Source organism: Miscanthus floridulus, chromosome 5 (genome assembly GCF_019320115.1).
Source record: "Miscanthus floridulus cultivar M001 chromosome 5, ASM1932011v1, whole genome shotgun sequence".
In the NCBI taxonomy this organism is placed as follows: Eukaryota; Viridiplantae; Streptophyta; class Magnoliopsida; order Poales; family Poaceae; genus Miscanthus; species Miscanthus floridulus.
Window position 1 is genome coordinate 27,638,751 of NC_089584.1, and position 72,089 is coordinate 27,710,839.

General features: G+C 41.2%; 2 protein-coding genes across 2 annotated transcripts; both read left to right on the forward strand.

Moving 5' to 3' along the window:
* Nucleotides 1-20,060: 20,060 nt before the first annotated feature.
* LOC136454446 (uncharacterized) lies at nucleotides 20,061-21,215 on the forward strand. The gene has a single exon (XM_066454868.1). The coding sequence runs from the start codon at nucleotides 20,061-20,063 to the stop codon at nucleotides 21,213-21,215; it is 1,155 nt and encodes a 384-aa protein (XP_066310965.1).
* Nucleotides 21,216-22,859: 1,644 nt separating this feature from the next.
* LOC136454448 (heavy metal-associated isoprenylated plant protein 43-like) lies at nucleotides 22,860-23,606 on the forward strand. The gene is made up of 2 exons (XM_066454869.1): nucleotides 22,860-22,974; nucleotides 23,098-23,606. Exons 1-2 carry the CDS (start codon nucleotides 22,860-22,862, stop codon nucleotides 23,547-23,549), a joined length of 567 nt encoding a protein of 188 aa, XP_066310966.1. The 3' UTR covers nucleotides 23,550-23,606.
* The last annotated feature ends 48,483 nt before the right edge of the window (nucleotides 23,607-72,089 follow it).

Sequence of the window (72,089 nt, forward strand, 5' to 3'; positions counted from 1 at the left end):
TAAGGGCATGGCAAGTGTTCTGATTTCTGATGGGAAATCATGTCTGGTGTGGGAGGATCTTTGGAATGGACAAGTGCGAAAACTTCAGTTCCCAGAACTATACTCTTTTGCAAAACACAAGAGGATAAGCTTAAGTAGAGCCCATGCCTCTGTATCAGTAGAAGCTTATGCCCAGATGCAAGAACTTTAGTTAGAACTATCAAATTTAATACTGGACACATCAAATGACAATTGGATATTTGGGGCTTGGCCTAATTCTTTTCTTCAAAAGCCTACATATTGTTACCTGGTCATACACAGGCTGATCCCATCTTCAAGTGGTTGTGGAAAACTTCATGTCAAAGCAAGCACAAGGTGTTCTTTTGGCTGGTCCTGAAAGATAGATTGGGCACAAGAAACATGCTAAGAAGAAGAAGAATGCATTTAGAGGATTACAATTGTGTTCTCTGTCAGCAAACCTCTGAAGAAACAGTAATGCACCTGCTCTTCTATTGTCCTTTTGCAAAAGACTGCTGGGGGATCATGAACTTTCACTTTGCAGACAACCTCTCAATACCACAAATCTTTCAAGCTTGGAGAACTCTCAATGTTTCTTTCCATTAGATATATTCATACTCCTTTGCTGGGGTATTTGGATGATGAGAAATGATGTCATTTTCAGAAACAAAAATCCCTCTGTCGAAGATTGCAGAAGAACTGTAACAGTGGAGTCTCTCATGTTGCTGCACAGAACCAAAGCTACAATTACCCCCATTTTAGAATCATGGATTCAGTCTCACCTGTAATCTTTCTAATTTTCTTTGTTTCGTTTTATGTATCCTGAATCCTTCTCCTCTTCCCCCCCTCCCCCCCCCCCCCCCCCCCCCCCCCCATGTTTCTCCTTTCTCTGTAATGCCTATACCTGGTTGTTTTTTATTTTAATAAATTTGCATTAGGAGCCGCTGGCTCCTCCTGATTCCAAAAAAAAAAAGAGGCGTTGAAGAAGAGAAGTGTTTTTGTAGTTGAAGTTGAGTATTCAAAGGATAAGCATGTACAGCGCAGCGCAGTACTGCAGTGAGCAAGGAGGAGCATGTGAAGTGCAGAGTGCCATACAGCTTTTCAGTTTCTACATACTACAGTGGAGAGAGCAAACAACGAAGTACGTACTACTATACTAGGATCTGCTAAAAAAAAGTACTATAGTAGGAGTAGCAGGCTAGTGTGTGTTTGCAATTTTTTCCTAAAAAGTTGAGAGTTTGTAGCATTTCCTTGTTTATTTGATTTATGAAAAAATTGTTATATTATATTATATTATATTATATTTATATTATATATCATTTATATATGTATGGTTCCAAAAAATATTGTAACCATGATCATCTTATTTATGCTAGGATCCTTTTATGAACAACAAGCAATGCATAGGAAATTTACGCTATCAAAGCTCGGCCAATACATAGGAAACTCAAAAAGGATCTAATCGAGTACATATGGCAACGCTATGAAAACAAAGAAAATTAGACAAAAAGGCAGTTGCAACTATATATAATATAATTATTATATTGATGGTTTCTAAAAATTATTGTAATTATGTTGCTCTTAGTTTATCCTTGATACATTTTCTATCAAATAGTCACACAATGATATACAAATATTTATTTATAGTTGATCCTAGCTATATGCAGAGCATTAAACAGGTTAGAGACAGAATCTCGTCTATCTGTATGATAAATTCGAGACACTTAGAGACGGACCCTGTGGGTTGTAGATGCCCTTATATATGCATACACTGGGCCTTGCACTTATGGCTTAATTAAATTATGTTGTCTTTTCTTCTTACACTTGCCTTCATCATTTTTTAATAATGGAGAAGCGCCATCTCTGGACCTTGAGAACGAACAGAGGCCTAGGCCCCTAGTCCATTGATCTCTGAAAAAGAACATAAATGATAGGAAAATAAAATCAAATGGTAATAGCATACATTTTGAAAATTCCTTATTATTACGCAAGCACGTAGTATGTTTCTTTGCTTGAAATGATGAACAACGTCGTCAGTAGCTGTGCTTCCCGAGTACACTTGTGCACATTCAAATGTAGAGACGTGCGCTATGTCCGCCCAGCATGTCATGGTCATGTAAAGCAGTAAACTATTGGCGGGTGGTGTTACATGTATTTTGTCATGAAAATAATACATTAAATGCGTTAGCATGGAATGGCCGGCCATGAGCACGAATCATGAATCGATCGCAACTGCTGACGGTTTCCGCGATGCAATCATTGGAAGATTCATTAGAGAGCCTTGCTTCTTGTGGTGTCTTGCTGTCTCGGTTGCAGAATTTTTCTTGGTCAATTGTTTTTTTTTTCCTCAACTGGAAACTAGTTTTTCTCCATAAAATGCCATAAGCTAGTACTTTGCAAAACCAAGTGAATGTATACCACGGCAAGCTCTAGTGGTTCGATTCCCTTGACCTCAAAAATAGTGGATGCACATGCCTCGTTGAGGACCTCGATTGTTTTGCGAGATGCTCTCTCAGTTCTAAATTATAAGTTGTTTTTAATTTCCTATGTACATAAAATTTTACTTAGCACTCAGATATACACTACGTTTAATTAGATGCATAACAAAAATTATAGACATGAAAAAGTTAAAACCACTTATAATTTGGAATAGATCGAGTAATTTATATCATGTACTAGAAACTAACAAACAATGAAAGAATTCTCTAAGAGCTTGGCTGGATATGATTGATTAGAAAAATGAATTGGTTTACCAGTTCTGTCGATGCATTCCCTCTGCATCTCATGCAATGCAAACATGCCTGCTACTTGCTGAACTGGTAGCCAATCCTAGCTTAGCAAAACTACGACTAGCAACGGCAAAAGAGGATGTACGGCCACGTCCTTTTGAACCATTCCACATTCTAGCACTACAGAAAAAAAATTATGAATTGATAGTACAATCATATTCATATCATTCTGTCGTACGCAATGATTATTGTTGATGATGTGACCATTCCTTACTACTAATATTGACAGTTGCCCTCTTGGTTCTCCGCTAGCTATCTGTGTATAAAATGGCCCAGAATTGAACAAGCATTTTTCAGAGCTTTCAACACTGTCTCTTTCTAGGCCTTGTTTAGATGCCATCCAAATTCCAAGTTTTTTCACTCTCTCTCCATTACATCAATTTTTAACCGTTTGCATGGAGTATTAAATGTAGGTAAAAAAAATAACTAATTACACAGTTTAGTTGAAAATCACGAGATGAATCTTTTGAGCCTAGTTGGTCCACGATTGGACAATATTTGCCAAATAAGACGAAAATGGTACTATTCATCGGTTCACTTTTTTTCGCAATCTAAACGAGGCCCTAGTCTCCTGTCACCCAAGGGTTCACACAAGGGTTATAAGACTTGCTCGATACCAAGGGCGACGAGTATGTCTAAGGTTAGGCATGTTATTTTGCTCGATTATTTACCAACTGTTTTCAGTTATCAAGTAGCTGATCCTTCTTATCATTTTGTAATCGGCACTTCGGCGTACATCTTCAGAAGACAGTGGTCAGAGCTGATCTCATCGGATCGGCAGCAAATGCAAGACGGCCATATTGTCGGCCGTTGCCAAGCTAGAAGGTACTACCTCGAAAAGAATACACTATAGGTTACATGCCATGGATCAACTTTTAGTGAATAATATTCACGGTTATGTCTTTAAATTAATTTATTATAAATATATTTTGTAATTAATCTGATGTTATTTATTTGGTATCATAAACATAGATACTTTTTTATTTATAATTAATTAAACTTAGTACTAAAACTTAACACTGTGCTAGAATTACGTTCTTTTAGGGACGGAGACGGTACATGAAATCGCTATGAACTATCAACTGTAACAGGCTCCACCTGTCAGTCATAATTATGCGTGCGTGCATGCCATCCTCTTGCATTGTCCTCCTTGCTTCATGGATCAAGTCCATGGACATTAACGACGAGAACTGACGGTGGTCGGGACAGTGGACCCGGTGGCCATCGTGCAGGAGCTCAAGAAGGCGTGCCTGGCGGCGGCGATCGTCAGCGTCAAGCACGACAAGCCGAGCCGGAGCCCGAGCCGCCCAAGGAGGACGAGGATCCTGCCAGTGCCGAGAGGCATGTGTGCAGGCCTGCGTTGAAGCCTGCGAAAAGGGGTGCGTGCCTGGATGCTACTGCTCACCATGCGTGCAGCCGAACTGCTGCTACTACACAGCATTCAGGCCTGCGCCGTATGGCTATGGCCGGTACTACTGGTAGCTTTGGTGGGATAAGAGACCGCCAGAGGAGAGTGCAGCATCCAGCAGTAGCCAGTTTTCTGCAGCTGTTCTTGTCTGATCCACCGATCGCACTTTACCGTCTGATTCTACGTGTGATTTATTTGACCCAACATCAGTTCCATTTCTTCTACTGGAAACGTCAAATTTGCCGGGTGTTTTTATGTTTGTCGAGTATATTCTCTCGGCACTCAACAAATAAGATCTTTGTCGAGTGCTACGCTAAAAACACTCGGCAAAAAAAAAAAACACTCGGTACAGAGGAGGTTTGCCGAGTGCAAAAAAAAAACACTCTGCAAAGATGAGGTTTGCCGAGTGTTTTTTTTTGACACTCGGCAAAAAAGTAAAATCTTTTTTCAGGGAAAGAAGGAGAAGAAAAAAATAAAAATAAAAAACTTTGCCGAGTGTCCAGATCCAGGACACTCGGCAAAAAAAGAAAATCTTTTTTCTAGGAAAGAAGGAGAAGAAAAAAATGAAAAAAAAAACTTTGTTGAGTGTCCAGATCTATGACACTCGACAAAGGAAAAAAAATAGTTTTTCTGGGAAAGAAAGAGAAGAAAAAAATAAAAAAAAACTTTGCCGAGTGCCCAGATCTAGGACAGTCGGCAAAGTAAAAAAATATTTTATTAACCGCACGGCCCTCTCCCTTCTCCCTGCGCCGCGTCCACACGCCCCCTCCCCTTCTCCGCGCCTCGTCCGCACGCCCCCTCCCCTTCCCCGCGTCGCGTCCGCACGCCGGCGGCCCCTCCCCTCCCTGCTGGATTCGACGGCCCGGCCACCCCTCCTTCCCTCGGCCGCCGCCCCCTCCACTCCTTCCCCAGATCCAGCGGCGGCCCCTCCCCTCCCGGCCGGATCCGACGGCAGCCCGCCCACCCCTCCTTCCCCCGACCGCCGCCCCCTCCACTCCTTCCCCAGATCCGGCGGCGGCCCCTCCCCTCCTAGATCTACGCGGCGTCCCGACGGCCGCCCCTCCCCTCTCTCGGATCCGGCGGGTGGTGTGCAGCGTGCGGCGTGGCGGGCGGCGTCCAGCGTGGGGCAGCGGGCGTTTCGCGCGTGGTGGTTGTGGTGGGCGGCGGGCGGTGGCGGCATGGTGGCCGTGGTGGGCGGCGGCCGGTGGCAATTTATTTTTTTTATTTCTTGCGAAAAATGTTTGCCGAGTGTTTTTGTTTTGTTTTGCACTCGGCGATGTCTTTGCTGAGTGCCCGACGAAAAACGCTTGGCAAAGTGAGTTTGCCGATGAATTTTTGCTGAGTGCCTTTTATCAAATGTTACACTCGACAAAGTGTTTACTGAGTGTATTCGTGGCTTTACCGTGTGCCTAGCTCGCGTTCCCGGTAGTAGCTTGTGCCGAGTGATCCGTTGCATCACACCCTCAACGTTTGACTTATGTCCTGTTATTATTATACGATGAAAAATGAAAAGCACAGCAAGGGCCTTTTCTGGATGTAGTACTACAGTCAATACAGCACATCCCGAGGTGTAGCCTGACTGATTGGAGAGGTGCAGTTGGGCCAGCCCACGGGTTCAGTAGCAGGGGGGCCATTTTAACACAGCCCATGAGTTAAAATCAAATATTATATTTCTAATACTAGAAAATATACTTGTGCGTTGCTACGAGTAATTGCTAAAGCTATTCTTTTATTTATGTGTTTTCAATATTTTTAGTGTAGCTTGTTGCACTGTGTGCTTTTCTGCATAGTATTTAGTTCTTTTATTATTATGCTATGTTTTCTTTTACGAATCCGAGTATAGAAGCAGACACTCATACATATACGCACATATATATACTTTATCTTTATGAGTATCTTTGAAAAATTGAGCCGGCATATGTGCACGGTCACAGTTCAGTATTTTTGTTTATTTTGGGCCATGGGTTATGTATGGATGCCATTTTAATTATTTCATGTTTTTGAGAATTACACAGCACAACGTAGACGTCCACAACACGCACGCACACTCACTCCAATGAACACATGTATACAAACTCTACTCCTATGAGCACATCCGAAGGATTGAGCCGGCAAATCTCGAGATTCACGAAGTCATCACAGGTGTCTCGCTGTCGACGGGACGTCGCTTACCACTGAAAACATAGCGTCGTTAAATCCTGGAATAAATTTAGAAAAATACGAGCACCCGTGCCAAGTTGAGGATTTGAACCTAGGTGGGCAGGATATCCGAGTATAATTTTATTTTGTCCTTGATTTTTAGTCTAAATTTGATTTGTTGTATTGTAGATTGACAAGATAATTTTTCTTTAATAAGGATAACACTAAGGCGTGACGGCTCCCCTTTCTAATTAACTTTCAACCGGACTCCAAAGGAACAAATCCATTTAGCCTATTTGCTGATTTAGGAACAACTTATCTTGCATCCTAAACGACGTGAACCGTCAGTATATAAAATATTGAAATGTATTGAAAAATGAGGATGAACGCATCACTGCTTTTGACGGTTTCTGACGCAAATTAGCTGCTGAGTTTTGAGAGCTATTCATAGCATGGATACAATTTCGATAAAAATTAGTTTGTAGATATTTGTGTAATCCAGAGTGCCTGTAACGTGTTGATGTACCAAGCTATTATCTAATATAATTCTTTTTTTGTCCCTAAAAAAACCTGCTCCCCCAGCCCCCAGCAGGTATCCACTCTTAGTTCGTTGCTGACATTTTCGTAGTCAACTGGCTACACTTCCACCGTACACATCGTGCATTTTATTTATTTTTTTCATCGTAATGATTTTTTAGAGCAACTGGTATATATCCTTTTTCTGAAGTCCAGTGGTGGATATTCCATCGTTGGTACTATGTGAAGTCGGCACTGCTTTGATCAAACTAAACAAACCAAGATCGAAGCCTCTCCTTAATTATAGAGTTAGGATGGATACATTCGATTAGAAAACAAGAAGTTGGTTTACCAATTCAGTCCATGCACTGGCACTGCCTTGCAATTTGCATACCTACGACCTGATGCTTACTGGCAGACCTAACCAAAATAGCCAATCCCGGCTTGGCGGGGCGGACGGGGGACGATGGTACTTAGGGTTGGCGGTGCTGCGACTCGGCAAGGTAGCGGCTTTGGCGAGACTTGATGGAGAGACGACGCGGTGTGGGGAGTCGGTATTTAAGGCCAGGGAGACGTGGAGCACATGCACACGGGCGGAGTCGGGGGTGGCACGGACTCCAGTGGCGGCGGAGAGAGTCCGGGTCGGACACGATGATGAGGTAGGAGACAACGCCGACATGCGGGCTCGGGTGGTAGTGACACAGGGCGTGGGACCACGGTGTCAGCGAGGAAAGAGAGGGGAGCGGTGCCCGTACTGCTGGCTGGGCCGGCCTGCTTGCGTGGCCCACGGAAGAAAGGGAAAGGGAGCGGGCTGCGGCTGCAAGAGGGAGAAATGGGCCGGCGGGGCACATTGGGCTGCGCAGGAAAAACAAGGCCGAGCGGGACAGAATCCGTGAGAGGGAGAAAGAAAAGAAAGAAAAACAATTCCTTTTCTTTTTCTTGAAAACATTTTCAAATCCAAATTCAAATCTAATTTAATTTCTTTTGAAATTTTGATCAAACCCCATCATCACAAAATGAATATGCAGCATCATGTATGCACAAACATATAGCTAGATATTATAGTTGATTTTAATTTTAACAAAAGTTATTATTTTTCTATGTTTAAATGCTCACAAAATACATAAATAACTCATTTTCACCTATTTTAAAATGATGCAAATTTTAGGGTGTTACACTCCCTCCCTCCCTCCCCAGTAGTCGCGCGCCCCTGTTCCTAGGTGGCCGTGCACTCCGACGTCCGCTCTCCCCGTTTGTGACCTTGACTTCTGACGCGGGTGCCTTCTCCGACCTCGAGCTCCGCCGGTCCCCTTGCGGGCCTGCCCAGGTGGCTATGCGTCCGGCGTCGGCGCACGCTCCCCCGCCCCGTGCCCACCACGCCTTGCTCCCCCGCGTCTTCTGCAAGTATGTCCCAACCTCTGGTCCACCATTCTTGCTCCGCTGAGGAAGAATAGAGCATGCTCCTTAGTAGTGAGAGGACGAATATGAGCTTGTTGCATGCTATTGCCTCAAACATATCATCTGTTTTGGCACTAGTGGATAACCGAATGTTACTGTGGTCAATATCTTGGGTACATTTAAGGTTAATATCTAAAATAGAAATGACTAGTTTAAATTATATTTATCTCAACTAAATGTATGTGCTTGTGCAGTATTGGTAATCTTTCTGAATGGTTGCTAAACTATCAGGTCTAAGCATGTGTATCTTGCAAACATGAAACTAAAATTTTGAGTCAGTCATGTTACTGCTATGCTGATGCCTTGTTCAAATTATTTTGAGTCAGTCATAAAATTAAAATTTTAAGTCAAACATTTAAGTTGGTTCAGCTCATTAACCACCTATCTGTGTATTAAATATTAATTAGCTTGTTTGTGCAGCAATGCTTTCTTGTACTGAATTTTAGCTAAGTGTGAACCTGATCCCTATGTGTTATATTCCTGGTACTATGCACTACTATGTGTTATATCCTTAGTTAACTTACTGTTTTTTTCCTCTCCTTTGCTCTCATATCCTTTGCAACAGCTGTTGTTGTTTCTGTGACTATATATGGCAGTAGCTGATGCTTTTTTGTCCTACTCTCCTCACCTCTCCTCTTCTCACTTCCCTTTACTTCTCTCCTCTCCTCTACTACTAATACTTCTACTACTCCTCTCCTCTCATCTCCTCTACTACTACTACCTTCTACTACTCCTCTTCTCTCATCTCATCTCCTATCCTACTACTTCTACTACTACTTTCCTCTCCTCTACTTGTACTACTCCTACTCTCCTTTCATCTCTTATATGTTTGGCAAGCAGCAAGTGCTATATTTTTTTGGGTAGGCAGCGGCTGCTCTATTTTATTTGGCAAGCACTAGTTGCTTTCCTCTACTCTATATTTGGCGGCAGTTGCTCTATTTTTTGGTAAGCACCAGTTGTTTATTTTTTGGTCAACTCTCCTCTCCTCTGTTTTTGCCTATGATGAAATTGTCCAACTCCATATATTATCTAGAATATGAGCTGATGATCAAGAACTTGTGAGGAACTTGACATCATTACCTGCCCGCCCCTACATTACCTTCTCGCACTTCTCTGTTATAATGTCTTTATGCTCCAAGTTTCATGATCAAATGATGATTGACATGTTTCTGAGGCCTCTACTTTTACTCGTTTTGTGATCTATTGCTGTTATATCGGATTAATTTATGGCTCGATGATAAAAAAAGGGTGTAGTGAGACAGCATGACAGTCAAGTATTTTCTAAAATTTGAATTTAAAATTTGATGCTCACTGTTTTTATAGATGTTCGCATATGTTATAACACCCCAACTTGTTTTATTGTAGTGGCAAGAAGAGAAATGAATGAGAGCTGACCCACACAAAGATGACAACCTCTTGAAGCTCATCGGTGACCTTTGCGCCTTCATATTAGACCAGATTATACATGTAAGAGGCAATTATCATGACCAAAAATCTGAGTTAGGAATGCATCCTTAGTATCAACATCTTCGCGAGACGAAAAGGCTAGCTCTAGGCCGTTGATAACAATGTGTATGGAATGTGACATTGGTCTTACCTTGTGGGACGGTTTGGACTTGTGGAACGGATTGGACTTGTGAATTATGTCTATGTAACGATGAACTATATACGTTCTTGTGAATTGGACTTGTAATGTTAGTTTATATAATATTCTTGTGCTTGTGGATACAATCTTTGAATTATATATGCGTATATATGTTCTGGTCAGATTTGAATTTTGAAATTTGAATTTTTTTTTCTGGAAAATATAATGTAGGGACGGTTCAATTTTAATTTATTTTCAGAAAAATATACACACCAGCCATCTCTACAAATCGATTTGTAGGAGCGGCTTGTTAACCGCCCCTACAAACCCTTGATTTGTAGAGACGGTGTGGTAGGGGCGGTTGACAAAATCGTCTCTACGAACCATCATCAACCGTCCCTGTAAATGTTGACTGTAGTAGCGAGGGTCACCTACCTCAGACCTCAGTGACCTTGAAACAATCATATATGCTAGCTCATGCCGACTTCGTGATTGAATTACTGAAAACGTTTGCGGTTTGCTCGGGTGTTGGACGAATTCAAACTATAAAACAAACTTGTGGGCACTGGGCAGGTATATCCACGAGAAAATTAAAAGAAACCAACAACCGAGTTGATGAGCCAACCATATATAATCCTTATTATCCCCTTGATCACTCCTAAAAAATTCCCCACCCTACCACTACCACCAGCCAAAAACGACCAATCCCGATGAGCTAAGCAGTGCAGGTGATACTTGCAACCTCCGGCTGCATATTCTTTCGGACCAACCAATGGGCTAAGCAGTGCAGGTGAGCTAAGGCGCAGTGTAGTCTCGTCGAGTTGACTTCCAGAGCTGCCAGCCACCTTATATATATATATATATATATATATATATATATATATATATATATATATATATATATATATATATATATGAAGTGGGCTGCGTTTAGTTCTCAAAAAGTTTTTTAAAAAGTGCTACAGTAGCTATTACATCAAATCTTACGATACGTGTATGGAGCATTAAATGTAGACGAAAAAAACTAATTACATAGTTTAGTTGAAAATCGCGAGACGAACGTTTTAAACCTAATTAGTCCATAATTGAACACTAATTACCAAATAAAAATAAAAATGCTATGATAGCTAAATTTTCAAATTTCTCGAACTAAACACAGCCCAACTAGGGCAATGACAGTACGACCACGTCCTTTCAGCCATTTCACGTTCTAGAGCCAGAAGTGGCGCCTCAGCCTTCAACAGTCGACTTGACTTCTAAGTTAGCAGCTGTACACGACATTCTTTTCTGGAGCGCTCAACGAGATCGCTTTCTTCTCTCTTTTTTTCTGCCTAGTATCGTTGTATATTACAGTAATATTAATAATAGAAGAAAAAAAATAGAAGAGTCTTCCAACGAGGTCACTTTCTTCTGCTGTCAGCCTGTCACCACCCAGCTGATTTTTCTTCGATCCCAAGGGTGACTCAGCACCCAGTAATAGAAGTTTATATATCTCAGAATAAGGTCAGTCTTATTCTTTGATTGCACCCCTATGGCCCTATATCACTTTTTTTTTCTCTACAGTACTGAAGAAGAAAAGCAATGTCGTCCCTTAAGGGCAGTTCCAATGAAAAAAACTAGTAGTTTCTATAACCGCACAAAAAAAAAGTACTGCTTTTCAACCCATGGTTTCTATGAGTAATAATTATTTTCTCTTTCTCTCTCCCAACTCTATCTTCTTCCTCCAATAGGAGTGCAACACGAGCTCCCTAGAAATTGATGGTTTCTCCCCAATGGCGATTTGATGGTTTCTTGGTGCATTGAGTCAAGAGTAGACCTGATTTCTTCATGAGGAAACCATTTCTATGATTTTTGCTCTCTTTCTTCATTAATTACGTTGCCATGTCAGCGTTTTACCTACGTGGCAAGTCATTTAACGATGATAGAAACCATCATCAATACACCATTGGGACTGTCCCTAATTTACTCCTGTCAATTGTCATGCACCAAAGCGTCGCATCTTCCTTGATTTTCATCAATAATGGCGTTTCGAGTTCCAGCACGGACCGTCGGCGTTCAAAGACAGCCGTGCATTTTGCTCCTTCCGAATGTCCCAAACTACCAATGCAAAAGTATTGAGCTATTGGCGATTTCACCCCTTTGGTTGGTGCTCCTGCAGCTTTTTCCTACAATCCGCTGCCACACCTTTGACCATTTGAAGGCTTTGGCATCGTCTTGTGTTCAGGAGGGCGCCCAAACTTGTTGATTCGGTGATCCCCTCGCGACACACACCGGCAATCCAGAACCGATTCTAGAATGGTAGTTAATTAACCATGCAAAAAAAAAAAACACTTTATATATGTGTGGTGCCCAATTGTGCCACATCAAGGTATGAAGATAAGTGTTTTTTTTTCTGACAATAAAGGTAAGTGTTGACCCAGCCTACAAAATGTACCAACTATACCAATTGAGCCGAAGACTCTCCATCAGCACTGAGTCTCCAAGTGACTTAGTCTTAACTTGTGTTAGTTGGATGGCATGTACTTACTCCCAAGTCCCAAAGCGTCACAAATTCCACGATTTGCTGCATAGAGGTAATTGCTTGGACGTTAACACCTGTTGTTTGGCAATATGGCATATCATATATGTACCGAGCTAGCTAATCTCGTCGGTAGCACAGGCACGACCTCAGCTCTATCTATCCTGTCAACTCAACTGTGGCCAAAGTCCAAGGTACTATGTGGGAGCTCTGAATTGAGAGAGCGATCTTCGACTGATATCACTGCGTACTAAAGAAAGCCTGCCGAAGCCCCGGAGGAGAATGCACCATCCAGTTCAGTATTTTGGCATTCCGTCATTGATCTAATCATCTTTATGATACGATTTCACTTTTTCCCCTGAATAATACGAGCACTCATGTCAAATTGATACGTGCGCATGCATGGGAGGAGGAATTAATCAATCATATCTTCGGCTGCTGTCATCAGTCCTCAAGGCATGGAGTAGTTCCTTTATGAGATCTCTACCCAAACAGTTGATCGAGTGGTTGCTATCAATTTTATCACGTCCCACCACATCAGTAATAAATCTTACTCCCTTTGTTTCAAATTATAATTTACTTAGCTTTATTCTAAGTCATATTTCTCTAACTTTCATCAAGTTTATATAAAAATATATAAACATGTACAAGCTCAAATAAACATACCTTCTAGACATACTACCTCCGTCCAAGAAAGAATACAACTACGGGTTCCGTGCTAACAAAAGTAGTTCATGTTTAACCAAATTTGTAGTGAATACTATTTATATTTATGACTCCAAATTATTTTTTTATGAAAATACATTTCGTAATCAATCTAATGGTATTTATTTGATATCATAAATATTGATATTTTTTATCTATAATTGATCAAACTTAAGATACTAAACCATATCACTGTGCTAGAATTACATTATTTCCTGGATGGAGGGAGTATTTCGTAATTAACTTAATAAAACTAATTTGATGTTGTAGATGTTGGTGTATTTTTCTATAAACTTAAAGTTAAAAAATTTATTTAAGACAAAAGATAAAGTTAGCTATAGTTTGGACAAGAGGGAGTAAGTAACTTAACAACTATTCCGAGGGAAGTAAGTAGAGGCTCCAAGTGCATGCATGGCAGCTTACCCAAACTGAAACAAAATCACATCTTAGGTCCTGTTTGGATATCTGTGATTATAATAATCAAATTATATAATTAAATTTTGATCCAAACATGATTGATTAAATAACATATTATTATAATCAAATTTTGATCTAAATTGGATTGATTATATGACAGATTATTATAATCTAAACTCTTTATTACCATAACCCCATAATCTAGGTGAGACCAGATTTTACGGGATTATAGGTGTTAAAAGTCTAACTTGCCCCTAATCTATTGTCCAACGTGCCAAACTAAAGGATAAGATAGGAATTTTGCACTTTAACTAACCATAGTCGAATCACCATAATCTAGGGATCCAAATATTCTAATTATTATAACCCATAATCCTGATTATAATAATCCTATACATAATCTGGATTATAATAATCCAATGGTTATCCATAGATTTTGTGGCTATTATTATCAATGGTGATTAGACATTAGAGTGAACTGAATTCATAGCCATATGATTTTTTGAGAATTTTTAGGATTCATGTTTCTTTTCTAACTCGTATTGTGATGATTGATTAGAGGCCCCATGGGTAAAATTTTGTTATAATTTTTGGATTTCTCATTTCTGTTTCTAGCGTGATTTCTATTTAGTTGAAATCTAAGCTTAATTATATAAGCTCTTGTTGCATCTATTTCTATGACATCATGAATCTACATTTTAGCTTTGACCCTTTGATCTTATTAGTTGATGTAATTTTTTATCCATGTGTTAAATTAGAAACTCTAGTACTAATTGTATTTTGTCATTTTTTATTTTATTAAGAAAGATTTTTGGTTTAGGCTACACTTTTATTAGTTACTATAATACCATAAATAGTCTTTTCAGCCTATACCTTGGCACTCAAGATGTTGAATTGGCTGCATTGAAGAATTATATGTATAGTAGTATTGATTATTTTCAAAAACATAAACTGCTTAAAATAAATTACAAATATTAAAATGATATATTATTTTAGTCAAAATGTATAAAATTATTTGGAATAGCAACATATAAAATTTATTGCCATGGAGTATTAATACAATTTAAACTTTTAAAGTGGACTATCAGTGTCATTAATACATGGTTTGATAAGAGAACATTTGTCCACACTTGATAAACCATTAAATAAATATTTATCGAATGTTTACTTGATCTACATGGTGTCACGTAGTACTATGTTTATTTTTAAATTAGTACTCGTAGAAGTGGGTAATTAGAAATACATATAGTGCACTTTTATTGAATTATTTCTATACTAATTTATAATGGTATTTATACATAGATTTGAGAAATATTTTAGTTTATTTTTTTATAATGGTACTCTCCATTTCATAACTCGCGAATATACTTTGGTTTTCAAATTTTACATGCATGTGTTTCACTGCCGTTTCAGAAAATTTCAAACTTTCACGTATGTCCTCTTAGGGGGTTTCAGGATTCTATTGAGTAGGGATTTGCATGGAATCTTCTTCCCTTTCAAGAAACAGTATGGATAGACTCCTTAGAAGTTCTTTTAAAAAACATTAAAATGTATGTGTAGTCGCTTTTGTTTTTGTGCAAAACAATTGAACATATAGAACTCTTCGACATTATGTCATTGCTGCAATGCGTTGACATTTCTTATTATCATTTCTACTTGCAGAAGTTACTGGTGCACCAATCAACTACGCCAAAGAAGTACTTAAGACTGCATCCTTGAATATTTTCCATTCCACATTATTATATATTAATATAAACTACCTCCATGTCCCTAAAAGAAGTTGTTTTGGACATCGACACGGTCTCAAAAACAACTTTGACCGTGACTTTTTGCTATAAAATATTTATAAAATATAGCCAATGTATACTTTTATAAAACTACGTTTCGAGATGCATCTACTTACATCACTTTTATATTTTCAAACTCAGCCCAAAAAATTTTATTTGTAGTCAAAGTTTAAAATGTTTGACTTAAGACAGCCTAAAAATAACCTCCTTTACAAACATGGAGGAGTAACTCCTTGCAAAATACTCCCTCCAGTTCTTTTGTATGGCGTTCTGACCAACCAGGTATCCCTAATTCTACATTCAGGCTAGCTGCTGAGAACGCGGTTCATTGAGAAGGGGGGGGGGGGGGGGGGGGGGGGGGGGGGGGGGGGGGGTAGTAGTAAAGAGAGGGGTTAATAATATGACCTATATCTAAATCATCTCGTTACATCGAATACAAGCATTATTGGTCAATCATATGACCAGTTCCTACCCAATGTTACATGGTACTCAAGTTGACATTTGGTTTGGCAGTTATTTCTCAGAGGTTCCAACAAGGTCCTCCTGCATTCTTCCGCTGTTTCAGACTTTCTCAGCACACAATGTCTAAGGCAGTAACATTGTTTATGCCTCTACAAGAGAAACTTAAAGGCATAATTCTTGGTTAAGTAACTGATCAATCATATCCATGACCAATTACTCAGGGGCGGAGACAAGGGGGGGGCGGGCAGGGTCCCCCCCAAATGTTGCATAGTTTTCACTAGTACTTTTTATTAGTTCTCCCTATTCACTAGAGATTATAAAAAAACAAGCTTAAATGGTGCAAAGCTATAGATTTAACTCAATACAGTTCCCCATTTAAGATGTTTCTTCTCAAATTGGTATCCTTTTTAACAATCTTTATCCAATCTAAGCATTGACACCATGTAGAATGCATTATATTTTAGTAGAAATTTTAAAATTTATAATGCACTACATATTCCAGGAGGGGGGGGAATATCATTTTCTAAGATGAAGAGGTTAAACCAACATCAAATTCCGCAATTTTTAATCCGACATCAACATTTAGCGAGGGCACCATATATTTTTTGTCGACACTTAGTGAGTGTCCGGCCCCCCATATCTGAATCCTGGCTCCGCCCCTGCAATTACTGCTAAACTTATTGCCTTCTCTTGGAGCTATGCAGAATACAGTGAGTAGAGCTGATCTCATAGGCAGGAAATGCTGGACTGCTGCTGCTATATTTGAACCGTCACCAAGCTAGAATGAAAGAGCGAGTTTTCAACTACCAGAGCCACTCCAGCGTTCTAATCTCGCGTCATGAGTATTCTTACTTGCATCGTCATGCACGATGACAACAACAATCACCAATGTTGCCGAATGCTGAATCAAGGGTTCATAGTTAGAGAAGAGGTTTCATTATGTAAAAAAGAAGAAGAGAGAAGAAGAGGTCTCATTATCTAAAAAAAAGAGATGAAGAGGTCTCAGGCAAGAACCCAGTTTATGAAGTTCTTCATATGTATGGTTCTACACTTATGCAACAAATCTAGTTTCACAAAGTTTTGGTGTACATTGTATGGGGATTTGAACATTTTGCCACTGTCCCACTTTCAGTGACACAGATGGATTTGAACTTTTTGCGGAGTAGCTTGTCATGCCTCATACATGATTTTATTTGGCTTCGTTTGAACATTGTTTTCAATTTCATATATGCTTCCGTTTCATTCTGTCACTTGATTAATTGTGTGTTCTAGTCATTACTTTGTTTGAATATTGATTTTGTTCAACCGAATTCCCCACATGTTGTCATAAGCATATTGTATGGACCGTGGTCCTTTTACGAAATCTTAACTAGAGTTGAACAACAAGAATGCTACACGTCACTTTTGCCACATATATTCCACAAACCACGAGCAAACTAATGAGTAATGCGTTAGTTTCCATATGAATACTATATTCAAACTAACGCGGTTGCCAGTGAAGTTTGACCACCATCTACCAATCATTGATGCTGTGCAGAGGTGTGCTTAGTTAAGGCTATGTCTGGTACTGCTTTGCTCCATGTTTTTCACGTCCGTTTCACATTTTTCTACCAAACAAATGTAGCTCCACACAATTCTGCTCCAGGAAAAAAATGTGAAGTCATGAGAGCATCTAAACGGTGCTCTAGAAACTTTAGCTTTTTTAATTTGTGGAGCTTCTCCACAATGAAGTTTGTGGAGCAATCTCAAACAAGTCCTAAATCACATAAAAGATCTGCGTATATGATAGGGACAGGGGTGTGCTTTGTTAGATGTTATTTCTTAGGGGAATTTTGTCGTGGGACATCAGACAAACGTGGTATTTGCTGGTAGACACCGTCAACTCAGAAATATGCCCAGTACCATTATAAAATCGCGTTTCTTTGCCACCAGACACCGCATCAATTAAAATATTAATTTTCACAGTTTGGGAGTGAGAAAGGGCAGTGAAAAGACCATATTGCCCTCGTGGTCATCTTCCTCCTCCAGACTCCACCCGATGAGAGGTCCGTCCATGTCCTTCGATCGCCGGCGCTGCATCTGACGGCTGCGCGTGCCTTCGCCGCCCTAGCAGCGTAGTCCGAGGCGGACCTCGCGCAGCTCGATTCGGCACAGCACGGCAGCGTGCCTGCCCATTTGTGTGCGGGGAGGGCGCACGGGCGCTCGCGCTTGGCTCGGCCATGGCCGGGACCTCGCGATCGCCAGAGCTGGCGGCAGTGGCGAGAACGGCGGCGGAGCTGGCTCCTCCCGCGTGGCATCGGCTGGACTCCTGCGCGAGGCCGGGGCCGGAGGACAGGCACGGCGGGCGCGGGCGGCCCTGCTGCCTCGCCGGAGCCGGGCGGGCGCGCCTCTCTGGAGCTGGGGCGGCGAGCTGGCTGGGCACCGGAGCCTGCAGGTGCGCGGCCATGGCGGCCTCTCCCGCGGCACGCGCGGCCGGGGCTAGAGCTGGCTAGGCGCGGCCGCGTGGCCTGCTCGTGGTGGCCAGCTGAAGCGCCGCCGCGGGCAGGTAGCCGTAGAGTCCAAGGCCACGCCCCCGACGGAGGCCAATGGGAGCACGCAGCAGTACTCCATGTTCTTCCTCCTCCCGGACACGCGTGACGGCCTCTCGACCATGGTGGACATGGTCACCTCGTCGTCAGCGTACCTATACGGCATATTGGCCGAGATGAAGGAGAGGCCTGTCAGCATCAAGCTGCCCAAGTTCGCAATCACCTTCAGCTGGGGTGACCTCAAGGGCGACCTCAGTCGGCTGGGCCTCTCGCTGCCGTTCTCGCCGGAGGCTGCCGACCTGAGTGGCATGTGCAAGCAGGCCCGGCCCTGGATGCGGGCAAGCAGGGCAGCCGCCCTGGGCCCCCAACTAGGTAGGGCCCCACCCCAAACATGCAAACACCAGGTATACAGGCCTACAGGTATACGTCGCTGGCATGCAGTCCTGGGCCTCCTGGCGACCGGCGTCCGTGAGAAGGATCAAGAAAGAAAGAGCTAGCTTCTGTTCTGGATCTTTCCCTGGCGACTGGCCTGCAGCACGAGGGAACAGCAAAGGACTGGGTCCTTCCCTTCTGAGGACCACGCCCACACGCAGACTCCAACAGGCCGGGCGGACGCGACACGTGCGGCGGCGGCGGCTGTTGCGCCTGCACGACGGCGCGAGGCGAGACCGCGACTCCGCGAGACGTTGGACTCGACGCCACGCGACGCTGCCGACGCGCTGCGATCTCCGCGACACCGTCCGACCCAGACGAGCGACGACGAATCGCGGTGAGCCACCAGCAACGCGAGTAGATGTCTAGATCAGGCAATAGAACGAACGTGATTACTGAGATAATAGAACGAACATGATTATCATTTTAAAGAAAGTGACCAAGTTGTCAGGTGTGATTAACTGTTAGAAGCCCATACTGTTACATATGCTGATTTAACTCCTTTTTTACTCAATTCTTGTTTTCTTGCGAAACTGTTTTTTAGCTAATTGTTCTCTAAATCTTAACAGCATCATGTCATCAAGAAAGTATGCTTCCGGCAGTGAGAAAAGGAAAAAAAAGCACGAATAGATGAGTTCATACAATCACAGAGGGGTTCTATGCATAAGTTTTTGAAGAATAATCCAAACACTTCAAGAGATCCAAATGAGTTGGCGATAGTTGTCTGGAAGGAACCAACACAGATTATTCCAGAAGATGAAGGTCCTCCTGATGACAATGTTGGCATTAACATGGAAGAAAACAATGTGAGTAATGATGAGCACATATTTAATTCAAATACTATAGAAAATAGTAGTCTTGATGAGGAACAGGTGTCTCACATGGATATTTATGATCCAAAAAATTGGGATAATCTTGATAACAAAGCAAGGGATATATTAGTTGAAAAGGGGCCTATAAGAGAAGAGAATAGTGTATTCCCTTTCGACGATAATTTAAGGCATTTTGCATATTCTCATTATCATAGAAAATTGAGTAATGGAGAGCTACGTGACAGGAAATGGCTAGTTTATTCCAAACACTTGGATAAAGTATTTTGTTTTTGCTGTAAGCTTTTTAATTCTAAAAAGTGCAAGAGTTCATTGGGGAATGATGGGTATAGAGACTGGAAACATATCAATGAGAGGCTGAAGGAACATGAAATTACTGTTGAGCATATTACCAATATGAACTCATGGAATGAATTGAGAACTAGATTAGGCAAACAAGAGACAATTGATAAAGAGTTATAGCAGCAAATCTCCAAGGAGAAAGAGCGCATGAGGCAAGTACTGATGAGAATAGTTGCCATTGTAAAATTCCTTGCTAGACGTAATTTAGCTTTTAGAGGATCTAACGAGCAGCTTTATAATGACCAAAATGGCAATTTCTTAGCTTGTATTGAGATGGTCGCAGAATTTGATTTGGTAATGCAAGACCATCTTAGACGTATTCAAAATAATGATATTCATTATCATTATCTTAGCCACAAAATTCAGAATGAGTTGATTTCTCTTATGGCTTCTGACATTACAAATTCTGTCATCAAGATTGTTAAAGAGACCAAATATTTCTCAGTTATTCTTGATTGCACCCCAGATGTTAGTCATCAAGAACAAATGACTTTGTTGGTTCGATGTGTTAACATGAGTGAAGGTAAAATTAAAATAGAGGAGTACTTTCTTGGTTTTCTGAAGGTAGATGACACATCTGGTTCTGGGCTCTTCAATGTTTTGGTTGATTCCATTAAATCATTTGGTCTTAACATTGATGATATTAGGGGACAAGGTTATGATAATGGTTCTAATATGAAAGGAAAACACAAGGGAGTTCAAAGTCGATTGCGTGATATAAATCCAAGAGCCTTGTATATGCCATGTGCTTGCCACAGTCTTAATCTTACTCTTTGTGATATGGCTAAGTCTTGTAACAAAGCTGACTCCTTTTTTGGAATTGTGCAACGGATATATGTCTTATTTGCTGGTTCTACTAAAAGATGGAAATTTTTGCTTGATCATATTGATGGTTTAACTGTGAAATCTTTGTGCAACACACTAGCAGCAGTTTTCTCTCTAAATGGTTCATCTGACATTGATTTAAATGATCTAATTTCCAAGTTGAGTGTTCTACAATTCACTTTGCCAGATACACCCATGACAGCTATGGAGATTTTTGAGTTTGTTACAAAGGCTGATTGTTATCCTAATGCTTCCATTGCTTATCGGATCTTGTTTACTATGCCTGTGACTGTGGCATCAGCTGAAAGAAGCTTCTCAAAACTAAAACTGTTGAAGAACTATTTGAGATCTACAATGTCTCAAGAGAGGTTAAATGGTTTGGCAACATTATGCATTGAGAAGCGATTGTTGGATAAGATCGATATTGATACCATCATCAATGACTTCGCATCGAGGAATGTTAGAAGGAATTTTTAAGGTAATTTAATATAGGAATTTATAAGGTAATTTAATATTTATGAATTGTTTCATATGAATATTGCTATTGCATCCGCAGTTAAGTGTTATATATATGGATTTACATTTAGTACTATCAATGTCATGTATGTATAAAGGGCCCCGGATTATGGTTTCGCCCTGGGCCTCAAAAAAATCAGGGCCGGCCCTGTGTGCAAGGGGGACGATGGAGACCAAGTAGTCACCGGCGCTGCACGGGGGCCGACGTTCCTGTCCAAGGTTGCGCACACGGCGGTGGTCAAGATGGACGAGGTGGGAACCGAAGCTGCCTGCGTTCGAATAGCCGGTGAAAACTAGAGGTTGAAGACGAGGGCAGTTTAGACATTTCTTCTGCCTTCTCTCTCCTCGAAACTGAAAAATGAATAAAATAATCAACGCGGCGTCTCTCGGCCAAGAATCACAAATTTATAATGTCCACTGGCAAATTTCGACGTTGGCGGTGTTTCCTGGCCAATTTCCTGTTTCTTCAGTGTCCCACAGCAAAATTCCCCTATTTCTTATATGCTCCACTGGATGCAACCATTTTAGAGTTCTTACCAAAAGATCATGTCAACCTCTTTGTCTTTGAGATTTTATTGAGTTATACATATCCTGAAAGAGAAATAATAGAAAATAGCTTAGTTTGGTTGCCTTGATGTTTCCAAAAAAATGAAATATAGTTTTACCTCCTCTAGGGAAGAATTTATTAGTCTTTTTTTATAAAATGAAACAAGTGTGTGACCATGACCAAGCGAACAAGTTTAGAAATTATTCCTAGTCTTTGCAAGTACGCTTCCAGGGAAGGTGCGTGTGATCAGGATCACATATTTTAGTAAACTGGAGGATATGCGTGTCCGATCCCCCAACTTTCTGATAACTAAAAATGTCTGTTGGGGTGTTGTTGGGTGAACTCAAACTAAAACAACCCTTTGCATTGGGCTGACATTTCCACAAACAAGAAACAACGTGTACACGGACCCGGTTTGATGAGGGAACCATATTATTTACTCCCTAAAAATTCCTTATCCTAACTAACATGTGTACCAGCAAAAGCCGACCAATCCTTATGAGCTAAGTCAGTGACATCTCAGTGCAAGGGAATTGACTAACCAGTGCAGCAGACAGTTGCACTAACATGTGTACCAGCAAAAGCCGACCAATCCTTATGAGCTAAGTCAGTGACATCTCAGTGCAAGGGAATTGACTAACCAGTGCAGCAGACAGTTGCAACCTCCTGCATTCAGAAACAGCATTATGATAACTCCTGCACTGCAATTGTGGATCACAAGTGTGCGTATATCATTCCTACAATCCTACGACCAGGTCCCATCCAATGGCGTGTTGACAGTAGCAGCTGTCTCGCCGAGTTGACTTCCAGGATTGCCGCCTATAAACAGCTTAGGATTGGACATAGATTTCGCATAGAACATTCAGTGCTACGCCCTACCAGCAGAGCCGTCTCCTCCCGACACACACGCAGCAGTCTGCTATCCCTTCCAACCCAGGGGTGTGGGTGTCATCATCTCGATCACAATGTCTAAGGTTCCGTTCTTGTGATAGTAATATCTTTATTTTCTGCTGCAGATCAACTCCGAATTTGTGGCCATGGATCATTATTCGTATTGAATGTTTTGCTGTTGCTGGTTGCTAATTATATTGTTGCAGAAGATAGTTCTCAAAGCTGACCTCATTGGCGCAAAATGCAAGAGTGAGATCCTAGCAATTGTTTCCAAGAACCAAGGTACCAATCTATCTTTCTATCTAATGAACAATGTATATATACCGGTCCACGGATTAATGACAGAAGAGCTAGCTGCTAGCTAGGCTTATGCCATGTATGACGATATGACCACCATGCATCCAGGAATCAAGTCCATGGAGATCGACACCGAGAAGTGCACGCTGACGGTGGTCGGGACGGTCGACCCGGTCCGCATCGTGCAGAGGCTCAAGAAGAAGTGCTTCGAGGCGACCATCGTCAGCGTGGAGGACGACAAGCCCAAGGAGAAGAAGGACCCCTGCAAGGAGGCGTGCGAGAAGCTGTGCAAGGAGAAGTGCGACAAGATCGCCTGCTGCAAGGAGTGCAAGGACAAGTGCGAGAAGAAGTGCAAGGACAAGTGCGAGAAGGCCTGCGAGGCGTGGCTCGGCAAGGGCTGCTCCTGCAGCCGCTGCAAGCCCAGCCCCGGCTGCTACTACGACCCCTGCACCGTGCCTAGCAACTACCCCTACGGCTACTACAACGGGTGCCCCAGCAGGTACCCCTACTACGGCTGCTACGAAGAAAGGTCACATGAAGGAGCGTGCACCATCCAGTAGTGTTCTGCTCAGCATGCGACTCCTGCATGCCAAATGTGCGTGGTCTCGGCCACGGGATCGGAGTGGGGAGTTGTCTTCCTATGTCACGTCGTTTATATGGTTATAAGGATCCACCCTGTATCTTTATAGTTTGTGTTCATTGTTTTTTTTTTCATTATACTCCTACTATATATGAAAAGTTGCTTGAGATTTTGGATGGTTTTCTCTCACTAAACGTAAGATTATATTTTAGAAAAAGAAAAATTTATTCCGGCCACTGCAAGACTGTTGTACTCAACCGCTGTTGTGGCTTTGTTATATATATATATTTCATCTCTAAGGGTCTATTTAGATCTCATGAATTGAAACTAATATCTAGAAAGTGCTTTTCATTTTATTATTGGATTGTTTTCTGATTCCTCTCAATTAATTGGAACCAAATAAGGCCTAAAGATAATGGATCGCCATATTTCGCTCCGATCCATAACTGGTGTAGGAAGATGAATCGTCTCGGTCGCGGAGAATGGGCCAAACATGCATGTTAGCCAACGTTTCTTATTTACTACTAGTTAATTTAAAAAATTGCAGATTTTATTATCACGAAAGAAATGTACCAAAGTTGATGATAGCACCACAAATGCATACTGCAAACACATGGTGGATATGTGCCCATGTGTGAGTCATGAGTGGTTGTCAAGAGGGATCGAAGCTTCAGTTCAGTGTGCTTCAGACTAACCATGGCGTGAGTTGTGTGTGCAATATGTCTCTTGGCTTGTGATGTGCAGGTATTGAGAGTTAAGACGGTCGACGGCAATGGAGAAGGTAAACCAGGAGTCCATACGCAATGGACCGGGAGCGGTGAAGGGTGGACGTGAAGTCTTGGACCGAGGAACCGAGGGCCGGAGGATGGACTATGGACAGCTAGCGCTTAGACATGTTGACAAACAAGCTAGTGTACATGCGAGGATGGTGATGAAGATGGTACTGATCGAAGTCAAGACGGTGATTGGACCAAGTCAAGGCAGACGCGCAAGCACTTGGTGTTCGGACGGTCAAGGACGAGCGGGACACGCGTCGACATCATGGAGAGGTGTAGCGCGACTCCAAGTGGGTTTGGCGGTTTAGGCCTCACAACCGCGGGTGGTAGGTTTGCCAGGTTTGTGCCTCAAAACTCCGAGTGAGGATCTCAGGGTGGCACATGGCATCATCGGAGAGCTTGCGTTGAGGCGTAGCAACTTCGTGAAGGGCTCATGGCCGCTGATGCATGGAATCCATTTTTGACCATTTTTCCCTCGTGGCTAAGTGGTTCAAGGCAAATACCTAGACGTAGTCGTCTTAGAATGTGTAATAGCCCTATAAATAAGGATAGTGGCTGCCCAAAACAGCCATCTCTCCCACCTAAATTTATTTCCTTAGGCTAGCCAAGTAGATCTCGCTTAGAGAAAATTAGAAGTAGAGATGTTTTCGTGACAAAGAGAGGAGGTCAAGTTGTCCTCTGAAATTTCGAGTTCATCTTTTCAATCTCCTTTATTTTTCTCCGGTTTCAGTTGATTTTTGTGATCCTTTTGGGAGTTCTTTGATCTGAGGTTTTGGGGACTGTTTTGAGTTGATCTTTTGGTACCTATGATCCCCTAGGAACACATTGTAGGGTCGAGATGGCGGACTAGAGGGGGTGAATAGTCCTTTCTAAAATTAAACGCGCCGGCTAATCGAAACAAATGCGGAATTAAAACTATCGGTCTAGCCAAGACTACACCCCTTTATCTAAGTTCACAAGCACCTTACAAAGATCCTAATTAGGCCAATAAAGGTGCCGTGCTAGCTAGAGCTCACCTAATCAATTTTAGTAGCAAGGTCACACAAACCTATGCAACTAGTACTCAAGCAACCGGGGGAGCTCCTACACAAACTAGTAAGCAAAAGCAAAAAGCTCCTAAGCTCACTAGCAATGCTCAATAGCAAGGCTACACAAGCAAATTAGAGAGCTCAAATTTATTAGCTACACAAACTAAGCAATGTGACTAACAAGGCTACTCAAGCCAATTAGTCATACAAGAGAGCTACTTCTATGCTACACAAGCAAGAAGATAACTAGCAAGCTACACATGCTAACTAATTACAAGAGCAACTACACAAGCACAATATATATGAAAGTAAATACAAGCTTGTGTACGGGAATCACAAACAAACGGGAAGACGATGACACGGTGATTTCTATTCCGAGGTTCACTTGGTTGCCACCAAGCTAGTCCCCGTTGAGACAAGCTCCAAGGTTACCGCAGGTCCTCTTGCTAGTGGTGGCTGCAAATCACACTCTCCCTCATGGAGTGCTTACCACAAGCTCTAGCACTTGACCTAGGCCGGACCACTTGTCTCCCGTCGTGTTTCGCTCTACTAGAGTTGCTCTTATGCGGCTCCCGCGAGGCGAGCACAACACCCCTCACAAATCTTTCTCTAGAGCACCGCACAATCTTTTTGCGTGCTTCACGACGGAGAACTCGCCACAAAGCTGTCTAGGAGGTGGCAACCTCCAAGAGTAACAAGCACCACCAGCTTGCAACTCAAACACCTAGTGCCACTCTTGTAATCTCTCAATGCAATGCACTAGAATCACTCACTAGAAATCGATTTACACTCTAGTAAGCACAAGTGAGTTAAAGGGCTCCTAAGCACTCTCAAGCATGGACACAAAGTCCCCCAAGGTGCTCAACCTTAGCCATGGCCGAGCACCACCTCTATTTATAGCCCAAAGGCCAAATAGAGCTGTTGCTCAAAACATAGCCACGAGGGCCCTGGACTCTAGTTTCGGACCTAGGGCCCGGACCATGAATAGTAGGTTCCAGGACCATGGATCCTTGCCACGTGTCCCCCTCGTTCGAATGCCGACCGTTGGAGCTCAACGGTAACTTCTCGCGCTGCTTCAGCACCTTCGTATTGAGCTCCAGACCAAGGGTGCATACCAATGCTTGTTAGGGTCTGTAGCACTCCAAAGAGCTCCCGAGAGCACCAAAGTGCTTCGGACTGGGTACTGAGCTTTGGTCTAGACCATCACATCGTCCTGAGCCCACCAAACTAGTGTAAAAATATTCAACCAGACCTAGAGGACATGGTTCGGACCCTAGCTCCGAACCAAGTCCTGAGCCAGAGTCCTAAGTTTCGGACTCAGAGGACATGGTCCGGACCCTAGCTCTGGACCTAGAGGACATGGTTCAAACCCTAGCTCTGGACCAAGTCCGGAGCTCCGGACTCAGCCTCAGGACCATCCTTAGGACCATGAACAGTAGGGTCCTGAGCTCGTTTTTCATCTTTTCAAGCCCAACTTCAACACCCTTGCTTCCATGTGCTAACACCATTGTGTCCCAACATATGTGTACGTGCAGTTAGCATTTTCCAAAGTATTTTCAAGGGATTTTCACTTTCTCTCACCACGCCACTCGATCCTAACACGTATTCAAAGTTAGATCGCTCAAGTGGCACTAAATGACCGATATGCAAATAGGTTTGCCCCTCTTGATAGTATGGCCATCTATCCTAAATCCGGTAATGCACTTCTCTACATAACCTTTGATCGGTTAAATGAAATTCCCTATAGGTTATACCTTTGTCTTGCGCATTCCATTCCATCTCCTCCGGTGTTGATACAACACATGCACCAACCATATCACAAATGATATGATCCACTTCATATCATCACATGACCTTATTGGTTCATCTATCTTGACTTCACTTGCTTTTCACCCCGTTGCCTTCGTCCATCAGCGCCAAGTCTTGCTCAAGCTTCACTGTCATGCGGTCCATCGCTCTAAAGCCTCCAACTTGCCCTTCACGCTTGCAACCGATCCATCAAGCCAAGTCCTGTCTTGATCTTCTCCACCTTAGTCACATGACTCAATGTCATATCTCATATGCAATGAGCTCCTTCATCACATGTGTGAGCCTAGCAACATTTTCAAGCCATTTCACCTCTATGGCATGAATTGCTCACACAAGTGTACCTGTGGACTAATTACCTGTGTATCTCACATAAACACATATTAGTCTACATAGGTTGTCACTCAATTACCAAAACCAAACAAAGACATTTCACACATCTAGCCACTTGTTCAACTAGTTTTAGCACGAACACCAAGAAAACAACTTTGTTTGAAATTGGAGAAAACCCCATTTTTGAGAGCCTCTTTTTAGATCTGATACACAAGTTTTGATCTTTCAAAGTTGAAACTTTGCAGATATCTTCACTTCCTCATAGAGAAGGTGTGTGCAAAGTTTCAACTCAATTGGACTTCGTTTGATAGAGTTTTGCATTTTTCTTCCTTGGCTCAGGCTGTAGAAAACTATAGAACCGGCCTGGCCATGTTGCAGAACCAGCATAGCCGGATTTCACAAATGGTGTGTCTAGCCATGTTGCAAAACAACTTGGCCGGATTTCATAGAGCGTGCAGGTTTTGTCTCATTTATTGCTCGTATTTCCTTCGTGTTGTTTCCCTGCCATCTATGAACTTCTATAGGTTATCTTGTCATCTGTTGGCTTGTGTGATCTAGGGTTGGGGTAAGAAAGCGCTCAGGGTTGATTTTTGGATATAGGCTAAGTTCTTGACGATAATTTTTATTTAGATCCCATTCACCTCCTCATCCCTCTATGGTCACATGCTCGGTCGTTCACATACAAAACGTTCAAAACAAAGGAGGGTAAAACTAATCAAGCCATAACCTGTGAAAAGGTCAAGCATAAGAAGAAAGTTTCTCTATGTCCATAGAAGACAAGGTGCAGTGATTTCTTTTTTCAAGGGGTCAATCCAAACAATGATACTAAAAGTGACCAATGCAAAAAAAAAGCATAATGTCAACCAAATGGGTGGAACCTGAAGGTACTTTTTTAGAACCTGCTGCTTTCACGCAGTACAATTTTTGAAGCATCTTGGACCTTTCTTTTCACTTTTGGCTTTCTGCTTTTCCAAATGGGTGAAAATAGTGAGATATTTCACAACCGTGTTGACAGAGATATAAATAGAGGTGGTTTCATAGTTGTTTCAACCAAACAATTTGCAACTTTTCCACAACATATAGCTCGTAGTAGCTTTTACAAAACTCACAGCTCACAGTAGCTTTTTCATAACTTATAGTTGAACCAAATAAACTCTAAGCTTATTCTGTCATGTCGCTAGAGTAGCATTAAGTTGAGGCGTAAAAACAATCCTTAAAATGCATTTGTATGTTGTGATATTTCCTAATCAATAGACAATTATTTATTTGCGTCCGTGTCTATAAGAGTGGAGCTCAAAATGTCAGTATGGTTTTCTCCTAGTCTTGGGTATCCAACACAGGATATATCACAAGATATATCTCGGGTCTCTTTCTTTTTTTCTTTCTTTCTTTCTTTTTAAGTTTCTATGCAAAACCAATCAAAAATTTTAGGGTAAAGTCTATTCTTCAACCTTCAACTTTCACGGTAGGAGTTATGAAATCAGATAACCAACTATCAAAACCAGAAAAATTTAGTCCTCTTCCTATTCTTAAAGGTGGTTTTCTATTTTCTAAAAAGATAATTAAAATATAGCTTTATCTCCAAAAATTCTAAATTCATAACTATTTTCTTTAAATTCAGAAAAATATCAAACTAGTACCCATTTCTCTAAAATGCTATCTATTTGTTTGTGATCTATTTAGAGTTATTTGAAACTTGTTTATTTATGTTCCTATTACTTTATTGCTCGTAGTTGTGCTTATTGATAAGATCCAAATAACTCCTAATAGAACACCAGCATATAGACTACATTTTTTGAAGAAAATTAGGGCCTGCTTGGTTTGTGGCCAAATTTTGCCGTGCCAAAGATTTGGCAAGGAAAAGTTGGGCAAAAAAATTGACATACATTTGGCAAGCTGTCGCGTGGTCGAAACCGCGGCAAGCATTGTTGTTCGAGTCGGTGTCAGAGTATGGGTCTCCGGTGGCTTGGGTGGACTCAGGAACACAAGAATCTCGCAGAGAAGACGTAATGGTTTATCCTAGTTGGGGCCAATTCGGTCCCTACGTCCAGCAGCTGGTGATCCTTATACTCAAGAGCACCCCAAATCGGGGGGTTACAACAGAGTGTAGAGAGAGATTTGGTAGGAGGTTAGCTTGGTGCTAATCCTAAGGTTGTCTCGCTGCCGGTGGAGCCTTCCTCCTCGTCGAAGAGGAGGAAGACGACGGGATGCGGAGGAGGAGCTCTTGGTGCCCCTCTCCGGGTTGCCCTGCTCCCTATGCGGAGCGGAGGCGGATGGAATGGAATGGAGTGTCTGGTGATCGATCTAGGATCCTCCCTCCCTCCTAGGTCCGGCCTTATCCCTTATATAACGAGATAGCTCGGGTACATAGTGGTTTGGGGGAACTAGTCTATGGTCTACATGCGCCGGAGTCCAGGAGGGTCTTGCAGCGGTACGCCGTGGACCGTGGTGATGTCTTGGTGCCGAAGAAGCCTTGGGCATCGTTCGGCTGCTCTGTTCTGACACTCTGCATGTCAGGTTGTGTCGGCTTGGACTGGCCTCCCCAGGGTGGACCTTCTAGAGTCTTCTTGGTGGCGAAGAAAGTCGGCTTCAGGGGCTGACATGCGGGCCCGAAGCCCCCGAGGCCCCGGGAGGCCGAGTGAAAGCTTTGTCTTCTTATGTCGCGCCCCGGACATGACCCTATTGGGGGAGCAGTTGGTAGGGCCACGCCTGGGGAGCGGCGCTAGGGAGCCCCAGAGCATCGGTAGCCAGGGGCTTGTCTTCTTGCGCCCGGGCCTTGGCTGGCGTCGTTAGCCGAGCAAGAGCCAACGACGAATGGCGACTTATTGCAGACGACAATTTATGCGGGGATGCTCGTAGCTTCTCTATAAACTTGAGGGGCATCGATGTGCAACAACATCGGCACTCTTTGCATAGTGCAGGAACAAGTTGCGGCTTTCCCACGATGCCTGGTGCCATGCAGGATGGGTTGGCATGGCAGTAGTAGGTCAAACAAGCCTGTGACTTCATCGGTGCCGCACGATCTCCTACTAGTGGCGGTTTGCTATGGTCATCCACGATGTGGCTGGTTTGGGCCTGGGTGTCGAGGGTTGTGGAGCGAAGGCCCTTCTATGCCCTTGGTTTTGACCGACAATGGTGACATTTTTGGTGGCACGCCCCTCATTGGAGGTATTGTCAAGGGCCCCCTTACCCTCTAGCAATTTGGTTGAAAAACATTGGTTCTCTATTCGGCGTTGATGGCATCTTTAGACATCGTTCCCCTCCTTGTACGCATCATTGTGGAAAACATACTCCCGCTGGTTCTCTGTGACATGTAGAGTGAAGTTTGATAGCGAATGCTTTTGAGGATCATTGATATTGTGTTTCTTGCGCGGTAGTTTTGTTGTTGCCTCCTTGGTGAGGTTGTTGTTTTGTTTTGCCTTTTTTTATTATTGTAAAATACTTCTTATCTACTACTATATGCCCGAGATGCTCTTGTTGTTGGCTCTTCCAAAAAATGTTCTCCTGTGACAAAATATTTCCTTCTCTACTCCTTACGTCTAATGCTATATTGTCATTTTGCTTAGGTCTACTTTTGGCATGTTTAGATCAGCTAGTGGTAGTTACTAGTTGGTGCTAAAAATTAATACAAATTAGCTGAGATTGACTAGCTAGTTGGCTAACAACTAGTTATAGGCTTGGCTAACAAATTAGCTAGCGCATCTATTAGCTTCATGTTTGGATGCACTAGAGCTAAAAAAATAGCTGGCTAGCAATTAGCCCTATACATCCAAACATGTCATTAATCCTAGTTACTATTGATGGTTGTCTACTTCACCTCTTACCTATATAAAATCAGATATTCTACACCTTAAAGTATTAAAAACCGTCTAAATAACTCTCTGAGACAGTTTTGAAGGCGATTTCTCTTAGTGGCATATTACATGGGTGCTGACATAGCGGTGAGTCAGTAAAAGTTGGAACATTTATATAACCCTTAGCATATCAATGATTGAATACATAGCCCCTCAACTATACAACTATACTGTAGCTCTTAAAACATCTAATAATATTTAAGTGGTTGTATGGATGATTTTATAGTGTCATTTTAACATTGTATCCTGCCGCACTGCCTTGAGTACACGTGCTGGCTTCCAACCAGGCCTACTTAATTTTTTTGAAAAAGACATACTACTTAGTAAAGCTGCTATCCTCAACATAGAGCAATTTTTTTTTTTTTTGTTACGACAGCTGCGAACAACGAGCACGTGCGCTCTATTAGTGGTAGCAAGAATATACGCCTACCATGTTCAAATCAACCGGGCCTGTAAACTGCGCCGCATTTTTTTTTCCTTTGTACAAACAAGTCTTTCGAGTAAAAACAACAAAGCGAGACCAAGTGAACAGACAGAGATTTTGTTCAAACTGTTCCCAAGTATTCTGCTAGGGAAGGTGTTGCCCATTCACAATCATAAGGCACTACTACATAAAACGTTTGTAGCAACGGCATAATTTTTTGCAGGGACAGCTGGTGATAGAACCGCCCCTTTCAGTTGGCATGCTCGGGAACCACGAGACTAGCCGCCCCTACAAATGAACACAGTAGGAGCCGCCCCTACAAATGGGTTGATTTATAGGGGCGGCTTAGTCACCAGCCTCTCTCACTGTTGCGATTTGTAGGGGCGACTCAATCACTAGCCGCCCCTACAAATATTTCCGTATTTTTTTAAATATTAGTTTTGCATATTTTTTATAAATGTATATATAAATATATAATATATTAAAATAATTTGCTATCTTTACCCGTACACCTAAAAAACAACTTACTGATATATATATAATGATACACTTTCTTTTTTTTAAAAAAAAGAAATTTATATTTTAAAATTAAAAATTTGAATTTATGAACTTCGAATTGAATTTTAAGACAGAAAATGACCTAAAATAAAAATGTTGTAAACATCAAAGTTGCAAAACTCATCAAGATTTACAAGTTTTATTTTGGTCATCTTTTCATGTGACTTAATTTAAAAAGTTCGAAATTTTGAATTTCATAAAATAGCAATTTCTAACAACATTTTCAAAGAGTAAATGATTTCAGCAGGAAAAGACATGAATATAAAAGTTGTATAACTCATCAAGATCTAACAACTTTTATTTTTGTCATTTGTTCATCCGACAAAATGATAAGAACATTGTTCATAAATTTTACATATCTCTCATATGGTTTTATAAAGTATATGAGAGATATATAAGTTTTGTGAACAATGTTACTATCACTTTATCGGATGAAGAAATGACCAAAATAAAGTTATAGGTCTTGATGAATTCTACAACTTTTATGTTCATGACTTTTTAAGTTCAAATCATTTGGTATCTCAAAATTTTGTTTGAATGTATCATTTATTGAAATTCAAAATTTCAATCGTTCAAATTTAGTTACATGAAAATATGACCAAAACAAAAGTTGTAGAGATGGATGAGTTCTACAACTTTTATGTTCATGAATTTTTTTATTTAAAACCATATGCTCCTTCAATTTGTTGTTCCATGTTTCCATATTTTTGAAATTTAAAATTTGATTTTTTTCAAACAAAGTCACATGAGAAGATGACCACAATAATTTTATAGAGTATGATTTTAGAAAAAAAATTAGGAAAAAATCATCACATTTGGAGTTATTATGAGGGAGAAAGACTAGTTACATGTTTTACCCATAGATTAAAAAGAGAAAACACACTTGTGTTCATCACAGGTTGTGATGAACACAAGTGTGATTTCTCTTTTTAATCCCGGCTACAACTTGTGACCATTCTTTCTCCCTCATACTAACTTCAAATGGGATGCTTTTTTCTTAAACTTTTGTAAAATCATGCTCTAACCATTTGTTGTGTTCTTACTACTATTAGTTTGTTCATCTTTTCATTTGACTTTGTTTGAACAATTCAAATTTTAAATTAAAAAAAAACTATAACTTCAAACCAGGTTTTAAAACACTAAATGATCTCAACAGCAAAAGTCATCAATATAAAACTTGTAGAACTCATCAAGATCTACAACTTTTATTTTGGTTAATTCTTCATTTGATAAAATGTTAGCAAATATTGGATCACAAATTCATGAATCTCGGAAAAAGTTTATGAAACTGGACGAGAGATGTCAATTTATGAACAATGTTTGCTAACACTTTATCAAATGAAGAAAAGACCAAAATAAAAGTTGTAGATCTTAATGAGTTCAAAAACTTTTATATTCACGACTTTTACATTTGAAATCATATACTATTCCAAAATATTGTTTCAAGTTGTCATTTTTAAAAATTTAAATTTTGAATCGTTCAAACAAAGTCACATGACAAGATGACTAAAGTAAAAGTTATAGATCTTGATGAGTTCACCAACTTTTATATTCATGACTTTTTCAGCTGAGATCATTTAGTATTTCAAAATCTGGTTTTAAGTTGTAGTTTTTTGAGATTCAAAATTTGAATTGTTTAAAATTTGTTACATGAAAAGATGACCAAAACAAAAGTCGTACATCTTGATGAGTTATACAACTTTGATGTTTACCACATTTTTATTTGAGGTCATTTAGTATCCTAAAATTCTATTCGAAGTTTTGAATTTCAAATTTTCAATTTTAAAATATGTTTTAAATTTTTGGTAATGAAGAAAATATAGAATTATATATATATATATATCAACAAATTGTTACTATACATATATTTATACATATATAGAATAATAAAAAATGTTAAATTAATTAACTTTGTGTCTTTATAATATATAATATACAGAATTAACAATTGAAAAAATTGTAAAATATTTGTAGGGGCGGCTGGATCAGGAACAACCCCTCCAAATGGATTTATAGAGGCGGCTCATAATTTCAACCGCTCCTACAAATGGGTCCCCTGTATAAGAGGAAAGGGGTGCGTGAGCTAGAAAATTAGCTAAGTCCTGGGCCCTATTATCTGTTTGGACGTCGTCAGGCTGTCGGATTTTTTGGTGCCGCCGCTCCCTTGCCGCCAGCTACGCGCTCCCTCCCTCCGTCTCCGGCGGTCCCTCCCCCGCTGATATCCCCATCGGCTAGGGTTTGAGGTGGCAGCGGTGCTTCCTTTCTCCCAAGCGGTCAGATCCCCGCATGCTAGGGTTTAAGGCGGTGGCGGTCGCATGCTCCCTCCCTCCCTCCCCGGCTGACATCCCCGTTGGCTAGGGTTTGAGGCGACGTCGGCACTTCCTCTCTCCCCAGCGGTTAGATCCCCGCTGGCTAGGGTTTGAGGCGGCGTCGACCGCACGCTCCCTGTCACACCCAATTTTAAGGATAAAAGGGGATACATAATCTTATGTGCGCCTAGAGATCAGTCACACACATAAGCCAATAAATTATAGATAGTATCATCACAAGTAGTTTATTACATCACAAATAATATGACATAGTCTTCACATAAATATAGCAGGAAGTATAAAGAAAACTCTCTCGCTGGAAGCTCCATTGCACAGGGACGTCAACTGGTTGACCACAAGTCTAATAATCCTCTGAAAAGTCATCATTATCATTGCAATCTATTACCCATCTGGGATTTCTATCCAAATAATGAAAATAAACAAGCGTAAGTACATCTCGTACTCAACAAGTGTAACATGGGGTTCATGAGACTCAAAGGCTTGACACATGTTTAACAACATTTAGCTTTTAGTTATCATAATTTTAGCATAAGAGTATCAACAAGTTGTTTTAATCCCAAAGTAGAACACATGATCAATATAAACATGAGTAATCTATAGAAAACACAATTAATTAATAGTGATCATCTATTCCATAAGGGTTCTAAGGCTGCTCAGTGACCGTGAGCACGGCAGTTATAATAGTTTTACACTCTGCAAAGGTTGTACACTTTCACTGTGAGTCATGATATCCATATGCCTAGGTTTATAACTGCCAAAATACTTTCAAGGTGAGCAGGCAGGGTATACTATGAAGCCTTTCAAAGGTTCGCCTAACAAGTTAGGGCCGCTAGGTTTCCAATTGACAAGCAGATATAGGAACCCCCTATCGAATGGCACAATTCCTTCACAGCTATACACATAAGAGTAGAGGCTGTCCTATACCCGACTCGGCAAGCCCCTCTTATGCCATAAAGGTAACCACTAACAAGCTAGAAAAGGTCCTCATACTTGACTAAAGCCAGAGCCATGTGGCCCTTTACAGCTGTACTGTAAGTCCCGGATGATCACTTACAGATAAGTCCTTATGGAGAGAAATCTGAAGCATTTAGAAAGCAGCTAAACACTCCAGCCCCTTTTTCCAAGTTGCTAAAAAGTCATATTTTAATGTTTATTGCATATACCTTTAGTCAAGTTACAAGATCATGGTTTATTTGAGCACTAGCAAAGCTACCCAATGCATATCCCATAGGAGTCAAGGCATAAGTACAATTTTAGAAAATCCTTATCAAGGTGACACATGCAAATATGGATTGATTATATTAAAGTGAATAGGAAACAAGGATGATCCCATGCTACACTTGCCTTGAACAAAGTGTTCCTGCTGATCCCGCTCGTCAAAGTAGTACTCTTGATCACCCACGAATTGCTCGCCGTCTATACTCGATAATCACTAGCAACATATAAGCATCCAGAAGCAATCATACATAGCAAACAAAGGCTATAGATTACAACTGTACACCAATTGCATAAAATCAAGATAAAAAGTTTGTAAAACAAATCTATGTCTCGCTACGAACACACAGACGCGAAGATCATGAAAATCAGAGCTAAAATGGAGAAATTATGAATTAATCAAGATTTTCTTTAATAAAATAATAGATTAAATCTAACCTCGAATTTCAAAAGTTGAAAACATACTTAACAGTAGTATAAACATGTAGATTATGCAATTACGAATCTAACAGAACTTGAACGGATCAAATCGGAGTTAAGGTGAATTTTCACCTATTTTAAAATGATGCAAATTTTAGGGTGTTACACTCCCTCCCTCCCTCCCCAGCAGTTGCGCGCCCATTCCTCGGTGGCCGTGCATTCCTCGGTGGCCGTGCACTCTGGCGTCCTGCTCTCCCCATCTATGACCTTGACTTCTGATGCGGGTGCCTTCTCTGACCTCGAGCTCCGCCGGTCCCCCCTTGCGGGACCTGCCTAGGTGGCTGTGCAGTCCGGCGTCGGCACGCGCTCCCCCGCCCCGTGCCCGCCACCCCTTGCTCCTCCGTGTCTTCTGCAAGTATGCCCCAACCCCTGGTCCACCATTCTTGCTCCACTTAGGAAGAACAGAGCATGCTCCTTAGCATGAATTTGTCGATTGTTTGCATGTTTGTGGTGGATGAATATATGATAGTTAGAACAGAGCATTCTTTTACACAGTTAGATTACAATGAAAGGACGAATATGAGCTTGTTGCATGCTGTTGCCTCAAACGTATCATCTGTTTCGGCACTAGTGGATAACTGAATGTTACTGTGGTCAATATCTTGGGTACATTTAAGGTTAATATCTAAAATAGAAATGACTAGTTCAAATTATATTTATCTCAACTAAATGTATGTGCTTGTGCAGTATTGGTAATCTTTCTGAATGGTTGCTAAACTATCAAGTCTAAGCATGTGTATCTTGCAATCATGAAAATAAAATTTTGAGTCAGCCATGTTACTGCTATGCTGATGCCTTGTTCAAATTATTTTGAGTCAGTCATGAAACTAAAATTTTAAGTCAGACATTTAAGTTGGTTTAGCTCATTAGCCACCTATCTGTGTATTAAATATTAATTAGCTTGTTTGTGCAGCAATGATTCCTTGTACTGAATATTCAGCTAAGTGTGAACCTGATCCCTATGTGTTATATCCCTGGTACTATGCATTACTATGTGTTATATCCTTAGTTAACTTACTATTTTTCCTCTCCTTTGCTCTCATATCCTTTGCAACAGCTGCTGCTGTTTTCTGTGACTATATATGGCAGTAGTTGATGCTTTTTTGTCCTACTCTCCTCCCCTCTCCTCTTCTCACTTCCCTCTACTTCTCTCCTCTCCTCTACTACTAATACTTCTACTACTCCTCTCCTCTCTCTACTACTACTACTACTACTACTACTCTCCTCTCCCCTCATCTCCTATCCTACTACTTCTACTGCTACTTTCCTCTCCTCTACTTGTACTACTCCTACTCTCCTTTCCTCTCTTATATGTTTTGGCAAGCAGCAGGTGCTATATTTTTTTGGGCAGGTAGCGGCTGCTCTATTTTATTTGGCAAGCACTAGTTGCTTTCCTCTACTCTATGTTTCACAGCAGTTGCTCTATTTTTTTTTTGGCAAGCACCAGTTGTTTATTTTTTGGCCAACTCTCCTCTCCTCTATTTTTGCCTATGATGAAATTGTCCAACTTCATATATTATCTAGAATATGAGCTGATGATCAAGAACTTATGAGGAATTTGACATCATTACCGGCCGCGCCTACATTACCTTCTCGCACTTCTCTGTTATAATGTCTTTATGCTCCAAGTTCATGATCAAATGATGATTGACATGTTTCTGAGGCCTTTACTTTTACTCATTTTGTGATCTATTGCTATTATATCGGATTAATTTATGTCTCGATGATAAAAAAAGGGTGTAGTGAGACAGCATGATAGTCAAGTATTTTTTGAAATTTAAATTTAAAATTTGATGCTCACTGTTTTTATAGATGTTCGCATATGTTATAACACCCCAACTTGTTTTATTGTAGTGGCAAGAAGAGAAAGGAATGAGAGCTGACCCACACAAAGATGACAACCTCTTAGAGCTCATCGGTGACTTTTGCACTTTCATATTGGACCAGATTATACATGTAAGAGGCAATTATCATGACAAAAAATCTGAGTTAGGAAGGCATCCTTAGTATCAACATCTTCGTGAGATGGAAAGGCTAGCTCTAGGCCGTTGATAACAATGTGTATCGAATTTGACATTGGTCTTCCCTTGTTGGACGGTTTGGACTTGTGGAACGGATTGGACTTATGAATTATGTCTATGTAACGATGAATTATATACGTTCTTGTAAATTGGACTTGTAATGTTGGTTTATATAATATTCTTGTGCTTGTGGATACAATGTTTGAATTATATATGCGTATATATGTTCTGGTCAGATTTGAATTTTGAAATTTGAATTATTTTGGCTGGAAAATGTAATGTAGGGACGATTTAATTTTATTTTTTTTTGAAAAATATATACACCAGCCGTCTCTACAAATCGAGTTGTAGGGACGGCTTGTGAACCGTCCCTACAAACCCTTTGTAGAGACGGTGTGGTAGGGACGGCAGACAAAATCGTCTCTACAAACCATCGTCAACCGCCCCTACAAATGCTGACTGTAGTTGCGAGGGTCACCTACCTCAGACCTCAGTGACCTTGAAACAATCATATATGCTAGCTCATGCCGACTTCGTGATTGAATTACTGAAAACGTTTGCGGTTTGCTCGGTTGTTGGACGAATTCAAACTATAAAATAAACTTGTGGGCACTGGGCAGGTATATCCACGAGAAAATTAAAAGAAACCAACAACCGAGTTGATGAGCCAACCATATATAATCCTTATTATCCCCTTGATCACTCCTAAAAAATTCTCCACCCTATCACTACCACCAGCCAAAAACGACCAATCCCGATGAGCTAAGCAGTGCAGGTGATACTTGCAACCTCCGGCTGCATATTCTTCGGACCAGCCAATGGGCTAAGCAGTATGGATGAAAACGGTACGGATATTTATTCGACCGTCCGTTCGACCGAACAAATATGAACACTTATCTGGATAGTTACTCGGATATCCGGATTTTTTTTCGGATACGGATAATAAAACGGATATCTTAGGCGGATATCAAATACGGATGTAATATCATCGATATCCGGCGGATATCGGATAATCCGGTTAAGTATCGGATATATCCGGATATTAAAACGGATATTATCCGGATATTATTCAAACTTTCTCAAATGAAAAAATGGCCTATATAAGGATTGTAGATCCTGATGAGCTGAACAAACTTGGTATTCAAAACTTTTCAATTTGAGACAATCTAGGGTTCCGAAAACTAGTTTGTAGGCGTCGAAATTTAAAAATCATAAATTTAAACCGTCCAAACTATCTCAAATGGAAAGTTGACCAAAACAACAATTGTAGATCTTGATGAGTTGAACAAACTTGGTATTCAAAACTTTTCAATTTGAAGTCATTTAGAGTTCATAATACTAGAGTCAAAGTGTTGTTTTTTCATTTGACCAAATTTGACTTGGTCAAACTTGCTCAAATGAGACACTAAATGACCTCAGATGAAAAAACTCTGAATACCAAGTTTGATCATCTCAGCAAGATCTACAATTGTTACATAGCTCATTTTCCCATTTGAGAAAGTTTTATCGAACACTAGTCACGAATTCTTGAATCTCATATAGACTTTCTAAAACTATGTCACACACTTGTGAAATTTGAACTATATTTTGTTCAAACTTTCTCAAATGAAAAAATGGTCTATATAAGGATTGTAGATCTGAACAAACTTGGTATTCAAAACTTTTCAATTTGAGACAATCTAGGGTTCCGAAAACTAATCTGTAGGCATCGAAATTTAAAAATCACAAATTTGAACCGTCCAAACTATCTCAAATGGAAAGTTGACCAAAACAACAATTGTATATCTTGATGAGTTTAACAAACTTGGTATTCAAAACTTTTCAATTTGAAGTCATTTAGAGTTCATAATACTAGAGTCAAAGTGTTGTTTTTTCGTTTGACCAAATTTGACTTGGTCAAACTTGCTCAAATGAGACACTAAATGACCTCAGATGAAAAAACTCTGAATACAAAGTTTGATCATCTCAGCAAGATCTACAACTGTTACATAGCTCATTTTCCCATTTGAGAAATTTTTATCAAACACTAGTCACAAATTCTTGAATCTCATATAGACTTTCTAAAACTATGTCACACACTTGTGAAATTTGAACTATATTTTATTCAAACTTTCTTAAATGAAAAAATGGCCTATATAAGGATTGTAGATCTTGATGAGATGAACAAACTTGGTATTCAAAACTTTTCAATTTGAGACAATCTAGGGTTCCGAAAACTAGTTTGTAGGCGTCGAAATTTAAAAATCACAAATTTGAACCGTCCAAACTATCTCAAATGGAAAGTTGACCAAAACAACAATTGTAGATCTTGATGAGTTGAACAAACTTAGTATTCAAAACTTTTCAATTTGAAGTCATTTAGAGTTCATAATACTAGAGTCAAAGTGTTGTTTTTTCATTTGACCAAATTTGACTTGGTCAAACTTGCTCAAATGAGACACTAAATGACCTCAGATGAAAAAACTCTGAATACCAAGTTTGATCATCTTAGCAAGATCTACAATTGTTACATAGCTTATTTTCCCATTTGAGAAAGTTTTATCGAACACTAGTCACGAATTCTTGAATCTCATATAGACTTTCTAAAACTATGTCACACACTTGTGAAATTTGAACTATATTTTGTTCAAACTTTCTCAAATGAAAAAATGGTCTATATAAGGATTGTAGATCTGAACAAACTTGGTATTCAAAACTTTTCAATTTGAGACAATCTAGGGTTCCGAAAACTAGTCTGTAGGCATCGAAATTTAAAAATCACAAATTTGAACCGTCCAAACTATCTCAAATGGAAAGTTGACCAAAACAACAATTGTATATCTTGATGAGTTTAACAAACTTGGTATTCAAAACTTTTCAATTTGAAGTCATTTAGAGTTCATAATACTAGAGTCAAAGTGTTGTTTTTTCGTTTGACCAAATTTGACTTGGTCAAACTTGCTCAAATGAGACACTAAATGACCTTAGATGAAAAAACTCTGAATACCAAGTTTGATCATCTCAGCAAGATCTACAACTGTTACATAGCTTATTTTCCCATTTGAGAAATTTTTATCAAACACTAGTCACAAATTCTTGAATCTCATATAGACTTTCTAAAACTATGTCACACACTTGTGAAATTTGAACTATATTTTATTCAAACTTTTTCAAATGAAAAAATGACCTATATAAGGATTGTAGATCTTGATGAGATGAACAAACTTGGTATTCAAAACTTTTCAATTTGAGACAATCTAGGGTTCCGAAAACTAGTTTGTAGGCGTCGAAATTTAAAAATCACAAATTTGAACCATCCAAACTATCTCAAATGGAAAGTTGAGCAAAACAACAATTGTAGATACTGATGAGTTGAACAAACTTAGTATTCAAAACTTTTCAATTTGAAGTCATTTAGAGTTCATAATACTAGAGTCAATGTGTTGTTTTTTCATTTGACCAAATTTGACTTGGTCAAACTTGCTCAAATGAGACACTAAATGACCTCAGATGAAAAAACTCTGAATACCAAGTTTGATCATCTTAGCAAGATCTACAATTGTTACATAGCTTATTTTCCCATTTGAGAAAGTTTTATCGAACACTAGTCACGAATTCTTGAATCTCATATAGACTTTCTAAAACTATGTCACACACTTGTGAAATTTGAACTATATTTTGTTCAAACTTTCTCAAATGAAAAAATGGTCTATATAAGGATTGTAGATCTGAACAAACTTGGTATTCAAAACTTTTCAATTTGAGACAATCTAGGGTTCCAAAAACTAGTCTGTAGGCATCGAAATTTAAAAATCACAAATTTGAACCGTCCAAACTATCTCAAATGGAAAGTTGACCAAAACAACAATTGTATATCTTGATGAGTTTAACAAACTTGGTATTCAAAACTTTTCAATTTGAAGTCATTTAGAGTTCATAATACTAGAGTCAAAGTGTTGTTTTTTCGTTTGACCAAATTTGACTTGGTCAAACTTGCTCAAATGAGACACTAAATGACCTCAGATGAAAAAACTCTGAATACCAAGTTTGATCATCTTAGCAAGATCTACAATTGTTACATAGCTTATTTTCCCATTTGAGAAAGTTTTATCGAACACTAGTCACGAATTCTTGAATCTCATATAGACTTTCTAAAACTATGTCACACACTTGTGAAATTTGAACTATATTTTGTTCAAACTTTCTCAAATGAAAAAATGGTCTATATAAGGATTGTAGATCTGAACAAACTTGGTATTCAAAACTTTTCAATTTGAGACAATCTAGGGTTCCGAAAACTAGTCTGTAGGCATCGAAATTTAAAAATCACAAATTTGAACCGTCCAAACTATCTCAAATGGAAAGTTGACCAAAACAACAATTGTATATCTTGATGAGTTTAACAAACTTGGTATTCAAAACTTTTCAATTTGAAGTCATTTAGAGTTCATAATACTAGAGTCAAAGTGTTGTTTTTTCGTTTGACCAAATTTGACTTGGTCAAACTTGCTCAAATGAGACAATAAATGACCTCAGATGAAAAAACTCTGAATACCAAGTTTGATCATCTCAGCAAGATCTACAACTGTTACATAGCTCATTTTCCCAGTTGAGAAATTTTTATCAAACACTAGTCACAAATTCTTAAATCTCATATAGACTTTCTAAAACTATGTCACACACTTGTGAAATTTGAACTATATTTTATTCAAACTTTCTCAAATGAAAAAATGGCCTATATAAGTATTGTAGATCTTGATGAGATGAACAAACTTGGTATTCAAAACTTTTCAATTTGAGACAATCTAGGGTTCCGAAAACTAGTTTGTAGGCGTCGAAATTTAAAAATCACAAATTTGAACCGTCCAAACTATCTCAAATGGAAAGTTGACCAAAACAACAATTGTAGATCTTGATGAGTTGAACAAACTTAGTATTCAAAACTTTTCAATTTGAAGTCATTTAGAGTTCATAATACTAGAGTCAAAGTGTTGTTTTTTCATTTGACCAAATTTGACTTGGTCAAACTTGCTCAAATGAGACACTAAATGACCTCAGATGAAAAAACTCTGAATACCAAGTTTGATCATCTTAGCAAGATCTACAATTGTTACATAGCTTATTTTCCCATTTGAGAAAGTTTTATCGAACACTAGTCACGAATTCTTGAATCTCATATAGACTTTCTAAAACTATGTCACACACTTGTGAAATTTGTACTACATTTTGTTCAAACTTTCTCAAATGAAAAAATGGTCTATATAAGGATTGTATATCTTGATGAGCTGAACAAACTTGGTATTCAAAACTTTTCAATTTGAGACAATCTAGGGTTCCGAAAACTAGTTTGTAGGGTCGAAATTTAAAAATCACAAATTTGAACCGTCCAAACTATCTCAAATGGAAAGTTGACCAAAACAACAATTGTAGATATTGATGAGTTGAAGAAACTTGGTATTCAAAACTTTTCAATTTGAAGTCATTTAGAGTTCATAATACTAGAGTCAAAGTGTTGTTTTTTCGTTTGACCAAATTTAACTTGGTCAAACTTGCTCAAATGAGACACTAAATGACCTCAGATGAAAAAACTCTGAATACCAAGTTTGATCATCTCAGCAAGATCTACAACTGTTACATAGCTCATTTTCCTATTTGAGAAATTTTTATCAAACACTAGTCACAAATTCTTGAATCTCATATAGACTTTCTAAAACTATGTCACACACTTGTGAAATTTGAACTATATTTTATACAAACTTTCTCAAATGAAAAAATGGCCTATATAAGGATTGTAGATCTTGATGAGATGAACAAACTTGGTATTCAAAACTTTTCAATTTGAGACAATCTAGGGTTCCGAAAACTAGTTTGTAGGAATCGAAATTTAAAAATCACAAATTTGAACCATCCAAACTATCTCAAATGGAAAGTTGACCAAAACAACAATTGTAGATCTTGATGAGTTGAACAAACTTGGTATTCAAAACTTTTCAATTTGAAGTCATTTAGAGTTCATAATACTAGAGTCAAAGTGTTGTTTTTTCATTTGACCAAATTTGACTTGGTAAACTTGCTCAAATGAGACACTAAATGACCTCAGATGAAAAAACTCTAAATACCAAGTTTGATCATCTCAGCAAGATCTACAATTGTTACATAGCTCATTTTCCTATTTGAGAAAGTTTTATCAAACACTAGTCACAAATTTGAACTACATTTTGTTCAAACTTTCTTAAATAAAAAAATAGCCTATATAAGGATTGTAGATCTTGAATCCATGACCATGACTCCATGAGACCCATGAAGCCATGAGCTTGGCTATTTCTACTCATGCCGCGAAGATTGGTGCTTGTATGATGTTTGATGTATGATGTATCTGTATCTTTATCTTATTTGTTGCTTTACTCTTTAGTCTTTTGGCTTAATCTAGATGGATTATGGACTCATAGAGTGGTGTAATGGTTTGCGCACGTATGATATATATATATATATATATATATATATATATATATATATATATATATATATATATATATATATATATATATATGCTGCTTTTACTCAATATCCGAATAGATATTTGTATCCGACCTTCTCCGAATCCGATTCATACCGTATTCGATACTCATTATTCGTATCCGTAACCGAGTCAATCCGTATTCGTATATGTATCCGAACGCTATCCGTGTCCGAATCCGAATCCGAACAGAAATATGAAAACAAATATAATATGAGTGATATCCGTTCGTATCCGATCCGTTTTCATCCCTACTAAGCAGTGTAGGTGAGCTATGGCGCAGTGTAGTCTTGTCCCGTTGACTTCCAGAGCTGTCAGCCACCTTATATATGAAGTGCATATAATTGAGCAGTGATTATGCACAGAGTTTAGTTCCAGCAGCAGCCAGCAGTGGACCCAGAAAATATTTCAGGGGGCTGAACAACACTACTGTTGGATCTTAAGTCTCAGCCCCCTACACTATAGAACTTTGCCTAAAAATTCATGGGGGCTTCATAGGGGTTCCACTGCTGCGATATGGGTAGGGGGGCTTGAGCCCCCCCTCCCCCCCCGCCCCACCGCTGTGTCCGCCCCTGGTAGGGGCAGACAGACAGACCTCATAGCAGGACACGCAAAGTCTATCCAGGGGGTGGTGTCGGACTGTCCGAATCCATATAGGCGCCCAAACCAAAAATAGATAGCAAGAGACTCAAAATCGGCCTTCAACAGAACACCTTTATGGAAGACCTATTTTAGGTTGCCTGAGAGGCACAACCCAAATATGGACATCCTCTCTCCTAGAAACTCATTTGCAGAAAAGATTCTCTTTTAGGTCTCGTTGTTGGAGAAGATGCCGAATAGATTTTGAACCTTTTGCCTGTAGCCCTACCCAAAGGACGAATGTGTCTTGTATTTTGAGTGTTGTTGTTGGAGATAGCCTCATTGCCATCACTCATCAGCTCACCATGTCTAAGGTTAATTTGTGGTGACATTTGTTTCTCTCCCAATGTCAATCGAGTTGTGAGCTCTTCAACTGCGTACATGGGTAGGCAACGAATCACATTGGTAAAAAAAACAACTCAAATGCAACTATGCAATAGTTCACACATGTTCTACAACAAAACCACGGCGCTCACTGCTACCTCGGTCCGGCGGTGGATGGTGTGGGGATTTCAGCAGCCTGGCCTTGCTCCAGGCATGGTGGCTTGTTTTGGTCGCTAGCATGGACTGTGGCGCCTAACTTTGCTAGGCAGGGGCTGGTGCAACGCGGGACAGTGTCAGTTTGACGGCGCTAGCACTAATGACGACATGTCTGCAATCTATCATAGGTCAGCTGGTTAGTTCTTTGTGGTGGAACCTGGTCATCTTGGTTCAAGTCCTCGACTTAACACAGGTGCTCGTATTTTTCTGGATTTATTTCAGGATTTAATAGTGCTATGTTTTAAGTGGTAGACGACGTCCCCGTTGACAGCGAGGCGCCAGTGGTGACTTCGTGAATCTTAAGATCTGTCGGCTAAGTCCTTCGGAGGTGCTCATAGAGGTAGAGTGGTGGCGGAGGACTCCGGTGGCGGCGGAGTGTCACACCCGATTTTAAGGATAAAAAAGAATGCATAATCTTTTGTGCGTCCAGAGATCAGTCACACACATAAGCCGACAAATTATAGATAGTACCATCATAAGTGTTTATTACATCACGAATAATAAGACAGTCTCACATAAATATAGCGGAAGTATAAAGAAAAATCTCTCGCCAAAGCTCCATATCACAGACACGTCAACTGGTTGACCAAAAGTCTAGTAATCCTCAGGAAAGTCGTCATTACCATAGCCATCTGTTATCCATCCGGGATTTTTATCCAAATAATGAAAATAAACAAGTGTAAGTACGTGTCGTACTCAACAAGTGTAACATAGGGTTCATGAGGCTCAAAAGGCTTGACATAGGTTTAACAGCATTCAGCTTTTAGTTGTCATAATTTTAGCATAAGAGTAGCAACAAATTATTTTAATCTCATAGTAAGCATATGATCAATGTAAACAAGAATAATGAATAGCATAAACGGATAATTCTTAGTGATCATCTATTCCATAAGGGTCTAAGGCCGCTCGTGATCGTGAGCATGACTGATATACCAGTTTTACACTCTGCAGAGGTTGTACACTTTCACTGTGAGTCGTGATACCCATATGCCCAGGTTAATTACTCCTAAAACACTTCCAAGGTGAGCAGGCAGGGTTCACTATGAAGCCTTTCAAAGGTTCGTCTAACAAGTTAGGGCCATTAGATTCACCTGGCAAACAGATATAGGAACCCCCTGTCGAATGACACAATTCCATTACGGCTATTGACATAAGAGTAGAGGTTGTCCTATACCCGATTCGGAAAGCCATTCTTACGCCATAAAGATAACATCTAACAAGGTAGAAAAGGTCCTCATACTGAGCTAAAGCCAGAGCCATGTAGCCCTCACAGCTATACTGTAAGTTCCGGATGTTCGCTTACAGATAAGTCCTTAGTGAGAGGAATCTGAAGCATTTAGAAAGTAGCTAAACACTCCAGCCCATGTTTTCAAGTTGCTAAAAAGTCATATTTTAATGTTTATTGCATATACCATTAGTCAAGTTATAAGATCATGGTTTAGTTGAGCACTAGCAAAGCTACCCAATGCATATCCCATGGGAGACAAGGTATAAGTTCAATTCTAGGGAATCCCTATCAAGGTGACACATGCAACATGAATTAAATGTATTAAAGTTGATAGGAAACAAGGATAATCTCATACTATACTTGCCTTGAACAAAGTGTTCCTGCTAATCCTGCTCGTCAAAGTAGTACTCTTGATCACCCACGAATTGCTCACCGTCTATACTCGATAATCACAGCAACATACATGCATCCAGAAGCAATCATGCAAAGCAAACAATGACCATAGATTAGAACAGTACACCAACAACATAAAATCAAGATGAAAAGTTTGTAAAATGAATCTACATCTCGCTATGAACACATAGACGCTAAGATCACGAAAATCGGAGCTAAAACGAAAAAGTTATGAATTAAACAAGATTTCCTTTATTAAAATAATAGATTAAATCTAACCTTGAATTTGAAAAGTTAAAAATATACTTAACAGTAGTATGAACATGTAGATTACTCAATTACGAACCTAACTCAACTTGAACGGATCAAATCAGAGTTAAAACGAAGATTTTTTGATTAAAACAAGATTAGTGGCAAAACAGTAAATAGATGAAAACGAATTTTGAATCTAATCGAAGAAACTACATTTTCAAAAGAAGAGAACGTATTTTAGGAATACACTTTGGACCGTGGGTTAACACATAGAAAACTTTAGGGGCTTGTTTGCAAAAAGGTTAGCCGAAGGGGTATGGTGAGATATGAGCCGTTGGATCTAATCTGGACAACTCAGATTAGACGAGGGAGACAGAGAGAGCGGACCGGTCAACCAAAATAGTGCCGGCCGTGGCGGCTTCCATGGACGGTGGCGAAAAAACTCATCGGCGCACATGGTTAGGGCCCTAGAGGCCACGATAGAGTAAACCAAGAGCTCGAGAAGCAAGAGGAGGAGATGGCGAACTCACCCAAGTAGTTTTCGCGGTCGGAGACGGCACGGAGGCGACGCAAGATGCAGCGGAGCAGACAACGAGCACGGCGGCATTAGGTTTTGTGGCGGCATAATGATTCAGTGAGGTGGCTGCGGCTCTGAGGCTTGGGATGGGGAGGCACAACCGCGGGCAGCTGGTATTTAAGGCCCGGGGAAAGTTGGGCTACATGGCAAGGCGATGAGGCGTGGGTGGAGCGGAGTCGGGCGACAGCGGCAGTGTCCGACGTGGATACGCGTGGGACGAAGAAGGCGCTGCTGACGTGTGGGGCCAGACTATTAGCGACATACGTGGGGAAGAAGGGAACGACGCGGGCGCGGCTGCTACTGGGCCGGCCAGCGGAATGGGCCGTGGGAAAAGCGGGCCACGTGGGGATGGAGTTAAGGTTGAGCTGGCTAGTGAAGGGAGAGAAGGATGAGCGGAAGCTGGGCTGCTCAGGCCGAAAGCTGAGAAAGGAAGAAGAAGAAAATAAAATCCTTTTTCCTATTTTTCTTAACACATTTTCAAATTCAATTTAAACTCAAATTCAAATTCTTTTGCAAATTTCAATCAAACCAAAGCATCACAAAATAAATATGCAGCAGCATGTGTGTACATTCATGTATGTAGTCCTATATTTTATTTTATTTTTACCAAAGTTATTATTTTTCTAAATTTAAATGCTCACAAAATGCATAATTAAATCATTTTCTCCTATTTTAAAACCATGCATATTTTAGGGTGTTACACGGAGAGAGTCTGGGTCGGACACGATGGTGAGGTAGGGGACAACGCCGACATGCAGGCTCATGTGGCAGTGACACAGGGTGCGGGACCGCGGTGTCAGCGAGGGAAGAGAGGGGAGCGGCGCCCGTACTGCTGGCTGGGCCGGCCTGCTTCCGCGGCCTGCGAAAGAAAGGAAAAGGGAGCGAGCTGTGGTTGCGGGAGGGAGAAATGGGCCAGCGCGGTGCAGTGGGCTGCGTGGGAAAAACAAGGCCGAGCGGGACAGAATCCGTGAGAGGGAGAAAGAAAAAAATCCTTTTCTTTTTCTTGAACACATTTTCAAATTCAAATCTAATTTAATTTCTTTTGAAATTTTGATCAAACCCAATCATCACAAAATAAATATGCAGCAGCATGTATGCACAAACATGTAGCTAGACCTTATAGTTGATTTTAATTTTAACAAAAGTTATAATTTTTCTAAGTTTAAATGCTCACAAAATGCATAAATAACTCATTTTCACCTATTTTAAAATGATGCCAATTTTAGGGTGTTACAATTCTAACCCCCTTAAAATGAATCTCGTACCCGAGATTCAAATGATGCTTACTCAAAAAGATGCGGTTATGTTTTTCTCGGATCCCCTTCTCTCTCCCAAGTAGCCTCATCTTCTGTATACCGATTCCACTGAACCTTACACATCTTTATAACTTGGCTCCTCATAACCTTTTCTGCCATCTCCAAAATCTTTACCGAAAATTCCTCATAGGTGATATCTTCCTTAACTGTAAGCTCCTCTAATGGTATCTGCTCTTTAGGTACATGCAAACACTTCTTTAATTGAGAAACATGGAACACATCATGTACACCTGACAAACTCTCATACAATTCTAACTGATAAGCCACTTCTCCACGTCTCTCCATAATTTTGAAAGGCCCAATATACCTTGACGCTAATTTTCCTTTCATATTAAACCTTCTCACACTTCTCATTGGTGACACTTTTAGATAAACATAATTCCCTATTTCAAAAACCAATTCTCTTCTCCGAGTGTTAGCATAACTCTTCTGTCGGGACTACGCCACTCTCAAGTTATCTCTAATCATCCTTACTTGCTCCTCTACTGTCTCTTAAAACATTCAGTCTGAACACTTGAGTTTCTTCTGTTTGATTCCAAAACAACAGGGTTCCACACTTTCATGCATACAAAGCTTCGAAAGGTGCCATATTGAGACTCTTTTGATAACTGTTGTTATATGTGAACTTTGCATAAGGCAAACTCTTGTCCCAACTTATACCGTACTGCAATGCACAAGCTTTCATCATATCCTCCAATATCTGATTAGTTCTCTCAGTTTGTCCATCCGTCTGAGGGTGATATGATGTACTAAAATTTAACTTTATCCCCAATGAACTATGTACTTGCTGTAAAAAATGAGATGTAAATTGAGTACCCTGATCAGACACAATTTTCTTGGGAACTCCATGCAGACACACTGTCTTCTCCATATATAATTGGGCCAACTTCGGTCCATTATAAGTAGTCTTGATCGGTATAAAGTGAGCAACTTTAGTTAACCGATCCACTATCACCCATATTGAATCATAATCTCCCTTAGTGCGTGGTAACCCAACAATGAAATCCATACCAACTTCTTCCCATTTCTACTTAGGTATCTTCATTGGTTGTAATAATCCTATAGGTCTTTGGTGTTCAGCTTTAACTCTTTGGCATATATCACATATAGCAACATATTCAGCAACATCCCTCTTTAGTCCATACCATCAATACTTCTCTTTCAGATCCAAGTACATCTTGGTACTCCCAAGATGAATAGAATAAGCAGACTCATGTGCCTCACAAAGAATTACATCAAGTATAGCCTTATTCTCAGGCACACATAGTCTTTTTCCAAACCACATAGTTCCATTATCATCCATAAGGAAACCTGGTGCCTTTCCAATCACTATGTTCTCTGCTATCTCTTTTAACCTCTTATCCTATAACTGACCCTTGCATATTTCTAGCTCCAATGTGGGTTCTATCACCAACTCTACTGCATTAGTGATGAAACCCAAGTTTAGTTGCTTAAGTTCAGCACACAACTCACTTGACATAGATGCCACTTGCACCTCATTGGCGTAACTCTTCCTGCTAAGAGCATCGACAACAATGTTCGCCTTTCCAGGATGATAGTATACTTCCAGATCGTAATCCTTAATTAACTCCAACCATCGACACTATCTCAAGTTCAGATCTGTCTGAGTGAAAATGTACTTCACACTCTTGTGATCAGTATAGATATCACTCTTATGTCCGATAAGACAATGCCTCCATATTTTCAACGCATGAACCACTGCTGCTAATTCCAAATCATGAGTAGGATAGTTTAGCTCATGCTTTCTCAACTATTGGGATGCATAGGCCACTACTCTTCCTTCTTGCATAAGAACACATCCAAGACCTTGACGAGATGCATCACAATAGATAGAAAAGTTCTTGCTCAAATCTAGCAAAACCAATACTGGAGTTGTAGTCAACCTCTTCTTCAATTCCTCAAAGTTAGCCTGGCACTTCTCAGACCACACAAACTTAGCATTCTTCTCCAATAGAGTTGTCATAGGCTTGGCAAGTTTAGAAAAGCCTTCTTTGAACCTTCTGTATTATTCAGCCAAACTCAAGAAACTACGAATCTCTCCCACATCTATCAGTGGCTTCCAGTTCAACACATCTTTCACCTTGCTTGGATCTACTGTTATTCCATCATTAGAGACAACATGGCCTAGGAAAGAAACTTCCTTCAACCAAAACTCACACTTGCTTGCTTAGCATACAACTTGTGTTCCCTGAGCTTCTGCAAGACTAACCTTAGATGTTCAGCATGCTCTTCTTCTGTTTTGGAGAATACCAATATATCATCGATAAATACCACCACAAACTTATACAAAAATTCCATGAACACCTTATTCATCAAGTACATAAAGTATATAGGTGCATTGGTCAATCCAAAGGACATAATGGTGTACTCATACAAACCATACCTCGTAGTAAAAGCTATCTTGGGTATGTTAGTTGCACAAATCTTCAGCTGATGATAACCAGAACGAAGATCAATCTTAGAGAAAACACAAGCACCTCTCAACTGATCAAACAAGTCATCAATTCTAGGTAGCGGGTGCTTGTTCTTGATAATAACCTCATTTAGTGACCGATAATCTACACACATCCTTATTGTCAACAAATATAACCGGTGCTCCCCAAGGTGACGAACTAGGATAAATGAAACCTTTCTCTTACAACTCCTTTATTTGTTTCTTAAGTTCCTCTAGTTCATTAACCCCCATTCTATATGGGCGCTTAGCTATAGGTGTAGTTCCAAGTAATAATTCAATAATAAACTCAATGTCACGGTCAGGTGGCATACCTAGCACATCATCGGGAAACACATCTAGAAACTCATCCACTACTGGGTCCTCCTTGTTGGTGCTATCATCAAGCTGGTTCACTGTGGCTGTCGGCTGCTTCTGTACTACAACATCGACACTGATTCTATCCCCATTCGGTGCAGTCATAACAACTACCTTCTCCTAACACTGAATTACTGCATAGTTTTGCTTCATCCAATCCATACCCAGAATCACATCAATGCCAGATGTTCTCAACACAATGGGGCTCAGTTTGAATTCTACCCTCGTTAAAGATAGACTAGTTGGAAGACAACGATAAGAAGCTTGCATATTACCTCCTAGTGAGTTTACTAGTATAGGATTTTTCATGGCACAAAAGGGTATGCTATGCATTCTAACAAATGCTTGTAATATGAAAGAATGTGAAGCTCCTAGAATAAAAAAAGAACGATGGCAAAAGTGGAATTGACATCAAACGTACCGAGCATGACTTCTGGTTCTCAAGTGACATCTCTGTAGACATGTGATTCACCTTTCCCATGTTGGGTGCTGGCTTTTGAGGTGTTCCTTTCTGATTACTGTGCTGACCCTAGGGTGTTAGCTGATTCTGCTTCCTAGGACAATGGTTAGCATAATGCACAACTTCTCCACAACTGATAGCATACGTTGGGGGTTCTAGGTGCACTAGTCTTCATGGAAGTGTTGTTAGGTGCTCCCTGTCAGTGGTGTCTGCTAGCCACTCTGCTGCTGGGGGCGTTGATTGCCATTCTGCTGCTGGTACGGTGGACGCTGCTGGTTTGGGTTGGGATTCCACTGATTAGGTGGCCCTGGGTGCCTCTGCTAGGAAGCTTTGCTACGAATTGGTGTGCGGATGAGTATTACTCCCAGAGGCCTAGTCCTTGAAGCCTTCTCTTCTTTGCCTCCATCTCTTTGTGCTTATTATCAATAACAATAGCGCGGTTCACCAGTGTCTAGAAATTAGGGTATGTATTGGACATAACCTGGAGTTGCAGACCATCATACAACCCCTTGAGAAGGCGGTGTTGCTTATCATCATCATCAACCACCTCATTCGGAGCATAACATGACAACTGAGCGAATTTGTCATGATACTCAGCCACAGACATAGATCCCTGCTTCAATGCTCTGAATTCCTCCTACTTTAGCTCTATCAATCCTTTGGGTATGTAGTAGGATCTAAAATTCTCTCTAAATTCCTGCTAGGTGATAGGAGGAGCATTATTGGGACGTCCATACTCGAATGCCTCCCACTAGTCCTAGGCTTCTCCCTAGAGTTGTCCTGACGAGTACAACACCTTCTGCTGGTTGTCGCACTACGCTATGTTGAGTTGCTTCTCTACTGCTCAAAGCCAATCATCTACTTCTGGTGGATCAGTTTCATGAGAAAACACCGGGGGATGGCCCTTCAAGAATTCATCATGCTTGTCACGCGGTGCCCCACCAATTGGATGATTCTGTTGATTCTGCACCAAAGCTTGCATAGGCTGTGTCTGCACTGCCAGAAGCTTCTCAATAGTAGGTGGCGGTGGTGGTGGATTTGGGGGAACACCTCCACGACCTCTTCCTCTTCCTCTTTCGGACATCTGACATCCAACACAAATGTTCAAACTTTTAGAGATTTCCAAGTTATAGACACTTATAGAGATAAAGAATACATTCTGAAAATTTTCTGGACTGAGTTCCAACATCTATAGCTCGGTAAAATAGTTATATCTTGAGTTTCAAATATCCAAAAGAGACGTTCTTTATATGGATGGAAATCTTAAGAAATTATATGCAACTTTTATTCAGATCACATGCCCTAGATTCTGTCGTTAGTTTAATAAAAAATAGGACACAACCAAAACTGTTCCATATTCTAGACTGCGCAGAAATTTCAACTTGAAATAGCTATATCTCTCAAACCATATCATATATAGGGGTGATTCTAGAGGAATTAGAAGGATACTTAAGTCTAGTTATTCCTATAAAAATTTCATAATTTTTGGTTGAGTAGATTTAGATGGGTACTGACATAAGGGCAGACTGCTCTAAAAAACAGATCCGAAGAACAAGATGTATCAAACCCGACTATTTATTCATTAAACTTAAACTTAATATTCTTAACTATGGAACTTGCGGGCATGCCCACAAAGTTCCAGCACTGATTACAAAAATCCAACTCACACATAAACATAATAATAAATCAACTAGGCACACCAAAGTTCACACCACACTACTAGACTCGACTTGACTCAACTTGACCCGCGCTACTAACGTCTTATTACATAGAAAGAAACTCCAATACCAATGGGCGATGTTTATGGGCAAGCTTCTCATAAATCCTTGGCAGGTTGAGGCACTCTCTTTGGTCATCTATCACTTGTTGGTACCTCTTAAGTGACTCCTCTTGTGCCTTCAACTGATCTTCCAGTCGTCGATTCTTCTCTACTAACTCATAGGCAAAGGGTACCATCAGTTGAGTAGTTGGATCTATGCCTTCAGGGTCCATTATTGCCCACTCCAATTTAGGGTGTTGACGAGGGAGGAATCTATACTGATCCTCCTTCATATCGTCAAAGTGGCGGCGACGGAGACCCATGCAGGCTTCAACGGCTGCGTCTTCTATGCTATCTTCCATGGTGGCACGATGAGCATGATGCACATAGTTCGAGTCCAGCAGGTATGCTTCCTTCTCTTCATCCCTAATGTTGATGCACACCCTAGTCTTCCAATAAGTGTCCTCTAGAGGGTGTGTATGCTCATCGCAGACATACTCCACAGCTGCATCCCAATCAGCGTAGTAGGTCTGAAGGATCCCCTTAAGTCAGTGGTGTGAAACAGAGGATTCACACCCTGGCTTGTAATAAAACTTTGTAGTCCATCCCATTGCAGGGGCCGACTCATCTTCTTGAACGGCGTTCTCCTCCTCCTCATCCTCCAATTCAACGACCTCCACATCTTCCATAGCTTCAGACTCTTCCTGGAGTGGCTTAGGCGTAGGTGCTAGTGAGTCAACTTCCTCCTCCTGAGATTCCCCCTCATGTGGCTCCATGGGCTCATACAATCCACAAGGCGGGTAGTAGCCTCCGGTGCTGATGCGGGCGGTCCTATTGGCACGAGGCATCTATAGAGTTAGATTTAGTTAGAATAGAAGCAATAATTTTCATAACAGAGTGAGACAAAAGAAGCATAAAGTTTAGCAATTAACAAGAGTGGAGTAGTAAGCATGAAATGAGTGAAGCAAAAGAGGCTAAAACAACCATTACTAACTAGGCTTGCGTCCTACAGTCACATGGCTCGGATACCAATCTATCACACCCGATTTTAAGGATAAAATGGATGCATAATCTTATATGCACCCAGAGATCAGTCACACACATAAGCCGACAAATTATAGATAGTATCATCACAAGTGTTTATTACATCATGAATAATATGACATAGTCTTCACATAAATATAGCAGATGTATAAAGAAAACTCTCTCGTGGAAGCTCCATAGCACAGGGACGTCAACTGGTTGACCACAAGTCTAGTAATCGTCAGAAAAGTCATCATTACCATTGCAATCTATTAACCATCCATGATTTTTATCCAAATAATGAAAATAAACAAGCATAAGTACATCTCGTACTCAACAAGTGTAACATGGTGTTCATGAGGCTCAAAGGCTTGACACAGGTTTAACAACATTTAGCTTTTAGTTGTCATAATTTTAGCATAAGAGTAGCAACAAGTTGTTTTAATCCCAAAGTAGAACACATGATCAATGTAAACATGAGTAATATATAGCAAAAACAATTACTTAATATCATCTATTCCATAAGGGTTCCAAAGCCGCTCATGACCGTGAGCACAGCTGTTATAACAGTTTTACACTCTGCAGAGGTTGTACACTTTCACTATGAGTCGTGATACCCATATGCTCGGGTTTATAATTCCCAAAACACTTTCATGGTGAGCAGGCAGGGTACACTATGAAGCTTTTCAAAGGTTGGTCTAACAAGTTAGGGCTGCTAGGTTTCCAATTGGTAAGCAGATATAGGAACCCCCTATAGAATGACATAATTCCTTCACAGTTATACACATAAGAGTAGAGGCTATCCTATACCCGACTCAGCAAGCCCCTCTTATGCCATAAAGGTAACCACTAACAAGTTAGAAAAGGTCCTCAAACTTAACAAAAGCCATAGCCATGTGGCCCTTCACAGCTGTACTGCAAGTCCCGGATGATCACTTACAGATAAGTCCTTAGGGAGAGGAATCTGAAGCATTTAGAAAGTAGCTAAACACTCTAGCCCCTTTTTCCAAGTTGCTAAAAAGTCATGTTTTAATGTTTATTGCATATACCTTTAGTCAAGTTACAAGATCATGTTTATTTGAGCACTAGCAAAGCTACCCAATGCATATCCCATAGGAGTCAAGGCATAAGTACAATTCTAGGAAATCCTTATCAAGATGACACATGCAAATATGGATTGATTATATTAAAGTGAATAGGAAACAAGGATGATCCCATGCTACACTTACCTTGAACAAAGTGTTCCTGCTGATCCCGCTCGTCAAAGTAGTACTCTTGATCACCCACGAATTCTCACCGTCTTTACTCGATAATCACAGCAACATACAAGCATCTAGAAGCAATCATGCATAGCAAACAAAGGCTATAAACTAGAACAGTACACCAATAGCATAAAATCAATATGAAAAGTTTGTAAAAAGAATCTACGTCTTGCTACGAACACACAGAAGCAAATATCACGAAAATCGAAGCTAAAACGAAGAAATTATGAATTAATCAAGATTTCCTTTAATAAAATAATAGATTAAATCTAACCTCGAATTTCAAAAGTTGAAAACATACTTAATATTAGTATAAACATGTAGATTCCATGATTATGAATCTAACAGAACTTGAACTGATCAAATTGGAGTTAAGGCGAAGATTTTATGGCCTAAATAAAACTAGTGACAAAACTATAAATAGATGAAAGCGTATTTTGGATCTAACCGAAGTAACTATGTTTTCTAGAAGAGAAAACATATTCTAGAAATATGCTTTGGACTACAGGTTCAAATATATAAACGTGTGGGGGCTCTTTGGCAAAATTGTCGACCGAAACGGTATCAGCCGATCTGAGCCGTTGGATCAAAGATTGACGTTGCAGATCAGACGTGAGGGGGGAGAGAGAGAAAGAGAGGCTGGCGGCTAGATTTAGGAGGTGGCGCCATGGCCATGACTCATCGACGCAACCAGTCTAGGGCCTACGGGCCACGGGGAAACAAACCGAGGGCACCAGAAGCATGAGAAGAACAAGGCAAACTCACCAAGGCAAACAACCGTGGCATGAAGTGGATGGAAGTGGCGTGCGGCTTGGCGGGGCAGACGGGGGACGACGGTGCTTAGGGTTGGCAGTGCTGCGACTCGGCAAGGTAGCGGCTTTGGCGAGACATGATGGAGAGACGACACGGTGCGGGGAGTCGGTATTTAAGGCCAGGGAGACGTGGAGCACATGCACATGGGCGGAGTCAGGGGCGGTGTGGACTCCGGTGGCGGCGGAGAGAGCCCGGGTCGGACACGATGACGAGGTAGGGGATGACACCGACATGCGGGCTCGGGTGGTAGTGACACAGGGCGTGGGACCACGGTGTCAGCGAGGAAAGAGAGGGGAGCGGTGCCCGTACTGCTGGCTGGGCCGGCCTGCTTGCGCGGCCCACGGAAGAAAGGGAAAGGGAGCGGGCTGGGGCTGCAGGAGGGAGAAATGGGCCGGCAGGGCGCATTGGGCTACGCAGGAAAAACAAGTCCGAGCGGGATAGAATCCGTGAGAGGGAGAAAGAAAAGAAAGAAAAACAATTCCTTTTCTTTTTCTTGAACACATTTTCAAATCCAAATTCAAATCTAATTTAATTTCTTTTGAAATTTTGATCAAACCCCATCATCACAAAATGAATATGCAGCATCATTTGTGCACAAACATGTAGCTAGATATTATAGTTGATTTTAATTTTAACAAAAGTTATTATTTTTCTAAGTTTAAATGCTCACAAAATACATAAATAACTCATTTTCACCTATTTTAAAATGATGCAAATTTTAGGGTCTTACACTCCCTCCCTCCCTAGCAGTCGCACGCCCCGTTCCTAGGTGGCCGTGAACTCCGATGTCCGCTCTCCCCGTCTGTGACCTTGACTTCTGACGCGGGTGCCTTCTCCGACCTCGAGCTCTGCTGGTCCCCCTTGCGGGCCTGCCCAGGTGGCTGTGCGTCCGGCGTCGGTGCGCGCTCCCCCGCCCTGTGCCCGCCACCCCTTGCTCCCCCGCGTCTTCTGCAAGTATGCCCCAACCCCTGGTCCACCATTCTTGCTCTGCTGAGGAAGAACAGAGCATGCTCCTTAGCATGAATTTGTCGATTGTTTGCATGTTTGTGGTGGATGAATATATGACAGTTAGAATAGAGCATTCTTTTACACAGTTAGATCACAATGAGAGGACGAATATGAGCTTGTTGCATGCTATTGCCTCAAACGTATCATCTGTTTTGGCACTAGTGGATAACTGAATGTTACTGTGGTCAATATCTTGGGTACATTTAAGGTTAATATCTAAAATAGAAATGACTAGTTTAAATTATATTTATCTCAACTAAATGTATGTGCTTGTGCAGTATTAGTAATCTTTCTGAATGGTTGCTAAACTATCAGGTCTAAGCATGTGTATCTTGCAATCATGAAACTAAAATTTTGAATCAGTCATGTTACTGCTACGCTGATGCCTTGTTCAAATTATTTTGAGTCAGTCATGAAATTAAAATTTTAAGTCAGACATTTAAGTTGGTTCAGCTCATTAGCCACCTATCTGTGTATTAAATATTAATTAGCTTGTTTGTGCAGCAATGCTTCCTTGTACTGAATTTTCAGCTAAGTGTGAACCTGATTCCTATGTGTTATATCCCTGGTACTATGCACTACTATGTGTTATATCCTTAGTTAACTTACTGTTTTTTCCTCTCCTTTGCTCTCATATCCTTTGCAATAGCTACTGCTGTTTCTGTGACTATATATGGCAGTAGCTGATGCTTTTTTGTCCTACTCTCCTCCCCTCTCCTCTTCTCACTTCCCTCTACTTCTCTCCTCTCCTCTACTACTAATACTTCTACTACTCCTCTCCTCTCATCTCCTCTACTACTACTACTACTTCTACTACTCCTCTCCTCTCCTCTCATCTCCTATCCTACTACTTCTACTACTACTTTCCTCTCCTCTACTTGTACTACTCCTACTCTCCTTTCCTCTCTTATATGTTTGGCAAGCAGCAAGTGCTATATTTTTTTGGGTAGGCAGCGGCCGCTCTATTTTATTTGGCAAGCACTAGTTGCTTTCCTCTACTCTATATTTGGCAGCAGTTGCTCTATTTTTTGGTAAGCACCAGTTGTTTATTTTTTGGCCAACTCTCCTCTCATCTATTTTTGCCTATGATGAAATTGTCCAACTCTATATATTATCTAGAATATGAGCTGATGATCAAGAACTTGTGAGGAACTTGACATCATTACCAGCCGCCCCTACATTTCCTTCTAGCACTTCTCTGTTATAATGTCTTTATGCTCCAAGTTCATGATCAAATGATGATTGTCATGTTTCTAAGGCCTCTACTTTTACTCGTTTTGTGATCTATTGCTGTTATATCGGATTAATTTATGGCTCGATGATAGAAAAAAGGGGTGTAGTGAGACAGCATGACAGTCAAGTATTTTCTAAAATTTGAATTTAAAATTTGATGCTCACTGTTTTTATAGATTTTCGCATATGTTATAACACCCCAACTTGTTTTATTGTAGTGGCAAGAAGAGAAAGGAATGAGATGCTGACCCACACTAAGATGACAGCCTCTTGAAGCTCATCGGTGACCTTTGCGCCTTCATATTGGACCAGATTATGCATGTAAGAGGCAATTATCATGATAAAAAATCTGAGTTAGGAACGCATCCTTAGTATCAACATCTTGGTGAGATGAAAAGGCTAGCTCTAGGCCGTTGATAACAATGTGTATGGAATGTGACATTGGTCTTACCTTGTGGGACGGTTTGGACTTGTAGAACGGATTGGACTTGTAAATTATGTCTATATAACGATGAATTATATACGTTCTTGTGAATTGGACTTGTAATGCTAGTTTATATAATATTCTTATGCTTGTGGATACAATCTTTGAATTATATATGCGTATATATGTTCTGGTCAGATTTGAATTTTGAAATTTGAATTTTTTTGTAGAAAAATATAATGTAGGGACGGTTCAATTTTAATTTTTTCGGAAAAATATACACACCAGCCGTCTCTACAAATCGATTTGTAGGGACGGCTTGTGAACCGCCCCTACAAACCCTTGATTTGTAGAGACGATGTGGTAGGAGCGTGGTTGACAAAATCGTCTCTACAAACCATCGTCAACTGTCCCTGTAAATATTGACTGTAGTAGCGAGGGTCACCTACCTCAGACCTCAGTGACCTTGAAACAATCATATATGCTAGCTCATGCCGACTTCGTGATTGAACTACTGAAAACGTTTGCGGTTTGCTCGGGTGTTGGACGAATTCAAACTATAAAACAAACTTGTCGGCACTGGGCAGGTATATCCACGAGAAAATTAAAAGAAACCAACAACCGAGTTGATGAGCCAACCATATATAATCCTTATTATCCCCTTGATGACTCCTAAAAAATTCCCCACCCTACCACTACCACCAGCCAAAAACGACCAATCCCGATGAGCTAAGCAGTGCAGGTGATACTTGCAACCTCCGGCTGCATATTCTTCGGACCAACCAATGGGCTAAGCCGTGCAGGTGAGCTAAGGCGCAGTGTAGTCTTGTTGAGTTGACTTCCAGAGGTGCCAGCCACCTTATATATGCGTAGAATTGAGGAGTGATTATGCACAGAGTTCAATTCCAGCAGCAGCTGACAGACAGACCTCGTATCAGGACACGCAAAGTCTATCCAGGGTGGTGTCGGACCGTCTCCAACAAAGAATTTATAAGGGCATCCAAACCCAAAATAAATAGTAAGAGACCCAAAATCAGCTTCCAACAGAGTATCTATACGGGAGACCTATTTTAGGTTGCCTGAGAGGCACAACCCAAATATGGACATCCTCTCTCCTGAAAACCAATTTACAGAAATGATTCTCTTTTGGGTGTTGTTGTTGGAGAAGATGCCGAATATGTTTTGAATCTTTTGTCTATAGCACTACCTAAAGGACGAACGAGTCTTATATTTTAGGTGTTGTTGTTGGAGATAGTCTCGTTGCCATCACTCATCAGCTCACCATGTCTAAGGTTAATTTGTGGTGACATTTGTTTCTCTCCCAATGTCAATCGAGTTGTGAGCTCTTCAACTCCGTACATGGGTAGGCAACGAATCACATTGGTAAAAAACCAACTCAAATGCAACTATGCAATAGTTCACAGATGTTCTACAACAAAACCACGGCGCTCACTCCTACCTCGGTCCGGCGGTGGTTGGCATGGCCGTTCAGCAGCCTGGCCTTGCTCCAGGCATGGTGGCTTGTTTTGGTTGCTAGCATGGACTGTGGCGCCTAACTTTGCTAGGCAGCGGCTGGTGCAACGCGGGACAGTGTCAGTTTGACGGCGCTAGCACTAATGACGACATGTCTGCAATCCATCATAGGTCAGCTGGTTAGTTCCTTCTGGTGGAACCTGATCATCTGGGTAAGTCCTCGACTTAATATGGGTGCTCGTATTTTTCTGGATTTATTTCAGGATTTAATAGTGTTATGCTTTAAGTGGTAGACGACGTCCCCGTTGACAGCGATGCGCCAGTGGTGACTTCGTGAATCTTAAGATCTGCTGGCTCAGTCCTTCGAAGGTGCTCATAGAGATAAAGTTTACGTACCTTGTGTTCATAGGGATATATGAGCAATAGGTGATATTATTTATGGAACAATAAAATACGTGCAGACCAACAAAAAACAAACAAGAAAAATAGATAAACAAGGTCTAGAAAATTCAGAAAATAACCTATAAATTTGTTGGAACAACATACAATTAATTCAACAACACAAAAACATAGAGAAGTCTTGGTGATAATAAATTCGACTATTAGATACTACATATGCATGTATTAAGAGCAAGGTCTCTGTTCGTCTTCAATGCTACCAAATATGCAGCTGATTTCATCTCTTGGGCATGATAGCTAGCTTGCAGTCTTACAGCAACTTCAACAAATCTCATTTCCCCCTTTCCTTGAAATAGTATAGGAGATTAAGAAAAACTAAATTATAGTGTATAGTGGATAAGTGCGTCAGCAGATTGAGAAAATGGCCCCTTCGTACGTGGGCCCCATATGTCAGTGCTCAAAAAATCTGTCTTCCTTCTTTCTCTCTTCTCTCGTTTCTCCCTATCTTAAGCATGCTGGGATCATGTGGAGCAACGAGTAGAAGGCGTGGTGCAGTGCAAGGCACGAGGCGACGATGATGGCCCACATGATGGTGGCATTGCGTGGTGTGGCGTGGCAGCGACGGCCCTCCCAACTTGGGGCACGGCATGGCGCAAGGTGTGGGCCTATGACGGCAGCGCTCCCAGTGTGGGTCCCTAGTGGTTGTGAAGAAAGAAAGGGGGATTGAGAAAAATCTCTGGTGCTTCCCTTACTTTAAGGGATTCTGAGGGTGGTTTTCTCAATTGAGAATAAAATTTAGAGAAAGAGGGTTTGCTAGAGCTTGATTTTTGCCTTCAATCCCCATTATTCCTGGTTATAGGGAAATATGGTCACTTATTCTTAACTTGGTAGAGATGGGTCTTAGGCATTATAGTTGTTGCAACTTGCAATAGCAACTGAACGCCTACATGTGCCCCAGGTATCCTCACCCCAGGGAAAATGCCCAACTAGGAGGGAATAGGTTGAGGTGACTACTCGGACAGCCCAAAAATGGGATATCCCTGCTACTTGGCACACAAGGCACATACAAGATATGCTTAGAAACCGTATCAAACTATAAATATCCGACCAGATCCGATCATCTTTCTTTCAGCCTGTGCACTGGTTGGTTTTTGGGCTGATAAGGTCGGCTGGTGCTGGTTTATTGTGAGAGAAAAATACTATACCATGGCTGATAAGCCCTAACTAAAATCAACAAACGGAGAGCCTGTTTGTAACAAACTAGGAAAGCACGTCATTTATCAAGGCTTTTTTTTTTATTGTAAACACTACCTCCGAACTATATAAGGAGATACAAGGTCCCTTGCTTGGCAAGTGAGGTCATAGCCATTCACCCACGAACAATCAGCACCCCCGCTCCCAGCACAGGGTACATGGCAGGAAAGCTATTCTCCAGTGGACATAGGTTGTGTTCCATGTGCTATCCCTCCCATTTACTACGCATGATATGTTGAAATCCAGCGTGCCAGATAGAGGGCTTAGTGTATAGATTCATCTGAACGAATTAAATGGGTTTCATCAATGACAACGTCGATGCCTTGGCTCCGGGCACCAAGATCTCTTTTGGTAGCCTGGACGTCATCGCCGATCAACACTCAGTTCTCATCAGATGCTGCAGTGATACTGCTGAGCTGCTCTACTTCTAAGTTAGTCAATAGTCAACACTCACATTAGTGTTGCTAATTATGTATTTTTTGTTATTTCAGCAGCAAAGAAATGAAACTTGGAACACAGATATGAAGTTTTAGACAGTACAGAAATCAACTCTCACAAGCAAGCTTGTTTATTGTGTATAGTGTATATATATTATATGTATACATATTATGTATATGTCTTAAATGTATCGAACAACCAGGCTCGACTAATCGGTCTGATCGTGATTAATCGTTTAGTTAGTCCCATGGCGACAAAGTTGGACTATACCATTTGTAAGCATTGCTAAAAACAATAGGAGCACCAGACCAACTCCGCAAAAAGGCTACAACGTGTAAAGTGGGTCTATTATCCACTAAATCTCAATCTCTATAAGACGAAATGAGGGCCAAGCTCTAGCCATCTATTGGGCCACGTCAACAGAAATTTGTCAGCCGTAGGAAACGGATCGAACGTCTATTACTACAGCTCAGGCCAGGGTATGTCCGGTGTTTCCAGAACAAGCTAGCGTCCTCGACTCGTCGTTCCCCTCGCACGTGAGCAGGCTTATTCCAAGGTCTCGCCAGAGGCATGGCGACCTGGGGAAATCGGCAGCACGGCGCTTCCCGCCGCCGGCTCAGCCTCGGCTACAGCCTCGACCTCGAGGGCGTGGCAATTGCGGGCCTGGGCTTACTTACCTCGGCGACGACAAGTGCCGCTGGTAGTCTGATATGGCCTGTTCCCTACACTCAGACACGGTGGGCAACGGAGAAAGAAGCGTGATGCTATAGCCTGACATGAGGGATAAGTTTGCAAAGTCATGGCACAGCCACGTTGCTTCCATTGCCATTTACCTGACATGGTAAGCTCCAGCCCAGAACGAAATAAGCTCCACAGTCATGTTCCATGCCGAAAGTGTTCGAAAACTGGGTTTCCAGCAATCATAAAGCGGTGAAGTCTTTCGCCTAGGCGGAGGCCCTAGGCGAAGGCCGAGAAGGTGGTAGGTGAGCCCAAGCATAATCTGGGTTTCATAAATGAATTCACCAACCAACTTTACATTGAGTTTGGCTCCTTCTTTTATAGAACACTGTATGTCATCACCTACTTTTACATTTCTACCCCTTAACAGCTAAGGCACATCCAAGAATGTTCCTACTCTAGTTACAACTGCCTGGGGCAAAATAGGCTTTCCTTCCTTGCACCGCCTTTCCATCATGGGCCATCGCCGCAGGCCCGCGAGAGGCCCATCTCTGGCTCAGGGCTCCAACGCCATGCAGGCCTTCCCGACGTCGGCAGAGTTTCCCTGGTCTTCGCCCGAATCGTCGCGACCTCCGCCTCTAGCCGCTTCTGGGGGCCTTCGGTACCGTCTCTGGGGCCTTCCCCCAACCGCGGGTTGAAGGCGAAGGCTTCACACTACTACAGAATGGACCTGTTGTCCCGGGCGGTAACAGCCTTTAGTCCCGGTTACCGCGCCGGGACAACGATCCCGGGACTAAAGGTGGAACCTTCAGTCCCGGGTCATCGAGCCGTGATTTTGATGAACTAATTTAACTTTTGTTTATCCAAACATATATGCAAATCATCATGTGATTTTGAGCTAAAAATGACATATAAAATCATAATAAAGTCCAACATATAAAGTTACACATGCATCTACATCGCAAAATGAGATAAGCTACTGATAAAACATAAGAGGATTAAGTTTGTTACCTCCAAAATCGAAGAGCAACACCAATGGAGGGGGAGAGTGCAAGAACAACAGCAAGCTGAAGAACAGAGGCAGTGAGTTTGAATAATGGAATGGCTCGGGCTCGGGGAGGAAGAATTGAGCAGAATTATAGGCCGGGATAATTAGTCCCGGTTAGGGGACCAAACCGGGACTAAATATTAATCTTTATTCCCGGGGCATAACCCAAACCGGGACTAAAAGCTTTAGTCCCGGCTGGTATTACCAACCGGGACTAAAGGTAAACCTTTAGTCCCGGTTGGTAATACCAGCCGGGACTAAAGATCCCTGCCCCGCGGACGACCGTTGGGCAGGGACCTTTAGTCCCGGTTGGTATTACCAACCGGGACTAAAGGGTCCTTTAGTCCCGGGGGCAAAAAATGCTGAGGCTAATGCTAAATTGGGACATCGTTCTAAAGTCTGTTCTCTAGTAGTGTCACCTGGCATCCCTGCACAACACCACACAAGTGTTTTGTTGCCGTTAGTTCACACTCGCTCTAGCCTCCGCTACTCGTGTATCTGTGTCCCAACAGTTCCCCCCTTGAGGGCGTGGTCCGATGCAAGCGGGCCATGAGCCTCAAACCTGATGCTGATATCGAGTGGCGGAGGCTTCCCCTGTTTCCACCCTGGGTCACCCGTATCGGGTGGTGGTGTGATGTGTCAACGTTTGATTCGTTGCGGTGGCTCCGGACCCGACGCGGTCGTGAACAGTCACGACCGTTGGCGTTTGGAAGTCGAGGCGTCCTTCCGTGGCCTATATAAAGGGCGGGTTGGTGGGAGGCCCCCCTCACTCCCATCCCACATAACCTTATTTGGTTTTCAAGCACTCTTCTTTGCTTAGCTTGCTGTCTCGCTTTGCGTTTTTGTTCTTGGGTTTCTCCCGTCGCCGCCTATTGCTTGCTTTGCTTTAGGTGGCTTCACCTACAAGCTCTGATCTCCGCTAGCCCTCTTTTAGCGGTCCTTACTCCTGCTTGCTTGGTGTGAGAGCTGAGGGTTGGTGGAAGAGGTACGAAGAGTGTATGTCGGCATCTGCGGAGGCTCAGGAGAACTTGGAGAATATTGAAGCTTTTGTCGGAGACCTTGTTCCTGCTTCCCCGAGAAAGAAGGAGACGAAGTCGATGGCCAAGTCTTGGGATTTTGGGCCTTCGCTCATGAAGGAGGACGCGATCAAGGAACTAGAGAACGAGGGTTGCTTTCTGGTGGGGAAAGGTTTTCCTCAGCATGGCGAGACCGTTCCCCAGTCGGAGGTTGATGAAGCTGTTGTGTTCAAGGATTTCTTTTCCTATGGCTTTTGTGTCCCCCCGTCTATTTCCTTCGCCAGGTCCTTGAGATGTTTAAGGTACAACTTCATCATCTCACACCGAATGGAATTCTTACACTGAGCAAGTTTTGCTATGCCTGTGAGACCTATGGCGCTGCCCTCGATCTAGACATGTTTTGCGATTATTATGAGCTCCAATGCCAACCGAAGAAGGCGCAGGTCAGAGGGGTGGAGGTTGAATATCAGTTTGCCAGCTGCACCTTTATGGCGAAGAGGGGGCAGAAGGATGGTGGCTTGGAGATATCCTTCGCCCAAAAGAACAAGTGGGAGAAGGATTGTGCTCGCTATTGGTTCTATGTGAAGACCCCTGGTGTGAAGCCTAACTCAGAGCCTAAGGTCAAGAAATATCCTTTTCACTTCTACCATGGGTGATATGAGGCCTGCGACTCATGTGAGGCCACCGGTGGAGATCGATGAGGATCGTGCGGCGTGCGATGTCGCCTTTTCGAAGGCTTGCTGCATTTTCAGAGCTCGCAACCTTGTAGAGGAAATGGTTGCTGCCAATTTTTGGCCTTTGGGTAAGTCTAGGCCCAAGATGACGTTGGTGAAGATGAAGCTTCTTGTGTTTGGTAGCGAAGATGGAGAGTTTTGTCCTTGTTTCTATATCAATTGTGCTGCAGATGAAACGGGCGAAGAGTTCGTTAGTGAGGTTGAAACCTCCACCTCAATGATTATTGGTGAGATCTCCGAGAGGGAGTATCTATCCCGCCGTGCCATCGGAGGGACCATGCCCTGGTTGAACCGGGTTTTTGAAGAAATGAAAGTGAAGTATGGGGAACACAAGATTCCCGAGAAAGTTTTAAGGTCGATTGAGGACAAGGCGGCGAAGGCCATTAAGTCTGTTGGCCTCCCTATCGCTATGGCTAGGGCTGAATCAAGGAAGAGGAAAGAGGCAGTGCTCCGAAGACTGTTTCAAAGAAGAGAAAGTCAGCGAAGATTTCCAAGGATGCCACTACTGAGGAGATGGATGAGAGCACTCTGTAACACCTCTGGTGTTTTGACCTAATACTAAAATTTGACATGTCATCATGTGCATTGTAAAGCATTCATATAGTATAAAGTTTTGAATGCATTCACTAAATGAGGTTTATTTCATAATGTTGTTATTTCATGTGATGTGTTTAAAAACCCTAGATAAAGATCATGACCACAAGGGTCAAAATTCATGTGATCATGTGAGGTCATGTGTCATTTGACTCAAATAACCCCAATGGGCCATGTTACTGGTCAAAAATCAAAATTTAAGTAAAAGGAAGACAAATCAAATTTGAATTCACATTCAAATCATAAAAGTCCTTTTTGCCCCTTTTAACTAATTCAAAATCCATGAGGAATTTGGGGTTGAGGCAAAAAGCAAAGTTGGAGATTATTTTATGAGGATCAACTTTGGTATTCAAAGTTTTTCAAGTTTACATATAAAATTTGGAGTAATTTTGAAATGATTCAAATACTCAAATGCACCCCAAATTCAAATTTCAAAATGGAGGCAGAATTTGAAAATGTTCATAGAAGCAAAGTTGTAGAGTTGGAAAAATTGAACAACTTTCATTTTTGGAGATTTTCAACTTGTTTAGAAAATTTGAGAGTAATTTGAGAAATGGACGCAATGGCAGTTTTGTAAATTTTTCAAAAAAATCGACCTACACCTCACTGCTTGCCGCCGGCGCCACGCGGAGTTCACCGCCGATCGGTTTTCACCGCTTTCACGCGCTGTGACACGCCCAAACCTCCGTGGCAAGTTCGCCCGTGTGTTGTCAACACCACACGCCCTCCTTCTTGCTATAAATAGGAGCACGCCGTCGTTAATTCGGAGTTTTCCGTCGATTGCTCGCCGCCGGTGTCCTGCCCGCACTCGCGTAATTCGTCGCCGTCGTAGCGTCCTGAGTCAGTAGCGTCCGCCAGTAGCTCCGCCTCGTCTTCCTGCTCACCCCAAGCCTGATCGTGTCGCTCCTGGAAGTCCAGTGCCGCCGCACGACGTCGTCTTCCCCGAGTCCGGCCGGAGCTCCGCCATCTTCGGTCTCACGTGGTCCCGACGATTCGGTGCATCTCCGCCTTCACCAAGCCCACAGACGTGATCGTGGTGAGACACTGAACGCGATGCTTGCTCTTATTTAGACTCTACTGCACCGTAGCTATAGCTACGTCGATCGCCGTCGTGTCCAAGCCGCCATGGCCGACGTGGACCTCCCTCCGGTGCGCCTGCTGCCGTTCTGTGGTTGGGAATGAGTTCGTAGGATAGAGTAGATCACTTTGGTGCTATCGGTTTCGCCGGAACATCACCGACGGCGCATTTTGTGGCCGGCCGGTGAGGGCAGCACCACCGTGATTTCGTTGTGTCGCTGACAGCGGGCCCAGGCTGTCAGTGAAGCTGAGGAAGAAGAACAGTGAGCTTTGGTTATTTTCTGATTTTTGAATAGTGCCGAATCTTTGGAAATTTGTAGAAAAATAATCATAGCTCCAAAAATTCTGAAAAATTTTGTGTAGCTTCTGTACATGTTCTAGTATGATTTAAAAATTTGAAACTTGAAATTTGAATAAATTTTTAATGTTCAAATATTCAGTCCATTAATTGAAAAATGCAATTTCCATGATTTTTGTAGATCATTGTATAATTCCAAAAATTATGAAATTTGTTTTGATACACTAATTTGTCATAAGGAAGCTTACATAAAATTTTCAGGTCATTTGGAACAAGTTTATTTTTGGGCTTAATTCCAAATTAATTCAAAAATAGATAAAAGCAAACCCTAAGTGTTTGATTAGTGTTGGATCTTGTTTTGGTCATGTTTTGTGACTAGTAGGGTTCCAAGATCCATTAGGCCAAGTCACATGTGTGGTTCTTAATGATAGGGTTACAGGTTGGTTTTGTTGGCTTGCAACTGTACCGCGAAATCAAATCGGTTGCGGGTGTTTTTACATTTCATGTGCCGTGAAAGCATCATGTTTACATTATCATCATGTTAAAGCATATGTTATTATTTCGTGTAGAACCCGAGAACGAAACGATTCTAGTTGAGCAAGTTCTGGAAGAATCCCCGGTTGTCACGGGATTTGATAATTGTGGTACTAATCCAGAACCGGAAATCGTCAACGAAGGCAAGCCCCGGTTTATGCATTAAGCCATTACCTTGTTTACTTTGAAAAGTTTATCACATAAGTTACTTACTGCATTAAGTTGATTAATTCAAATGTACCTACTTGATGCATTGCCTACCTTGTTACTTGTTTACCATCCTTGAAGATAATTTTGTTTACAAAGGCGTAGAATTGCTTAGTATGCTTTATGGTAGGCTTTCAAAGTAAAAGTTTTGATACAATCAAAGATGGCATACTGGCCAAAGAAAGAAAGAAAGAATATAGAATGAACTAGAGACTGGTCGGGTGACTTATCTTGAATGTTGGGTAACGTTGCCGACTATGTCGCTTAAAGGCCACTCATTGTGAATCTTCTGAACGAGACACTTTGTAGTACTGGTCACATACTCCGGTAAGCCTACTTCGGCTAATCCGATGCTAAGACGAATGCCCACGCACTAGGAGTGGAGAGATGGCGGGAGTAGCGTGTACCCTCGTGGCTGGAATGTGGCCGGATTTGAGGTGTGCTGTGCTCTCGGGTGGCGTGGAGATGGCTTAGCATAGGAGGATCCGGTAGCGAGGTTGATATATGCAAGATTAAGTTCTACATATGTCGTGTGATAAGGAATCCCCAGCTAGGACTTGAATCAATTCGAATTGCCGATGCTCCGCGGATATGGAGACTCGATTCATTACAGAAGCAATGTAGTACTGGTGAATTACTAAAATATGAGAAAAAGAATGGAATGAGAAGGAATGGAATATGGGAAATGTATATTTAGTTGAGATAATGAACTAAAAGAACTTAGTGGTAAACTTGAAAATAGAATGAAGGATAGTAAGCTTTTGGCAAAGAACTTTTGAATCTTGCTACATCCTTACCTTGCCCCAAATCCCTGCATCTCTAAAGTCTTACACCCCGTTACGTCGGGTTAGTCTTGTTGAGTACCTTTGTACTCAGGGTTTGTTAACCCTTGTTGCAGGTGAGTCGCATGCACAGGCTTGTTTTGGTCCCTGCTGCATGTCTGTGTTTGAAGTCAATGACGATGAGGAGTGATGAATGGCCTTTGGACAAGGCACTAGTTTGTTTGATAAATAAAGTTAATGTAATATTATCCCGCTACTATGGTTGTATGACACTTATGGTATTGTAACTTTGAAAACAACTGGTTTGTAATAATGTTATCTTAAGACTTCCGCTATCTTTTACTCTGGTATATATTTGAATAAACTGTTGTAATCTGTAATGACTGTGATTGGGATCCTGTTTAAAAAGAGAAACGTGGATGATTCGGGTTTCCCGAGGACACCCGACAGACCTGTTGAGTTGTTGGGAACTCGTGTATGCTATCCTAGGTCTGTTAAGACAACGGTAGGTGCATGTGGGCCCGATTCCTTAGGAGGTTCTGCCACAGCTGGTATCAGAGCAGTTCCCATCTAAGATCATTGTAGGTTACTTTGGAAAACCTTCAAAATGATTTGGATCAAGGAAAGTAAACATGATATTTTGAAAGTTCAATTTCTTTCTTCTTACCTTTGATCTAGACTCAATCCTGACTTATTTGAAAAGTTTGTGGCGGTTAATATGATTAGGTTTGTCCTATGTAATATGAAAATCTAGTACTTATGATTATACTAATCTTTTGTACGTAGATTCGTAAGATCGATTCATGCATCATGCTTGAGCACATTGCATAATAATTCCCCTTAATAGTGGTTGGGTAAGTAATGTCAATCCCATTCTTGCTAACCTCCGTTATCCTCAAGCTATTCTTAT

What these genes read in the sequence shown, in the direction of transcription:
- LOC136454446 (XM_066454868.1), top strand. Translation starts at nt 20,061, where the DNA reads ATGAGGCAAGTACTGATGAGAATAGTTGCCATTGTAAAATTCCTTGCT.
- LOC136454448 (XM_066454869.1), top strand. Translation starts at nt 22,860, where the DNA reads ATGTTTTGCTGTTGCTGGTTGCTAATTATATTGTTGCAGAAGATAGTT. An exon ending in AATTGTTTCCAAGAACCAAG is followed by an intron (nt 22,975 to 23,097) that starts GTACCAATCTAT and finishes CCATGCATCCAG; the next exon opens with GAATCAAGTCCATGGAGATC.